Source organism: Arachis hypogaea, chromosome 19, assembly GCF_003086295.3.
Source record: "Arachis hypogaea cultivar Tifrunner chromosome 19, arahy.Tifrunner.gnm2.J5K5, whole genome shotgun sequence".
Classification (NCBI taxonomy): domain Eukaryota; kingdom Viridiplantae; phylum Streptophyta; class Magnoliopsida; order Fabales; family Fabaceae; genus Arachis; species Arachis hypogaea.
Window position 1 is genome coordinate 33,179,614 of NC_092054.1, and position 72,089 is coordinate 33,251,702.

General features: G+C 38.0%; 1 long non-coding RNA gene and 2 other non-coding genes across 3 annotated transcripts; 1 reads left to right on the forward strand and 2 right to left on the reverse strand.

The window, feature by feature from the left end:
• Positions 1–13,789: 13,789 nt before the first annotated feature.
• Positions 13,790–13,897, reverse strand: LOC112781476 (small nucleolar RNA R71). The gene has a single exon (XR_003192252.1). It is a non-coding gene; the product is annotated as a small nucleolar RNA R71 (small nucleolar RNA).
• A 17,824-nt stretch (positions 13,898–31,721) lies between these two features.
• Positions 31,722–31,830, reverse strand: LOC112780550 (small nucleolar RNA R71). Its single transcript, XR_003191377.1, has one exon. It is a non-coding gene; the product is annotated as a small nucleolar RNA R71 (small nucleolar RNA).
• Positions 31,831–42,130: 10,300 nt separating this feature from the next.
• Positions 42,131–45,953, forward strand: LOC112777648 (uncharacterized). Its single transcript, XR_003190531.3, has 4 exons — positions 42,131–42,998; positions 43,070–43,151; positions 43,285–43,375; positions 45,702–45,953. It is a non-coding gene; the product is annotated as an uncharacterized lncRNA (long non-coding RNA).
• Positions 45,954–72,089: the final 26,136 nt, after the last annotated feature.

Below are 72,089 nucleotides of genomic sequence, written 5' to 3' on the forward strand. Positions count from 1 at the left end.
AATCATAGAATTGTGGTTTATCAATATTCTAATTAAAATTGAAACTAAACAAGTTCAGTGCCCTAAGTTCAGAATTTTATAAAATCCTAAGTTCAAAACAAGTTCAGTACCCTAAGTTCAGAACTAAATAAGGAACACAAATCAAAACACATTCTAACTAAAATTAGTACTAAATAATTTCAGTATGCTAAGTTTAGAATTTTAGAAAACCCTAAGTTCAAAACAAGATCAAAACCCTAAGTTCAGAACTAAATAATCGACCACAGAAGTCTCAGAACATCAAATAAGCCTTATAAATTATATCAAAAAATCAGAATTTTAGAAAATTCTAAGTTAAGAAGTATTACCTGAAGAAGAGCACCAGAGCTGAGAAGAAGCGGCATAGACGGCGGCATAAGTAGCGGCGTAGATGGCGATAGAAGCAGCGGTAGTAGCTCGTTCAGAATCTAGCAGCTACAACGGTGATAGAAAAATGATGAGGAGTGGCTCTCAGAGAAGATGGGGTAGAGAGAGAATGGGAAGCGAAAGGGTTAGAGAGAGAGAGAGACACACACACACACAAATTTGAATGAGGGGAAAGAAGGTTCACGCTTTAAATTTATGGCACAGTTATTGTCAGAAAATCCGATGATAAACCATTGCAGGTTGCTAAAATACAGCATTTTTACTAATTGGGTTTACCGGAAAATTTATTCGACGATAATTTTGATACTAACTTACGTGCCTATTTTTTTGTTTTTCTCCAATTATTACATGTGAATTTACCGTCAGAAACATAAATCCATTGGTAATAATTTGACCTGACGAATTCGACGCCTTCACTACCGATAAATCCACCAATAAATTTGCCGTTATTCTGCGACGCTGATCCGACGGTACTCAGTATTTTTCTTGTAGTGACTCCTTGCGAGATACCCTACTCATTCTTTTGTGTACTAAACACCTTGAGTCTCAACGTGTAAGTGTTATTAGAAATCAAACACATGAACTATGTATATGTTTACGAATTCAATGGATGGATGTTCCAATTAACTATCTAATTTGAAGATTTGAATGCATAATTTGGCTGCAATGACAAACTATAATCAGTTGCCAAGAAATTCACAAGACCAAGGTTCTTTGGTTACATATTAAAACAACTATGTCAGGAAGATAATTCAAAATTATTTGCTATGGAACAAGAATCACCTCATACGGAATGCGGAGGAAAAAGCATCAAAGTTGCATACCAAGCAACTATCACCTAAGAATTCTGACTCCACCTCAGCATCACTCTATCTACAATAAATTTCAACATCGAACGTAGTGTCAGCAAATAAACTTGAATACTCAGTTGCATCAGGGCCTTCATTTTTATTTGATGCCAAATCACCCTTGTTTGTCCAACTTACAATATCAATATCTGCATCCTCAATTACTTTTGAAGTGTTAATTTGTTCATCCAGAACTGGCTCAACCTTGATGATGGGCTTTTTCTCATCCATGTTAAACTCAAACCCTTTCTATTCCACCCTCTCCTCAAATTAATATCACTCTTATAGTAAATATTGGTTTAGCCTCTTTTTCGCCATTATCTATGAATAGATGACCAGGGCACTTCTTAACAAACATAGATCCGTTCGAACATTACCTGGTTAAATTGAGAATTGTTCTAACTTCTTTAAGAAATTCAACCAACTCCAAATCAATTCATTGAAGGAACAATATAGATATTGATTTCAATTCAAAGAACACAGAAATACCAAAGTCAAGTTGTACATATCGAAACTTTTATTCATTTGAAAATAACAAGTAGCTAACAGCCAATCACTCAAGAATTGAAATTTTAAATTATGATTCCAAAAGAAAATTAAACTACACAGTTGGCAGAGATAGCAATATTTTTTTCATCATCATCATCATCCAGCGAAATCGAAGTCAGTAACACTAGAAAAAACAGTTACAAAAAAATAGTAGTACAATTGCTAAGATTTTTCGTTACTACAAGCAAGTTCACTCATTATAAAGATAAACAAGTTAGAATGAAGTTTTGGAATAAGAAGAAAACCAAGGCAACGACTAAGTTAATTAAAGCACAAAAGTGTACGAGAAAGTAAAAAAGCAAAACAAAACAAAAAAATACGCGAGCATGCGTGATTCAACTAGCAGATAACAATACATTTAGCTAAGTGAGAATTAGTAGGATAGTGTGAAGTATGAGGATATGCAAAAGTGTGATATGAGAGAGAGACAGAGAGAGGGAGAGGGAAAGAGAGAGTGAGAAACTGAGAAAGAGAGAGAGAGGGGAGGGAGAGAGAGAGGGGGGAGAAGGAGAGAGAGATGGGGGGAGAGGAAGATGGAGAGGGAGAGAGAGAGAGGGGGAGAGAGAGAGAGAGAAAGAGAGAGGGAGAGAGAGAGTGAGGGAGAGAGGGAGGGAGAGAGAGGGGGTCGGAGTTGGCGGCGACGCGCGTGTGAAGTGTTTTAGTGTTAAGTGTTAGTAGAAGCAGAAGTAGGAGAAGAAAGAAAAGTTGGTTTAACGTTATAAACCTAAGACGGAGGGAGAAATGTGTGTTTTGTGTGTCTATGCTTATGCTTAATGCTCTTCTTTTTTTAACTTCCCACTTTCTTTGACACGTGTCCCTAATTACCCTAACTTCTATATTTGCCTCTAAGCCTCATTCGTTGTTTATCTATCATCTTTTCTTAATTTTCTTTGTTGAATCTTTAATTTCATATATACATATTAACATCTCAATTTCTCCATTTTAATTCCTCCTTTTTTGGAGAGAGGAAGAGATATAGTTAAAGAAAAATAAACTATAGATCAATTTTTTCTATTAATATTTTTTTCCTTTACATTTTTTCTTCTTCTTAATATTTTTTTATATATTATTTTATCAGTTGATTATTTGTTAAAGAAAAAAGTTTTATTACAGTAATAGGAGAAGCAGGAGAAGAAAGAAAAGTTGGTTTAACGCTATAAATCTAAGACGGGGGAGAAACGTGGGTCTTGTGTGTCTATGCTTATGCTTAATGCTCTTCTTTTTTTAACTTCCCGCTTTCTTTGACGCGTGTCCCTAATTACCCTAACTTCTATATTTGCCTCTAAGCCTCATTCGTTGTTTATCTATTATCTTTTTTAATTTTTTATTGAATATTTAATTTCATATATATATATATATATATATTAACTTCTCAATTTTTCCATTTTAGTTCCTCTTTTTTTGGAGAGAAAGAGATATAGTTAAAGAAAAATAAACTATAGATCAATTTTTTCCATTAGTATTCTTTTATCCTTTACATTTTTTCTTCCTCTTAATATTTTTTTATATATTATTTTATCAGTTGATTATTTGTTAAAGAAAAAAAGTTTTATTACGTAATATTATACCATTTGATTTATGATCTCATCTTATTTAACAATTTTTTTCTTACAAAACTGTTTAAAGTTAGACTTTTGTTTGTTAAAATATAGGGTAAAGTATTAAATTGGTCCCCTATATTTGGGTCTAATCCTGTAAGGTTTAAAGTGTCCTAATTGAATCCAAAAAAATTTCATTTCAATGTAGTCCTGCCGTAAAGTCAATGTTAAATAACTAATGAAACTCAGTTTTTAGATATAGAAAACTTATATAACCAAACTCTTCGGTTGCTGAAGAGAGTTTCTCCATGTGCTTGAACTAAGGCTAGTGGCTTGCGGTGATGCATCCGCTACTGATCCTGTGTCTCTCGAGTTTTTACCTCTTCTTCAGGGAATAACATTAAGGTTTGGTGGAACAGTGACATTAATTATTTAACATTGACTTCATTCATGGTAGGACTATATTAAAGCTAAATAAAATTTTTTTGGATTCAAATAGGACACGTTAAACCTTAGGAACCAAAATAGGATTAGACCCAAACGTAGGGGACAAATTTATTACTTCACCCTTAAAATATAAGAACATACACAAAAGTTTGTGAGAACAAAGACGAAGACAAAATTTTATAAGGATACAAAATTAACATGGATGGTACCATACAAAATTATTAAACATTTAATCAACTAACCCAAGGTCTACAAATTCTGTATGACTGCCACTATTGTTCCCCTAAAGGCACGTATGTGAAGTTTAATATAGGTACATCTATTTTCTGCATAAAATTACAATGTGCCAAAGTGTTGACATGAGTCTTTTTATATGTTTTAAATTTTTTTCTTTTCACACGGTAGCATTTGCCTACTCATATTTATAAACAAAATTCAAAGATATAAAATTAGTTAAATACTTTTTAGACCAAAAAATGTTATTTAAAGATAAGTGATCAGGGTTTAATGTTATAATATTGCACCAAATCATTATTAGAGCTAATGATGCAGTGGTTGAGTCAATTTACGGCATTACAAGAACAAAAAGAAAGAGGTAGAGATAAATATGTATAACTTTTGAAAAATCCTATGGAAAGATATGGTTTCTTCATAAATAGAATTATTGACTTGGTTTGTGATACTTGAGAAATTGAACACTAGAGAAAAAAATAAGTAAATGTGGTATCATTGGTTACTCTATAACAAATTATGTTCTGTGTGACTATAGTGTTGAGTCAATTCATCATCTATTTTCTATGTGTGGTGTATTATGAGAAATATGAAGTGTTTTGTTAAAGGATTACATTCAGATTGGGTGTGGAGAAGAGATGGTCGTTTATGCTATGAACTATAGATAGGAAGAATGCTGTCAAGGAGGTATAAAGAAATTTGAATTATATCCTTTTTTGTAGTGGTATGAACTTTGTGGAATGTTAGAAATAATAAAATTTTAGGAATGACGAGGTGAAAGTTGAAAGAATAGCGGAAGAGTTGCAGCATTATAGGTGACATGGGAGAGGAATAAATTGAAAGAAAGTGGAATTACAGTCTGAGACTATTGTCTTGTTTTGGAGTTGTTTTATAGTCTATTGATGTGGTCATCGTGTTTAACTTTTGTATTCTAATTCTTTGTTTTACTTGTTTGTATTCATATTGTATCGGTTTGAATTGTATTATTAGTGTATTTTGAACTTGGGTAGTATGATTGGTTGTTATATGGTGTAACTAGCTCAATACTTATTGATGTTTTGTGAGTGTGTACCTATCGAAAAAAAATGTATATATATTCGGAGCAAAATAGGATAGGACGCCATTACCCATACTCACCCCAAACCTAAATAAGCACAAGTATATTTTATCAAAACTCGCCAAAAATTCAGTCAATCTTTGAAAAACTTGATCCAAAATGAGATGGGATGAAGTGGAACAGGGCGGGTCAACCCGAATTGTGTTACCATCACTAAGAAACCAGTAGAAAGATAATTAACTTTATGTTATTACTTTGAAAAACTAAAAATAATATCTCCTTTCAAATTATTTATTGCCTTATTGGCTTCTAATGATATCTAATGATTTTTTATGGAGAGAATGTAACATCCTTACTAACAGAATTGCGCTTCCGGCTGCGTCACTCTAATAGCGAGGATATTATGATGAATTTTATATACTTAATAATAAAATAGGAGCCTTTTTAAAATGAAACTGTATCAATGTTTTTTTTGAAAAATCGGAATTTTTTTTTACTTTACAAACATGCATATACATATATACAAAATTTCTTACACATGCAACTTACAAATATTATATATATACATATCATTGTAACTCCTATCCCTCTTACAAATCATAATGACAAAGGTGAGGAAAAAAACTATGACTAATATATCCAAACAAAACATCATAGCTAAAAACTGAGTAAAAACTTCACACAGCTTCCTCGTCTGTCCTAAAAAGAGAAGTCTGTAGGGGGTGAGAACATCATCCTCGCAGGTTCTCAATAGAGGGTTTAAGAATTATCATAAGAGGATACGTATAAGAAGAAGAATGAATTTCAAAAGCAAAGATCATCGGTTGTCTTGTGAAGTGAACCATTTCAAAACCACGACATTTACTTATCCAAGATTCAAAGTTCTCTTCTTTAATATAAGAATTCCAAAGCTTAAATAATATCCTATAACATAATCAAGTAAGGCCTCCAATCTAACACAAAATGAAGTTACAGCCTCCGGCCCAACATACAAATGACTCTTGGCCTCCTGCCAACATATAAATGACACTCAGCCTCCGGCCCAACATACAAACAAATCTCCACTCTGTCTCAAAATAAAATCAATCACAGGCACACACAATACAAGGAAAACAGAATAAGAGAACAGTTATAGCAAGTACCACAATTAACAGTTAAACATGATTCATCAGATAGGCAAACCAAAACACTTAAGCACATCCAAACAATAGCAAACAAATGCAATATAATCCATGCCTGTCCTACTGGCCGTGAGCTCATGTATCAGTTACATTGCCAAGACTCAAACATTTTTTCTCTGAGGTTTTCTTGCATATATGTACACTATATGTCTCGCAGACTAAGTGCACTGTACTCCTCGCATGCAGAATTTCCTGTATATTCGTAGGGTGAGTGCATTGTACACCTCGCCATCTGAGAGACCCTCGCAGGGTTGAGTGCCCTGTGCACCTCACAGGGTTGAGTGTTCTGTGCACCTCGCAGGGTTGAGTACCATGTATATCTCTTTCAAAAACCCATTTTCACCCAATTGAATGTCTCAAATTAACTTCAATAATCCATCTCAAGTTTAAACATTTGAATTCAATTGTTTTTGAAGACCACTAAAAAACTTTCAAAGCCTTTTCCCAAGGTCCCAAAACATAATTCTTTTCTCAAAATCAATCCAAGCCAAAATAAATTATTAAATTAGATTAAATTACCTTAAATCAAAATTTATTAAATTAAATTCTATGAAAAAGTCTCTAAATCTTAGGAGAGAGACAACCAATCTCATTTTCTTTATAATGCAAATTTGAAATTCCTAAAACTATAACTCTTAAATCCGGTTTAATTGAATAGAACTCGCTTTCAATTTTAACTAAGTACCCAAGACCACCTTTATTTAAAACAAGTTACCAAAGACGATTTCAATTTCTTTTCTAAGTTTAAAATATTCCCTAAAGAATCAGAAATCATTTCGTTGCATCAAAAGTAAATTCAAATAAAATTATTCTTCAATCCAAATTTTCCAAATAATACTTTAAACCAAGTCTTCTAATCTCAACTTTAAAAACAACCTCTTTTAAAGACCTAAAAAGCATCCTATTTACAAACCAAAATATTAATTGAAACCATATAATCATTTTTATTTTAAACGATTTCCTTAAATTCGCAAGAACACTCCAAAAACGAAGTCTTTTCCATGGTTCGTAAAAATCAAGTAAAACTCTTTTTCATTCACCCAAGTTTCAAAAATAATCACGAACTTCATTTACTCCTAAATACCCATTTTCTTAATTAACCAAATTAAATTAAATATATTCTCATTTTTTTCATTATTCAATTTAATCCAAATTTATGAAAATTTCAGCAACACCTTGATAAACCCCGATTTCGTGATTTATCTTATGCTTATTTTGGGAGATTTTATCAACTTTTCTCACATTTATTCAATGAAATAGCATGGTTTTGCAATTCTCCCTGGAATTGTGCTTAATGTGAAAACATGCTTTTTAGGCCTTAAAATTGGTAATTTTAATTCACTTTAATTCCGTTCGATGCCTTGATGTGTTTTTTGAGTGATTCCAGGTTCATAGGGCAAGTATTGGATGGAAGAAGTGAGGAGAAAAGCATGCAAAGTGGGAGAACTCATGAAGAAATGAAGGAACCGTAAAGCTGTCAAGTCCGACCTCTTCGCATTCAATCGACCATAACTTGAGCTACAGAGGTCCAAATGAGGCGGTTCTAGTTGCGTTGGAAAGATAACACCTGGGGCTTCGAAATGATATAAAATATGATATATGTTACTTTGCGTTCAGGGGCGCGCACGCGCCATGTACGCGTGCACGCCGATTCTGCCGTGGCCCACTAAGGTGAAATCGCCCCCAGCGATTTCTGAAGCACTTTGTGCCCAACCCAACTCATTTCTAATGCTATTTCATGCAGAATTCAAGATTGGGCAAAGGGGGGGGAGCAATTGTTTGGTAGTATAGCATCATGTAGGTTAGTTTCTAGAGAGAGAAGCTCCCTCTTCTCTCTAGAATTAGGTTAGGTTAATCTCTCTTAGATTTAGGTTCAATTACATGTTTTCATCTTGTTTCTTTTATGAATTCTTGCTTCTACTCTTTCATTCTCATGATTTGTAATGTTAATTTCCCTTTTTGCTTTCTTTTATGTTCATGCACTCATGATGGATTTGGTTTACATTTAATGCAAATTTGATGTTGATGTTCTTTTAATGGTTGATTTAAGTTGTGAATTTACTTTTCTTGCAACTGGTAGTTGTTAGATTTACTTTCCTTGCTATTTTACTATGCTTTCATTGTATGCCTTCCAAGTGTTTGATAAAATACTTGGAAGGATGTTAGAGTAGAATTTTGAGCATTCTTGGCTTGGAAAGAGTAATTAGGCAATCTTGAGTCATGAAAACCCAACTCATGTTGGTGATCTAGAGTTGTTAGCTAATATTGTTTCCATTGACGCTAATCTTTTGCTAATTTAATTAGTGAGTTGATTAGGACTTTTGGAATATTGTTTCCATTGACGCTAATCTTTTGCTAATTTAATTAGTAAGTTGATTAGGACTTTTGGATTGAGATTAGCTAGTCTTATTAGACTTTCTCTCATGGAAGATAATATTATACCTTCTTCCAATGTTGGAGATGACGTAATAAGATAAATTCTTGTTATTATTGTGGTATGATTGATTAGTCTTGTTTGACTTTCTCCCTATTTGTTGGAGTTGACTAAATAAGATGAATTAATCATTGCATGACTAGGATAGAAAGCCTATGATCTCAATCTTTGCCATGAATGTCTCTCTTTATTATTTGTTTTCTTTAATTATTCTCTTTACTTTTCTCGTCATTTAATTTCTTGCCCCTCGTATAAACCAAAACCCCCTTGCATTTTCATAGCCAATAATTGACCACTTCATTGCAATTCCTTGTGAGACGACCCGGAGTCTAAATACTCCAGTTAATTTTTATTTGGGGTTTGTACATGTGACAACCAAATTTTTGCATGAAAGGACTATTGCTTGGTTTAGAAACTATACTTTATAACGAGAATTCATTAGTGGAATTCTAGACCACACAAAAGTTCGATCATCAAAATGGCGCCGTTGCTGGGGAGTTGCAATGGTGTTATGTTATTGGTTATTGTATATATGTGAATATTGTGAATAGCTTGATTTTTGGATTGCTTGTTAGTTTTTGCTAGTCTTAGGACTTTGTTTCATTATTTCTTGTTAGCTCTTGTTCTTATTTTTACTTGTCACTATGAATTCTCACTTTGGCTATGAGTGTGATTACAACTATGTTGTAGGAAATGGAAACTTCAATGAAGATGTGCATCAAGGATGGGATAACCAAAAGTGGGAGGAGCCATATGCATATGATCAATCCTCTTGGCAACAACCTCCACCAATGCACTATGAAGAAGAGCCATTTTATGATGCATACCAATCCAATGGTTATGGTGAATCCCCTTGTGACTTCCAAGAACCACTACCATATACCTATGAGCCATATCCTCAACATAGCCATCAACCATACTCACAAGCCACCTTTCACCAACCATCTTCATATGACCTGATGAGCGGATAATTTATACGCTTTTTGGCATTGTTTTTAGTGTGTTTTTAGTAGGATCTAGTTACTTTTAGGGATGTTTTCATTAGTTTTTATGTTAAATTCACATTTCTGGACTTTACTATGAGTTTGTGTATTTTTCTGTGATTTCAGGTATTTTCTGGCTGAAATTGAGGGACTTGAGCAAAAATCAGATTCAGAGGTTGAAGAAGGACTGCTGATGCTGTTGGATTCTGACCTCTCTGCACTCAAAGTGGATTTTCTGGAGCTACAGAACTCGAAATGGCGCGCTTCCAATTGCGTTGGAAAGTAGACATCCAGGGCTTTCCAGCAATATATAATAGTCCATACTTTGGCCAAGAATTGACGATGTAAACTGGCGTTCAATGCCAGCCTTCTGCCCAAATCTGGCGTCCAGCGCCAGAAAAGGATCCAAAACCAGAGTTGAACGCCCAAACTGGCACAGAAACTGGCGTTCAACTCCACAAATGGCCTCTGCACGTGCTACACTTAAGCTCAGCCCAAACACACACCAAGTGGGCCCCGGAAGTGGATTTATGCATCAATTACTTACTCATGTAAACCCTAGTGACTAGTTTATTATAAATAGGACCTTTTACTAGTCTTTTTGACCATCTTTGGTCTCAGTTTTAATCCATTGTTCATCTTAGGAGACTATTGATCTCGTTTAGGGGGCTGGCCATCTCGGCCATGCCTGGACCTTTCACTTATGTATTTTCAACGGTAGAGTTTCTACACTCCATAGATTAAGGTGTGGAGCTCTGCTGTTCCTCAAAGATTAATGCAAAGTACTACTGTTTTCTATTCAATTCTTCTTATTTCGCTTCTAAGATATCCATTCGCACCCAAGAACATGATGAAGGTGATGATTATGTGTGACGCTCATCACCATCTCCCCTATGAACGCGTGCCTGACAAACACTTCTGTTCTACATGAAATAAGCTAGAATGAATATCTCTTAGATCTCCTAACCGGAATCTTCGTGGCGTAAGCTAGAATGATGGCGGCATTCAAGAGAATCCGGAAAGTCTAAACCTTGTCTGTGGTATTCCGTGTAGGATTCAATGACTGAATGACTATGACGAGCTTCAAACTCGCGAGTGCTGGGCGTTAGTGACAGACGCAAAAGGAGGGTGAATCCTATTCCAGCATGATCGAGAATCGACAGATGATTGGCCGTGATGTGACAGAGCATGTGAGCATATCTTTCACTAAGAGGAGGGGATGTAGCCACTGACAACGGTGATGCCCTTGCATAAAGCCAGCCATGGAAAGGAGTAAGACAGATTGGATGAAGATAGCAGGAAAGCAGAGGTTCAGAGGAACGAAAGCATCTCCATTCGCTTATCTGAAATTCCTATCAATGAATTACATAAGTATCTCTATCCCTATTTATTATATAATATTCGAAAACACCATTATCACTTTATATCTGCCTGACTGAGATTTACAAGGTGACCATAGCTTGCTTCATGCCAACAATCTCCGTGGGTTCGACCCTTACTCACGTAAGGTATTACTTGGACGACCCAGTGCACTTGCTGGTTAGTTGTATCGAAGTTGTGACAAATTATGAATGTGACATCACAATTTCGTGCACCAAGTTTTTGGCGCCGTTGCCGGGGATTGTTTGAGTTTTCGGCAAGCTTTTGGTCCGGTAACATCAGTGCCAAGTCTGATCCGGCAACAACGCCAAGTTTTTGGCGCCGTTGCCGGGGATTGTTTGAGTTTGGACAACTGACGGTTCATCTTGTTGCTCAGATTAGGTAATTTTCTTTTTATTTTCTTTTCAAAAATAATTTCAAAAATCTCTCATCTGTTTTCGAAAAAAAAAATAAATAAAAATGTTTTCAAAAATAAAATTTTTATTCAAAATTTTTAAGAATGAATTCTAGTGTTTCATGAAGCATGTTGAAGCCTGGCTGGCTGTAAAGCCATGTCTAAATTCTTTTGGACTGAGGCTTGCAATTTGTTATCAAAGAGCAATATACTCTCGTGTTAAAGGCTAAGGCTTGGCTGGCCATTGGCCATGTTTAGTGTTTTGGACTGGAGCTTTCTTTGAAAGCTTGGCTGGCTAGTGAGCCATGTCTAATTCCTGGACTGAAGCTTTAGACTAAGAATGCAAGATTCCTGGAATTCATATTAAAAATTTTGGAATCCTTATTTTTTATTTTTCATATAATTTTCGAAAAAAATCTAAAAAAATTAGAAAATCATAAAAATCAAAAATATTTTTTCTGTTTCTTGTTTGAGTCTTGAGTCATATCATAAGTTTGGTGTCAATTGCATATACATCTTGCATTCTTCGAAAATTCATGCATTCATAGTGTTCTTCATGATCTTCAAGTTGTTCTTGGTAAGTCTTCTTGTTTGATCTTGATGATTTTTTGTTTTGTGTCTTTTCATGTTTATCATATGCATTTTTGAATTCTTAGTGCCTAAGCATTAAAGAATTCTAAGTTTGGTGTCTTGCATGTTTTCTTTGCATTAAAAGTTTTTCAAAATTGTGTTCTTGATGTTCATCATGATCTTCATAATGTTCTTGGTGTTCATCTTGACATTCATAGCATTATTGCATGCATTCATTGTTTTGATCTAAAAATTTCATGCATTGCATAATTTTCATGTTTTTCATAAAAATTTCAAAAATCAAAAAAATATCTTTCCCTTTTTCTCTCCTCAAATTCGAAAATTTGGATTGACTTTTTCAAAAATTTTTAAAATCAAGTTGTTTCTTATGAGTCAAATCAAATTTTCAATTTGAAAATCTTATCTTTTTCAAAATCTTTTTCAAAAATCAAATCTTTTTCAAAATTATTAGTTATTTTCGAAAATTCCAAAAATATTTTTCAAAAATCTTTTTCTTATTTTTATACCAAATTTTCGAAAATAACATAAACAATTAATGTTTTGATTCAAAAATTTGAAGTTTGTTACTTGCTTGCTAAGAAAGATTCAAACTTTAAGTTCTAGAATCATATCTTGGGATTTCTTGTGAATCAAGTCATTAATTGTGATTTTAAAAATCAAATCTTTTTCAAAAACTAATTTCAATCATATCTTTTCAAAAATATCTTCTTATCTTATCTTTTTCAAAAATATGATTTCAAAATATCTTCTCTAACTTCCTAACTCCTTATCTTTTCAAAATTGATTTTCAAATTTGTTTCAACTAACTAACTAACTTTTGTTTGTTTCTTAACTTTTTCAAAACTACCTAACTAACTTTCTCTTTCTAATTTTCGAAAATATCTCCCCCTTTTTCAAAAATTTCTTTTTAATTAACTAATTATTTTTATTTTTATTTAAAAAATTTTCGAAAAAAAATACTAAACATTTTTCAAAAACCTTTTTCAAAAATCACTAACTCTTTTTCAAAATAATTTTCGAAAATTATCACTCCCCCATCTCATTCTATTTATTCATTCATCTCATCTCACCTCTCTTCCATCCTCACAGTTGTGTTTCTTCCATTATATTACATTCTTTGTCTCCCCCTCTTCTTCCACTCACACAGGGATCCCTATACTGTGGTATAAAGGATCTCCATTATTATTATTATTTTTCTGTGCCTTCTTCTTTGTCATATGAGCAGGAGCAAGGATAAGAACATTCTTGTGGAAGCAGATCCAGAACCTGAAAGGACTCTGAAGAGAAAATTAAGAGAAGCTAAAATACAACAATCCAGAGAAAACCTTTCAGAAATTTTCGAACAGGAAGAGGAGATGGCAGCCGAAAATAATAATAATGTAAGGAAGATGCTTGGTGACTTTACTGCACCTAATTCCAATTTACATGGAAGAAGCATCTCCATTCCTGCCATTGGAGCAAACAACTTTGAGCTGAAACCTCAGTTAGTTTCTCTGATGCAGCAGAACTGCAAGTTTCATGGACTTCCATCTGAAGATCCTTTTCAGTTCTTAACTGAATTCTTGCAAATATGTGATACTGTTAAGACTAATGGAGTAGATCCTGAAGTCTACAGGCTCATGCTTTTCCCTTTTGCTGTAAGAGACAGAGCTAGATTATGGTTGGATTCTCAACCCAAAGACAGCCTGAACTCTTGGGATAAGCTGGTCACGGCTTTCTTAGCCAAGTACTTTCCTCCTCAAAAGCTGAGCAAGCTTAGAGCGGATGTCCAAACCTTCAGACAGAAAGAAGGTGAATCCCTCTATGAAGCTTGGGAAAGATACAAACAGTTGACCAAAAAGTGTCCTTCTGACATGCTTTCAGAATGGACCATCCTGGATATATTCTATGATGGTTTATCTGAGCTATCAAAGATGTCACTGGACACTTCTGCAGGTGGATCCATTCACCTAAAGAAAACGCCTGCAGAAGCTCAAGAACTCATTGACATGGTTGCTAATAACCAGTTCATGTACACTTCTGAAAGGAATCCTGTGAACAATGGGACGCCTATGAAGAAGGGAGTTCTTGAAGTTGATACTCTGAATGCCATATTGGCTCAGAATAAAATATTGACTCAGCAAGTCAATATGATCTCTCAGAGTCTGAATGGAATGCAAACTGCATCCAACAGTACTCAAGAGGCATCTTCTGAAGAAGAAGCCTATGATCATGAGAACCATGCAATAGCAGAGGTAAATTACTTAGGTGAACCTTATGGAAACACCTATAACTCAACATGGAGAAATCATCCAAATTTCTCATGGAAGGATCAAAAGCCTCAACAAGGCTTTAACAATGGTGGAAGAAACAGGTTTAGCAACAGCAAGCCTTTTCCATCATCAACTCAGCAACAGACAGAGAACTCTGAACAAAATGCTTCTAATTTAGCAAATCTAGTCTCTGATCTATCCAAGGCCACTGTGAGTTTCATGAATGAAACAAGATCTTCCATTAGAAATTTGGAAGCACAAGTGGTCCAGCTGAGTAAAAGGATCACTGAAATCCCTCCCAGTACTCTCCCAAGCAATACAGAAGAGAACCCAAAAGGAGAGTGCAAGGCCATTGACATAAGCACCATGGCCGAACCTACAAGTGGAGTGGAGGACGTGAATCCCAAGGAGGAAGACCTCCTGGGACGTCCAGTGATCAATAAGGAGCTTCCCTCTGAGAAACCAAAGGACTCTGAGGCCCATCTAGAGACCATAGAGATCCCATTGAACCTCCTTATGCCCTTCATGAGCTCTGATGAGTATTCCTCTTCTGAAGAGAATGAGGATGTTACTGAAGAGTAAACTGCCAAGTTTCTTGGTGCAATCATGAAGCTAAATGCCAAATTATTTGGCATTGATACTTGGGAAGTTGAACCTCCCTTGTTCATCAATGAACTAAGTGATCTGGATCAACTGACATTGCCTCAGAAGAGACAGGATCCTGGAAAGTTCATAATCCCTTGTACCATAGGCACCATGATCTTTAAGGCTCTGTGTGATCTTGGTTCAGGGATAAACCTCATGCCCCTCTCTGTAATAGAGAAACTGGAAATCTATGGGGTGCAAGCTGCTAAAATCTCACTAGAGATGGCAGACAGCTCAAGAAAACAGGCTTATGGACAAGTAGAAGATGTATTAGTAAAGGTTGAGGGCCTTTACATCCCTGCTAATTTCATAGTCCTGGATACTGGAAAGGAAGAGGATGAATCCATCATCCTAGGAAGACCTTTCCTGGCCACAGCAAGAGCTGTGATTGATGTTGACAGAGGTGAAATATTCCTTCAATGGAATGAAAACTCCCTTGTGTTTAAAACTCAAGGATCTCCCTCTGCAACCATGGAGAGGAAGCAGGAAAAGCTTCTCTCCAAGCAGAGTCAACCAGAGCCCCCACAGTCAAACTCTAAGTTTGGTGTTGGGAGGCCACAACCAAACTCTAAGTTTGGTGTTGAACTCCCATATCCAAACTCTAAGTTTGGTGTTGGAGAGTCTCAACAAAGCTCTGCACATCTGTGAGGCTCCATGAGAGCCCTCTGTCAAGCTATTGACATTAAAGAAGCGCTTGTTGGGAGGCAACCCAATGTTTATCTAATTCTTATTTTTATTGTTTTTCATGTTTTCTTAGGTTCATGATCATGTGGAGTCACAAAATAGACAAAAAAAATCAAAAACAGAATAAAAAACAGCAGAAGAAAAATCACAGCCTGGAGGAGCATCTGTCTGGCGTTCAAACGCCAGAACAGAGCATAGTTCTGGCGCTGAACGCCCAGAATGGGAGCATCCTGGCGCTGAACGCCCAGAACAAGCATGGTTCTGGCGTTCAACGCCAGAAATGGCACACAAATGGGCGTTGAACGCCCAAAATGGCCACCAACCTGGCGCTGAACGCCCAGAGTTGGATACAAAGGCATTTTTACATGCCTAAGGGGTGCAGGGATGTAAATTCTTGAAAACCTCAGGATCTGTGGACCCCACAGGATCCACTCAGGATCTGTGGACCCCACAGGATCCCCACCTACCTCCACTCACTTCTTCTCACCACTCTCTTTCACACAACCCCATAAACACTCTTCCCCAAAAACCCTTCACCAATCACCTCAATCTCTCTTCCCCATCACCTCTTCACCACTCACATCCATCCACTCTTCCCCATAAACCTACCTCATAAACCCCACCTACCTTCAAAATTCAAAACCAATTTCCCACCCAAACCCACCCATATGGCCGAACCAATACCCCCCTCCCTTCCCTATATAAAGACCTCCATTCTTCACCAAATTCACACAACACACCCCTCTACACTCTCCTTAGCCGAAACCACAACCACCTCTCCCTCCCCATATTTCTTCTTCTTCTTCTTCTATTCTTTTGTTTATTGCTCGAGGGCGAGCAATATTCTAAGTTTGGTGTGGTAAAAGCATAGCTTTTTTGTTTTTTTTCCATTACCATTGATGGCATCTAAGACTGGAGAATCCTCTAGAAGAGGGAAAGGGAAGACAAAAGCTTCCACATCCGAGTCATGGGAGATGGAAAGATTCATCTCCAAAGCCCATCAAGACCACTTCTATGATGTTGTGGCCAAGAAGAAGGTGATCCCTGAGGTCCCTTTTAAACTCAAAAGAAATGAGTATCCGGAGATCCGACATGAAATTCAAAGAAGAGGTTGGGAAGTTCTAACAAATCCCATCCAACAAGTCGGTATCCTAATGGTTCAAGAATTCTATGCCAATGCATGGATCACCAAGAACCATGATCAAAGTAAGAACCCGGATCCAAAGAACTATGTTACAATGGTTCGGGGGAAATACTTGGATTTTAGTCCGGAAAATGTGAGGTTGGCGTTCAACTTTCCATACATGGAAGAAAACGCATACCCCTACACAAGGAGAGTCAACTTTGATCAAAGGTTGGACCAAGTCCTTATGGACATATGTGTAGAAGGAGCTCAATGGAAGATTGACTCCAAAGGCAAGCCGGTTCAACTAAGAAGATTGGACCTCAAGCCTATAGCTAGAGGATGGTTGGAGTTTATTCAATGCTCAATCATTCCCACTAGCAACCGGTCTGAAGTTACTATAGACCGGGCCATCATGATCCATAGCATCATGATTGGAGAAGAGGTGGAGGTTCATGAGATCATACCTCAAGAACTCTACAAGGTGGCTGACAAGTCCTCCACCATGGCAAGGTTAGCCTTTCCTCACCTCATTTGCCATCTATGCAATTCAGCTGGGATTGACATAGAGGGAGATATCCTCATCAAAGAGGACAAGCCCATCACTAAGAAAAAGATGGAGCAAGCAAGAGAGCCCATTCATGGAGCTCAAGAGGCGCAAGAAGCTCATCACCATGGGATTCCGAAAATGCCTCAAATGCACTTTCCTCCACAAAACTATTGGGAGCACATCAACACCTCCCTAGAAGAATTGAGTTCCAATATGGGACAACTAAGGGTGGAACATCAAAGAGCACTCCATCATGCTTCATGAAATAAGAGAAGATCAAAAAGCAATGAGGGAGGAGCAACAAAGACAAGGAAGAGACATAGAAGAGCTCAAGGACATCATTGGTTCCTCAAGAAGGAAACGCCACCATCACTAAGGTGGATTCATTCCTTGTTCTTGCTTTCTCTGTTTTTAGTTTTCTATGTTATGTGCTTATCTATGTTTGTGTCTTCATTACATGATCATTAGTAGTTAGTAACTATGTCTTAAAGTTATGAATGTCCCATGAATCCATCACCTCTCTTAAATGAAAAATGTTTTAATTCAAAAGAACAAGAAGTACATGAGTTTTGAATTTATCCTTGAACTTAGTTTAAATATATTGATGTGGTAACAATGCTTCTTGTTTTCTGAATGTATGCTTGAACAGTGCATATGTCTTTTGAAGTTGTTGTTTAAGAATGTTAAATATGTTGGCTCTTGAAAGAATGATGACCAGGAGACATGTTATTTGATAATCTGAAAAATCATAAAAATGATTCTTAAAGCAAGAAAAAGCAGCAAAGAACAAAGCTTGCAGAAAAAAAATAAATAATATAGGCGAAAAAAAAAATAGAAAGAAAAAGAAAAAGCAAGCAGAAAAAGCCAATAACCCTTAAAACCAAAAGGCAAGGGCAAATAAAAAGGATCCCAAGGCTTTGAGCATCAGTGGATAGGAGGGCCTAAAGGAATAAAATCCTGGTCTAAGCGGCTAAACCAAGCTGTCCCTAACCATGTGCTTGTGGCGTGTAGGTGTCAAGTGAAAACTTGAGACTGAGCGGTTAAAGTCAAGGTCCAAAGCAAAAACAAAGAGTGTGCTTAAGAACCCTGGACACCTCTAATTGGGGACTTTAGCAAAGCTGAGTCACAATCTGAAAAGGTTCACCCAATTATGTGTCTGTGGCATTTATGTATCCGGTGGTAATACTGGAAAACAAAGTGCTTAGGGCCACGGCCAAGACTCATAAAGAAGCTGTGTTCAAGAATCATCATACTGAACTAGGAGAGTCAATAACACTATTCGAAATCTGAAGTTCCTATAGATACTAATCATTCTGAAACCTCAATGGATAAAGTGAGATGCCAAAACTATTCAAGAGGCAAAAAGCTATAAGTCCCGCTCATATGATTGAAGCTCTGTTTCATTGATAGTTTGGAATTTATAGTATATTCTCTTCTTTTTATCCTATTTGATTTTCAGTTGCTTGGGGACAAGCAACAATTTAAGTTTGGTGTTGTGATGAGCGGATAATTTATACGCTTTTTGGCATTGTTTTTAGTGTGTTTTTAGTAGGATCTAGTTACTTTTAGGGATGTTTTCATTAGTTTTTATGTTAAATTCACATTTCTGGACTTTACTATGAGTTTGTGTGTTTTTCTGTGATTTCAGGTATTTTCTGGCTGAAATTGAGGGACTTGAGCAAAAATCAGATTCAGAGGTTGAAGAAGGACTGCTGATGCTGTTGGATTCTGACCTCCCTGCACTCAAAGTGGCTTTTCTGGAGCTACAGAACTCGAAATGGTGCGCTTCCAATTGCGTTGGAAAGTAGACATCCAGGGCTTTCCATCAATATATAATAGTTTATACTTTGGCCAAGAATTGACGATGTAAACTGGCGTTCAACGCCAGCCTTCTGCCCAAATCTGGCGTCCAGCGCCAGAAAAGGATCCAAAACCAGAGTTGAACGCCCAAACTGGCACAGAAACTAGCGTTCAACTCCACAAATGGCCTCTGCACGTGCTACACTTAAGCTCAGCCCAAACACACACCAAGTGGGCCCCGGAAGTGGATTTATGCATCAATTACTTACTCATGTAAACCCTAGTGACTAGTTTATTATAAATAGGACCTTTTACTAGTCTTTTTGACCATCTTTGGTCTCAGTTTTAATCCATTGTTCATCTTAGGAGACTATTGATCTCGTTTAGGGGGCTGGCCATCTCGGCCATGCCTGGACCTTTCACTTATGTATTTTCAACGGTAGAGTTTCTACACTCCATAGATTAAGGTGTGGAGCTCTGCTGTTCCTCAAAGATTAATGCAAAGTACTACTGTTTTCTATTCAATTCTTCTTATTTCGCTTCTAAGATATCCATTCGCACCCAAGAACATGATGAAGGTGATGATTATGTGTGACGCTCATCACCATCTCCCCTATGAACGCGTGCCTGGCAAACACTTCTGTTCTACATGAAATAAGCTAGAATGAATATCTCTTAGATCTCCTAACCGGAATCTTCGTGGCGTAAGCTAGAATGATGGCGGCATTCAAGAGAATCCGGAAAGTCTAAACCTTGTCTGTGGTATTCCGAGTAGGATTCAATGACTGAATGACTGTGACGAGCTTCAAACTCGCGAGTGCTGGGCGTTAGTGACAGACGCAAAAGGAGGGTGAATCCTATTCCAGCATGATCGAGAACCGACAGATGATTGGCCGTGCTGTGACAGAGCATGTGAGCATATCTTTCACTGAGAGGAGGGGATGTAGCCACTGACAACGGTGATGCCCTTGCATAAAGCCAGCCATGGAAAGGAGTAAGACAGATTGGATGAAGATAGCAGGAAAGCAGAGGTTCAGAGGAACGAAAGCATCTCCATTCGCTTATCTGAAATTCCTATCAATGAATTACATAAGTATCTCTATCCCTATTTATTATATAATATTCGAAAACACCATTATCACTTTATATCTGCCTGACTGAGATTTACAAGGTGACCATAGCTTGCTTCATGCCAATAATCTCCGTGGGATTCGACCCTTACTCACGTAAGGTATTACTTGGACGACCCAGTGCACTTGCTGGTTAGTTGTATCGAAGTTGTGACAAATTATGAATGTGACATCACAATTTCGTGCACCATGACCCTAATCCATATCAATCCTACCAACAACCATATGAGCCATATGAACCATATATAGAGCCACCATTCCAACATCAACATTTTTAAGAACCACCCCCTCCGTACTATTACCAAGATGAACCACCTCCAATGCATGCAAACTTTCAACCACAAGATAAACTCTACTTTCCACCACAACCTCCTATGGAAGAATATTCATGCCCTTCAATCCAAGAGCCATATGATCCTACTCATGATATCCAAGAGGAGCAAGAGTCAAGGGGTCATTTCAAGGAAGCATTGGATCAATTTCAAGTAACCATGGAGTGTGTTGTGCAACAAATGGAAAGAAAGAAAAATATTGAACCACCACAACTCTACCCAAAGGAACCACCTTCTGACTATAGTACCTTTCTCTCAAACAATGAACCCTCTCTTCCACCATCACCCCACGATGAAGCCTCTATGCTAGAATTAAGGGATCTTGAATCTCACATCTTAAGGCAACACGAGGAGGATGAAAAGAAATTTGAGGAGTTAAGAGCAAAAATGGCTATCATGGTAGAAGCCATTGGCAACATAGTCTCATCCCGCCTAAGCCTATGCGATCAAGGCACTTCCATTGTGGAATGTGGAGAAGTAACCAAGAAGCTTAGTGTGGGAGTGAACTTGAAGCTCCAAGGTGAGGAAGAGGAGTTAAAGCAAGAAATGCAACAAGAGGAGGAGGTAGAGATTATTGAAGAAGAAGAAGAAGTCGTTGAAGACTTAGGAGATGCGGAACCACCTTGGGAGTCTAGGATTGAAGAAAACCTCTCCAAGATGATTGAATTTGATGCTAAGGAGGAATGTGCACAACCTCCAAGGCATATCCCTTATGAAGAATCGGATGGGATAGAGCAAGAATTGAGTTCCCTTGGTGATGGAGATCAAGCATCAAGTCTTAGTGGTGAAGAATCCTTTGAGCATGAAGAACTTTCTCCCAAAGAGATGGAAAGCAATGTGGAGGTAAATCTCTCTTGTCCTCCCATTTGTGATTTGAGTAAGGGAAAATGTTTAGATAAAATTGTTGAACAAAGGATTGAAATTAAGAGATCTTGTGGAGAGGTGGAAGTCCTTAGAAAAAGGAGGATGGGAATTGAATACGCCTTGTCAAGACCCTTAGAATCACTTTTGCCTAGGTTGCCATCTACACCTTCATTTGAGTGGATGAAACTCATTTCTATTATCTTTTTTATCCCACTTGAATATGGCTTGCTTGAAACGGATGGTCAACTTAGGATGCTTTGTGGGATGAAGCGTAAAAGAAAGATGTTTCGTGGTTGGCGTTGCAAATCAAGGCTCATTATGGTTGAAGCTTCAAGGAGTAAAGATTGGACTAGTGCTCAATTGGATGGGTCTAGGAGAATAGTTTGGTACTTCCATGAGAATTCATCTCTCTTGCCACCCGGAGGAAACCACTATGATCAACTCAAGGATGGGTGTGAAAACAAAGTGTGGGACCCTGGATCGCACAAGGAAGATCAACTTTGGGAGCCTATGGTTTGTGAAGAACTCCATCAAAGCTTGGAGTTATTAACTTTGAATGATGAAGCACAATGGAAGTCCAAGCATTGGTGGATGTTCAAGGATGGATTCAAGCACAAGCCACCTTGATGAAGAGCTCCCCATAAGTCCAACTTAAGGACAATAAACAAAAGTGCTAGGTGGGAGACACCCCACCATGGTAACATCTTTCCCTTTTCCTCTTTGTAAATATTGGTAATTTAGATTTAATTTCATGTTTTGTTTGATTAGTTGAGTTTAATTGGGAGTCTAGTAGGTCAAATAAGGTTTTGTGATGTTTCGGTAGTTGTTTGGAGGTTGGGAATGCTTGGTTTGATGCAAAGACATAAAAAAAAAATTTTGAAAAATAGAGCACCAACCCGCGCGTGCGCGCACCTGACGCGTACGTGCGCCTCAAGCATTTTCGACCATCCACGTGGACGCGCCATGTACGCGTATGCGTGGATTAAATTTTTCTAGCCCTCCATACATTCATCCGAGAGTTGTGCCTGAAGTGTGCCAACTTTGTGCCCAAAGGCACGCGAACGCGTACCTTGCGCGTCCGCACCGACTCTCTGCTTCGCCATGCACGCGTACGCGCACTGCACGCGTACACGTCGCTTCCATTTCATCAATCCACGCTTACGCGCACATGACGCGCACGCGTGGATTGCCCTGTTTCACTCACCTTCTTTTCTTCTCCTCTTTCCATTTCTTTCTTTCTTCTCTCTTCTCTTCTTTCCACCCTTCAAACATCATCCAACACTACCAAACATCATATAACACCATTTTTCTTAGTTAGTTAAGTTTAATTTTTGTTTTCCATTATAAGTGTTGATTACTAATCTTGTTTACTGTTTACTGCTGCTTATTACTAATAGGATGTTAGTTTAACATCATTGTTGTTATTGTCATTGTTGGATTCCTTTGTTGAGGTTGCAATTTATTACTTGGTTTGAAATTTTTCATGTTTAACATTTTTGAATACCAAGTACTTGTTACATTGCCTTCGTTTATCTTACCTCATTGAATTGCATGTTTTGGCTACCATGCATTCATCATCTATTGTTAGGCAATTGTATATTATCATTGCATTTTTTTAGGTGATGCTTGTTTATGGTTTACCCTTATTCACATCACTTATTTCATGCATTGAGATTGTAGAATTGTGAAATTGGATCAAAGCTTACCTAGTGACATATTTTTGAGCTTTCTAAGCTTTGTGGACCATGCTTGCTATGTGATTGATTTTTACTTCTATCTTCTTTTTCCTAAGTTCCATAGCATCCATGCGTTTCACCTCTATGTCACTTAGGTATTGCAACAACTTCAATATGTGTCATTGATTGTTGTGTGAGTTTTATATACCATTTTGTTCACTAAGTCTACCTACACATCAATCAATGTCCATGCATTATCCAATTTCACAATTGCTTGATTTTTGCTTGAATGCTTTTATGCTTCTTCACTACTTGTTTGGTTGCCTTAACCTACAAGTCTTTTAAAGTATCTCAAGCACACTAGAATGAGTGAAGTTCATGTTTTCTTTTGTGTAAATGTGACACAGCTTTTTATATTAGTATGTGTGTGTGTTCTAAACCGCGCGCAATTTTAGAACCCACACACCTATTTTTCATCAATGTCACACCAATTCACTCACTTATTTCTAGTGATTCACCTCATCCCAATAATTCACGCTTCCTTGCTTTTGTATTTTCTCATCTTACGGTGTTTGTTTTATTTTTCATGATTGATGCACCATAAGCCAAAATGGAAGCGGGAGGAAGAACACGCAGCATCGGTTGACCTACCAAATGAAGGTAGCAACTAGGAAAGTCGTTGTACCCCCTTGCTCATCTTTGGATGCACCAAGGACGGTGCAAACTTTTAAGTGTGGGGAGGTCGTCCGACCACTCGGCATTTTTGGTAACAAGTTTCTAATCCCAACACTTTTGCATTTCATTTTAGGATTCTTAGTTGCACTTTCTTATTTTGCATATGTATATAATAAGCTTAGTCAAAATCATGATATTTTCTAAGGATTTTATCCATAGGGCACCCCAATTGATTGAAAAAAAAATTTTTTTTTAGAACTTGCTTGAATTATATACTTTGTGGAACATGATTTTTGAGCTAAGAACACAAGCATGTGAGATTTGAGCTTAACTGTGTGGTTACATCATATATAACCACTTACTTTCATTCCTGTGTGCATTATTCTCTTCCTATGATTGTAATCTTTGATTTGTTTAATTCTATATGTCCATTACTTTGTGTATACATGCATTTATATGATTGAAGTCATTGTTCAAATAGCTCACTTACCCAAATAGCCTACCTTTTATCTTCCATTGTTAGCCAATTTTGAGCCTATGCTTAACTCATTTGTTCTTAAAGTAGCACATTACAAGCCTAAGTGAAAAACAATAAATATTCCTTAATTTGGATCTTTGATTAGCTTAGGCTAGTGAGAGTGTTTATCATTTGATTTTGGGAAAGTTGGGAACATTGGGTAGAGATAAAAGTGTGTTTACGTTTTTGTTGAAGAATCTTGGGAATTGGGTACATACTCATGTATTAATCATGTGTAAACCATATGCATTGATGTTCTTGTATATATTTTAGTTGAAAAAAAAATAATAAAAAAAATGAAAAAATGAGAAAAACAAAAAGAAAATTTTTTTTATATGTATAAGAAGAAAAAGAAAATATATAGAAAAAGAAAGAAAAAGAAAAACAATAAAAAGGGGACAAAATGCCCCAAAGCAAGGTTCAATAAAAGTTAATGCATATGGGTGGTGATCAAAAAGAAAATGCATGAGTGTGTGAAAAAGTGAAGAATGGGTAGTTAGGTTTGTTTAAAATTGTATAGGTTGTCATAGGTTAGGTGGAAAGTTTAAGTTAATCAAAGATTCGAATTTCAAGCTCACTTGACCATATGCATCCTACCTTGACCCTAGCCCCATTACAACCTATGGGAAAGTCCTCAGGATATTTGTATGCATGCATGAAATAATTGTTGATTGTTAGATGAAAAACAAATCTTGAAAAGCATGATTAGGGGAGAATTGAGTGAATCAACCCCATACACTTGAGTGCCTAGAGCGGATACACATCCGGTGAGGGTTCGATCGCTCAATTACATCACCCATGATCATCTCTTTTCTTGCAAGTTTGTAAAATCTTTTTAATAATTCAATTCAATTGTGGGTTGAGTGATTGCTATTGCCTTAGCCCTTGTGTCTGTATATGTATTCTTGGAAATTGATTTATTTTGACTAAGTGGATGCATTCATGTAGATAGATTGCATATTGGTAGGTTGCATTTAGTTAGTTTGCATTGAATAAATGTTGATGTCCTTTGCTTCTTTCTTGATTTTAGCATGAGGACATGCTTAGTTTAAGTGTGGAGAGATTTGATAAACCCCGATTTCGTGATTTATCTTATGCTTATTTTGGGGGATTTTATCAACTTTTCTCACATTTATTCAATGAAATAGCACGGTTTTGCAATTCTCCCTTGAATTGTGCTTAATGTGAAAACATGCTTTTTAGGCCCTAAAATTGGTAATTTTAATTCACTTTAATTCCGTTCGATGCCTTGATGTGTTTGTTGAGTGATTTCAGGTTCATAGGGCAAGTATTGGATGGAAGAAGTGAGGAGAAAAGCATGCAAAGTGGGAGAACTCATGAAGAAATGAAGGAACCGTAAAGTTGTCAAGTCCGACCTCTTCACATTCAATCGACCATAACTTGAGCTACAGAGGTCCAAATGAGGCGGTTCTAGTTGCGTTGGAAAGATAACATCCGGGGCTTCGAAATGATATAAAATATGTTATATGTTACTTCGCGTTCAGGGGCGCGCACGTGCCATGTACGCGTGCGTGCCGATTCTGCCGTGGCCCACTAAGGTGAAATTGCCCCCAACGATTTCTGAAGCACTTTGAGCCCAACCCAACTCATTTCTAATGCTATTTCATGCAGAATTCAAGCTTCGGCAAAGGGGGGGGAGCAATTGTTTGGTAGTATAGCATCATGTAGGTTAGTTTCTAGAGAGAGAAGCTCCCTCTTCTCTCTAGAATTAGGTTAGGTTAATCTCTCTTAGATTTAGGTTCAATTACATGTTTTCATCTTGTTTCTTTTATGAATTCTTGCTTCTACTCTTTCATTCTCATGATTTGTAATGTTAATTTCCCTTTTTGCTTTCTTTTATGTTCATGCACTCATGATGGATTTGGTTTACATTTAATGCAAATTTGATGTTGATGTTCTTTTAATGGTTGATTTAAGTTGTGAATTTACTTTTCTTGCAATTGGTAGTTGTTAGATTTACTTTCCTTGCTATTTTACTATGCTTTCATTGTATGCCTTCCAAGTGTTTGATAAAATACTTGGAAGGATGTTAGAGTAGAATTTTGAGCATTCTTGGCTTGGAAAGAGTAATTAGGCAATCTTGAGTCATGAAAACTCAATTCATGTTGGTGATCTAGAGTTGTTAGCTAATATTGTTTCCATTGACGCTAATCTTTTGCTAATTTAATTAGTGAGTTGATTAGGACTTTTTGAATATTGTTTCCATTGACGCTAATCTTTTGCTAATTTAATTAGTAAGTTGATTAGGACTTTTGGATTGAGATTAGCTAGTCTTATTAGACTTTCTCTCATGGAAGATAATATGATACCTTCTTCCAATGTTGGAGATGACGTAATAAGATAAATTCTTGTTATTATTGTGGTATGATTGATTAGTCTTGTTTGACTTTCTCCCTATTTATTGGAGTTGACTAAATAAGATGAATTAATCATTGCATGACTAGGATAGAAAGCCTATGATCTCAATCTTTTCCATGAATGTCTCTCTTTATTATTTGCTTTCTTTAATTACTCTCTTTACTTTTCTTGTCATTTAATTTCTTGCCCCTCGTATAAACCAAAACCCCTTGCATTTTCATAGCCAATAATTTACTACTTCATTGCAATTCCTTGTGAGATGACCCGGAGTCTAAATACTCCGGTTAATTTTCATTTGGGGTTTGTACATGTGACAACCAAATTTTTGCATGAAATGACTATTGTTTGGTTTAGAAACTATACTTTACAACGAGAATTCATTAGTGGAATTCTAGACCACACAAAAGTTCGTTCATCACACCTCCCCTAAAATTCGAATTTTTCCACCCTTTTCGGGTCCCATCCAAACCATTTTCTCAACCCTTTCTAACGGATTCAAAGCCAAATCATTTTCCAATAAAACACCATTCAGATTTCCAATTATCGAACCATTTCAAAGTCAAACCATTCCGAAATCAAACCAATTTCAATATCGAATCATTTTCCAACAGTTCAAGAAAACCAATTCACTCAACAACAATTCAATAAAATCAATCAACAACCAAAACATCCAACCCTCTTAATCAATCAATAAATTAGAATTCTCATTGACTCTAACCCAATTAAATACTCATTATATCTCGGTTCCACAACAAATACAGCGACATTTCAACTATAACTAATTAGCGACATTTCAACTATAACCCTCCTCGGGCGGATTCCTCCTTTTGCTCCTCAGCCTACGGGGTATTAGCAGCCGTTTCCAGCTGTTGTTCCCCTCCCAAATTCTAAATCAATTAAACAAATAATTATATCAATAAAAAATAATCCAATTCAATTCATAAGACTCACGTAATTATAACTACAAATATTTTCATTGATATCGACTTGTAATCATTCTTGTAATTAAAACGAGTTTTAAGAAAAATTCCCTACCTCGATGTCGAAACTCGATAATTATTAAACGAAGCAAATTCCTTTTCTCTCAACCCGCAACAGTGGTAGCCACAACCACAGCTCCGTCTTACTTTCGCAGCAATAGTGGCAGCTTTAATCGCAACATGCAATTATCGTAACTCAAACCTACGTTACCAAACCTCAAAACCTTAACAACCCATAACAGAATTCTAATTCTCAAGGGTTCAGAAATGAAAACGCTTACTGTAGCTAAGGGGGAATAACTGAACCGGATAGCAGTAGCCTTCGAGCAACTATGGTGAGCTTTGTCGGTGGCAAAAACCCCTCCTCCTCCTTCTGCAGTGACTCCTGTAGCAGCAACATCCAGGTTCTCTCTCCTATCGGTGCTCCTCTCCATGGCCACGGCGGACCTAGTGGCGGCAGCAGCGACGGGATGGCGATGATGCTCCACGTTGGCGACAGGCCTTTGGCAGTGGTGAGTGATGAGTGGATATTTTATACGCTTTTTGGCATCATTTTCGTATAGTTTTTAGCTTGTTTTGTTTAATTTTTATTAAGTTTTCATAGGTTTTGGTGTAAAATTCACATTTTTTTATTCTACTTTGAGTTTTTGTGTTTTTATGTAATTTTATATATTTTCTGGCTGAAATTGAGTAGTTGGAGCAAAAGTCTGATTTAGAGAGAGAGAAAGCACTGCAGATGTTGTCTGGATCTGACCTCCTTGCACTCGAAAGAGCTTTTCTGGAGCTACAAAAGTCCAAACGTAGCATTCTCAATGGCAATAGAAAGCTAACATCTAGAGCTTTCCAGTAATATATAATAGTTCATACTTTGCTTCAAAATTGAAGGCCCAAAACTGGCATTCAACGCCAGCCTCCTGCCCTATTCTGGCGTCCAACGCCCAAAGGAGAAGAGACCAACGTCCAACGCCCAAGAAGGATCCCCTAGCCAGCGTTCAATGCTCTAAAGGCCTCCTAGCACATGGATCTCAATTAAGCTCAGCCTAAACACTCACCAAGTGGGCCCCAGAAGTAGATTTTAGCACTAAAAGACTGTATTACCCTTCTTAATGTAATCCTTAGTCATTAGTTTAGTATTTAAAGACTTTTACACCTCTCATTAAAGGAGGGAGGACGCATACTTTACACATTTATCATTGTATTTTCTATAATTATGAGTTTCTAAACCTCCTAGGTTGAGGGGAGGAGCTCTGCTGAGTTTTATGGGTTAATAAAAGTATTACTGTTCTATTTCAATCCGTGTTTGATTCTCTATTCTAATATGTATCTTCGTTCTTCATTCTAAGACCGCATGCCTGACAACCACCCGTGTTCTTCTTGGGTTTGTATGACTACGTAACTGGAAAGCATTGAACCACTAGTTTGGTTATACATCTCTTAGACGGCCAATCCACGACTTCATTGGGGACTTCTCGAAACATCAGTTCAGCCGAGGTATGGGGAGATTAGAGTCTTTGTGGTAGAGGCTAGAACCCAAAGGCGTAGCATTCTCTGATCCAGAAGATTCGACCTTGTCTATGGCGTTTTGAGTAGGATCAGTACAGAGAATGGACTGCATGAGCTTCACCCTCAATCAGAATAGATCCACACTAACCCCGGGGTTCAGATCTGGAGGAGCATTGGTGACCTATCAACTGGCATTGATCACATACAGCCTTCCATAGAAGAAATCATTCACAGTTGAAGAAGACAGCAAGACCAGAATTAATCTAAAAGAACAAAGCATCTCCAAGCCTTAACCATATTCTTATCACTGATTATAATCAAACCTAGTAATTCCATCTTTATTCCTTTTATGCTTTTAACCAAATCCAATAACTCTTCTATCCGCCTGACTAAGATCTACAAGATAACCATAGCTTGCTTCAAATCACAATCCTCGTGGGATCGACCCTGACTCGCTCAGGTATTACTTGGACGACCCAGTGTACTTGCTAGTTCAGTGTATGAAGTATGGGGATTCGTGCGCACCAAGTTTTTGGTGCCGTTGCCAGAGATTGTTCGAGTTTGGACAACTGACGGATTATGTTGTTGCTTAGATTAGGTATTGTCTTTAATTTTGTTAGAGTATTTTATTTTATTTTATTTTATTTTATTTTATTTTTCTTTTTTTGAAAAATAAAAATAAATTTCAAAAAAGTTTTCAAAAAAACCTTTAGTTTTCTTTATTAATCTTTATTTTTTGTTTGAGTCTTTTGTTTTTGTTCTTGTTGAATTTTCGAATTTCTTTGAGTCTTTTTCCAAAAATTTTCAAAAATGGTATCTTTTTGTTTAAATCTTGTATCAATCTTTAAGTTTGGTGTCTTCTTGTGTCTTTTCTTTAGGATTTTCAAAAATTGTGTCTTTAGTTTTCAAAATTTTTAAGTTTGGTGTCTTTTGCATGTTCTTGCTTTCTTTGGATTCTTTGAATTTTGTTCTTGGTGTTCTTCTTGATCTTCAAAGTGTTCTTGTTTTTCTTCTTGTTTTGATCTTAAATTTTTTAAGTTTGGTGTCTTTAGGTGTTTTTCTTTATAATTTTCGCATACTACGTGTTCTTAGATCTAAAAATTTTAAGTTTAGTGTCTTTTGTGTGTTTTTCTCTTTCTTCATTAAATTCAAAAATAAAAAAATATTTTCTATCTTTATTTTAATTAATTTTCTAAAATTTCAAATAAAATTTCAGTTTTTAATTTCAAAATCTTTATCTTATCTTATCTTAGTTTTAAATTTCAAAATTCAAATCTTTTCAAAATCAAATCTTTTCAAAAATCATATCTTTTTCAAAATCTTATCTTATCCTTTTATCTTTTTTTAAAAATTCAAAAATATTATCTTAACTTATTTCAAATTCAAATTTTAAAATTCAATTTCAAAATTCAAAATTTAAATTTCAAATTTCAAAATAAAAAACCTTTTCAAAAATCAAATCTTTTCCAAATCTTTATCTTATCCTGTTTCAAATTCAAAATTCAAAATTTAAAATTTCAAGATTTAAAATTTAAAATTCAAATTTCAAAATTCAAAATTTAAAGTTCAAAATTCAAAATTTCAATTTAAATTTCAAATTTTAAATTCAAATCTTTTCTAATCTTCTATCTTATCTTGTATTCAAATCTTTTTTTAATTAGTTACTTATTTTCTCTCTCTTCTTTTTCAAAACTTCCTAACTAATTCTTCTCTCTCCTATTTTCAAAAATTCTCTTCTATCTCTCTCTTCTATTTTTGAAAATTCATCACTTTATTTCCAAATCTTTTTAATTAATTAGCTTCTATTTTTGAATTAAATAAATAAATAAAATAAAAACAAAAAATATTTTAATTCTTGTTTCTCCTTTTACTTCTAATTTTCAAATTCTTCTTCTCTCTTTTTCGAATTTTTCTTCTCCTTCTTCTTTCTTCATTCTTCTTTCCTTTTTTCTTCACATCTCATAGGGAGTCCTCTGTTCTGGAACATAGAGCTCACATTCTCCTTCTTTCTTGGTTTCTTTTTCTTGTTTATGACCAAGAACAGGGATAAAAAGCCTCTCTTTAATCTTAATCCTGAACCTAAGAGGACTTTAAGGAGGAGCTTACAACAAATTAAAGTACAACACTCTGGAAGAAACTTTTTAGAAAATTTCGAACAGGAAGGTGAAGACATGGCAGCCAAGCCTAATCATGAAGGAGAGGCAAGAAAGATTCTTGGTAACTTCACCATGCCTACCTCTAATTTTTATGGCAGAAGCATCTCTGTACCTGCCATTGGAGCTAACAATTTTGAGCTTAAGCCTCAGTTAGTCTCTCTTTTGCAACAGAATTGCAAGTTCCATGGACTTCCACTGGAAGATCAACATCAATTCCTATCTAAATTCTTGCAAATATGTGACACTGTTAAGACCAATGGAGTGAATCCTGAGGTCTACAGACTTATGCTCTTTCCCTTTGCTGTTAGAGACAAAGCTAAGATATGGTTGGATTCTCAACCTAAAGAGAGCCTAAACTCTTAGGAAAAGCTTGTCAATGCTTTCTTGGCTAAATTCTTTCCTCCTCAAAGGATGAGCAAAACCAGAGTGGAAATTCAAACCTTCAGACAAAAAGAAGGTGAATCCCTCTATGAAGCTTGGGAAAGATACAAGCAACTGATCATGAGGTGTCCTCTTGACATGCTCTCAGAATGGTCTATCTTAGAAATTTTCTATGATGGTCTGTCTGAGATGTCCAAAATATCATTGGACAGCTCTGTAGGTGGATCACTCCACTTGAAGAAAATGCCTGCAGAAGCAAGAGAACTCATTGATATGGTTGCAAACAACCAATTCATGTACACTTATGAGAGAAATCCTGTGAATGATGGGATCCCTCAGAAGAAAGGAGTTCTTGAAGTTGATACTCTGAATGCCATATTAGCTCAGAACAAGATTTTGACCCAGCAGGTCAATATAATCTCTCAACATTTGACTGGAATGCAAGCTGTAGCTGGCAGCACTCAGGAAGCTTCTTTTAAAGTAGAAGCTTATGATCCTGATCAACCCACCATGGAGGAGGTGAATTACATGGGAGAACCCTATGGAAACACCTACAATCCTTCATGGAGGAATCATCCTAACCTTTCATGGAAGGAACAATAGAAGCCTCAGCAAGGCTTCTATAATAATAAAGGTGGAAGGAACCAGAATAGGTTCAACAACAGGCCACCATTCCCATCTTCTCAAGGGAATATGGAGACTTCTAAGCAGAGCCTTTCTGACTTAGCCATTTTAGTCTCCAGCCTCTCTAAGACCACTCATAGTTTTATAACTGAAACACGATCCTCCATCAGAAATTTGGAGGTACAGATTGGTCAACTGAGCAAGAGAATCCCTGAGACTCCTCCTGACACTATTCCTAGTAACACTGAAGTAAACCCAAGAGAAGAGTGCAAGGCCAGCACCACTGAGAATGAGGCCAAATTTGGAGAGAATGGAATGGCATTGAACGCCAGTAAGGACAGCCCTGCTGGGTATTCAACGCCCTTGGTAAGAAACTTGGCGTTTAACGCTAGTGAAGGGGTGCATGATGGGCGTTCAATGCCCAAAGAGCCACAAGAGCTGGCATTGAACGCCAGTAATGGCACACCCTCTGAGTGCTCAATACCCACTCAAGAAATCCCTATCCAAGAACTAAAAGAAGCCAAGGCTCATATGGAGACCATAGAGGTTCCCTTGCATGCACTCCTATAGTGCATGAGTTTTGAGGAATACTCATCCTCTGATGAGGATGAGGACACTAGAGAAGATCAAGTTGCTCGGTACCTAGGAGTTCTTATGAAGCTGAATACCAGGTTATTTGGTACAAAGCCTTTGGAGGAAGAACCTCCAGTGCTTTCCAAAGAACTCAATGCTTTGGTTCAGTAGAAGCTACCTCAGAAGCTTCCAGATCCTGGACGCTTCCTAATTCCTTGCACCATAGGCACTATGACCTTTGAGAAGGCTCTGTGTGACCTAGGGTCAAGTATAAACCTCATGCCACTCTCTGTAATGGAAAAGCTGGAATCTTTGAGGTACAAGCTGCAATTATCGAATTAACATTGGCAAACAAATCAATGAAGAAAGCACATGGCTCAGTAGAGGATGTATTGGTCAAGGTTGAAGAGCTTTACATCCCTGCAAACTTCATTATCTTATATACTGGGGAAGATGAGGATGAATCCATCATGCTTGGAAGACCTTTCCTAGCCACTGCCAATGCTATCATTGATGTAGCTAAGGGAGAAATGATTCTACAACTAGGGTAGGATCACATCTTGTTCAAGATGCCTCACCCCAACTCTCCCTCTGAGAAAAGAGAGATAACTGTGCAACACTTAGTGTTCCAACCATCTCTTTCAGTGTAAAGCTTTACTAAGCCCCCAAACATCAATTCTAAGTTTGGTGTTGGGCAGCCATTAACAAACATTGAAAACAAAGGTACTCAGAAGAAAGTACCTAAAGGTTGGAGGGACAAGAAAGTCCCCACTAAAGGCCTCTCACCTGGCATGAGAGTTGTCTTCACCAAGAAACCAGTCATACCACATATAGTGAGTCATATCCTGTCTCTAGAGTATGTGGAGCTCATTCATGAGAAGACAGAGAGAAAGTTCACTGTAAGGGGCGAAATTCTGAGCCCATATCCATCTCCGTTAAGAGCTAACCGTCAAGCTAGTGACGTTAAAGGAGCGCTTGTTGGGAGGCAACACAACCCTAATTAATTATTTCTATTTTCCTTAATTTTTGTTTTTCTTTAAGTTATTTCTTTAGGTTCATGATCATGTGAAGCAGTCAGAACAGAGACAGAAAGTTTAGTAGTGAAAATAGAACACTCTGGATGGAGTGTTGCTGGCATTGAACGCCAGCCAGGGAGCACTGGCTGGGCGTTCAACGCCCCAGATGGCAGCAAAGCTGGCGTTGAACGCCAACTATGGGCATAGCCCTGGGCGTGCCCATGCTGAGGGCAGGGAATCTGAATTCCCTAGCCTCTAAGGACCAGTGGGTCCCACAACATCTTCACCTACCCCACTTACTTTCACACTTTTCCATACACTCTTTCCTATAAACCCTAGCCCAATCACATCCATATTGTAAGACCCAGAACTTTTAAAAAGTCTTATTATGATCAAGTCTCAAATCATATAGTTATTTATAGCCTTAATTTCAGAGATTATTTTATTAAAGATAATTAAGGCAAGTTTTTGATTTATTGAACTTGAGATAAGTTATGATTATTATCCAATTTTATAATTATTGGATTATTTTCTATATTTAAATTATACAGTTGATAGTTATGAAATAATAAGAATTTTCTATGATTTGGACTAAGTAATTAATATTTTAAATATTAATACTGCTATTTTGGAAAATGAAGAAATTAAGTATATTATTTCTAATTTTTAGATTTGGGCATTTTATTGAAAATAATTTGTGAAAATGATGAACAAATAGTATTTTCTACATACAATTAGTGTTGGATTTAATTTGGGTTTCAATTATTATATTATCCTCAATTTATGTGAAATTACAAAATTACCCCTAGACCTAATTTACCTAAACCCTAACCCGGTTACCACTCTCTCTAACCCTACAGCCGCAAAAAAAAAAACCCTCCCCAACACTCAGCAGTAGCAACGCTACAATGAGGGGGGAAAACACACACACAGCCTCCCTTCTTGAACCAAAGAAAAGAACGAAGCAGAGAGGGAAAGGGAGACTGAGTCGCAGCTGAGGAGAGGAGGAGGGAGCTTGCCGTCGTGCCACCATGCCACCACCTCACGCCTTGCCGCCGTGCCTCACACCTCACCGCCGCCATACGAGAGGCTCCATGGCCTTTGCTGTCGAGCTCGCGGGTGGGAGAAACAGAGAGACGCGATGGATGTGAGGAGGAGGAGCTAGCGTCGCTGTCGAACGGTGCTGAGCCACCGGAGCCGTCGCCTCGCCGTCGTGCCTTGCCCTAGTTGCCGCGCGAACAGAGGAGAATGGGGGACCTAGAGAGAAGGGGCGTCGAACAAAGCCATCGCTGGGACCTTGGCCGCTGCTGCCAGAGGCGTGGAGGAAGGGAGAGCAGTCGCGCATCCAGCTGAGTCACCACCGCGCCTTGCCTCGCCGCCGTTGACCTCTCTGCACTCCACTGCCGCCGGAGCTCCTTGCCGTCGCCGAACCTCCTTGCCGTCGCCACAAAAGCTGCCTTCGTCGGTGCCGTTGGAGGCACGAATGGGAGAAGAATGCGCACGAGGGAGCTTGCAGAGAGGGTGATGCGCGATGGTAGTAGGTTATTCCGCCGCCCTTGCTGCCGTCAGAAGCTGTCGCCACGGCCGTCGGCCTCCTAGCCACCGCTGTGGTTGGAGTCCGCTGTGTACGGTTGCTGGAGAAGTTGTTGTGGATGCTGAAACCACCACTAAAGCTCCAGGCTGAGCTTCTGCCACGTAAGACCTTGCTGCCGTCGCCGGAAAAGTATGCCGGTAAGGGTTTTATTTGAGGTTTCTGCCTTTTTGGATTTTGAGAAGGTTTTAACGCTACGCAGCTTTTATAGTTGATCCACCGGAGTTTCTGGCCGCTGCCGGAGCTGTTGCCGGGCCTGTTCGAAATCGCAACTGCTTCGTGTTGTTATTCCGGTAAGAAATTATGTTTCGAAAAGCCTCGCGTTAGTTTTCGGTTGTATTTGGTTAATAAATGAGTTTTGGTAACGAGGGGTCGAGTCCTGATTATTATATGTTGCGATTAGTGTTGCTATGGTTATTGCGAAAGTGGCTGGGAGCTGAGGTTTTGGTTGTCGGTGATTTCGAGTTGAGGCGGAAAGGACTCCGTGAGACGTTTGGGTTATGGTTTGCGTTTTGAGGTAGGGGCGCTTTCCAAAAACTATGTTTTAATTATTGGAATTATTACATATGGATACTGTTGTGAGATATTGTGTATTCGGTGATTGTATTTGCCTTATGTGTTATTTGATTGACTCGAGTGATTATGAATGTTGGTTTGGTTGAATTGTTCTGTGGCTTTGTGAAATGTAATGTTTTGAAGTGATTCTTTAAAGATTTAAAATCTGAGTTTAATCCATTGAGGATTGATTTGATTTGAGTCAATTATTTGATGATGTGAAAAGTCGAATGCACTTTTGAATTCAGCCTGGTTTACTTTAATTGACTGGATCTTGGACAAATGATTTGTTACTGAACCATTTCTTTAAAGCTTTGGAAATGAGTTAAATCGGTTGATATTGAGTTGATTTTGAAATGGTTTTCTTGAGATATGCCACTGAGGTGACGGTTGGATTTAGCTTGCTTTGAATCGATTTCTGGTTTTGAGCTGTTGAAAAGGAATGAGAAACGGTTTAGTTGGGACCCGAACCGGGTGGCAAAAGTCCAAGTTTTAGGGGAGGTGCTGCCGAAATTTCTACAAAATCCTAGTCTTGTTTAAAAAGTCATTTAAAAAGGATTGGGTTTGAGAAGTTGTATTATTTGATTTATTAAGAGAATATTTATATTTTCAAGCTTAATTTATTTAGTGAACTTTATGCCTTGAGTTTGACTTATTTAGAAATGAACTATTTTTACCGTTTGAATCATTGAAGGAAAGAATGATGCTCTAATATTGATTTCAATATAAAAAGGAGCTTTTAGTGATTTCAAAGGAATCTAGACTTTTGATTGAGTAATTAAGTTTGAGGCATTTTGGAGGAGTTAGAAAAATGGGTTCCAAAAAGAAACCTGAAAGTGGTTTGATACAAATGAACCGGTCCCTTTTCAAATGAGTTGATTTTTGGACTGGGTTGGAACTTGTGATTTTGTATGGTCGGTTTCATAATAAATTCAGTTTTATTTACTTGAACCGAGAATCCATGATTTTAAGAGTTTCAATGAATTTTAAGGAATTGATATGGGTTGACCTTCCCTAAGGACTTGGGACTCTGCCGAGAAACTTTTGTTATAAAATCCCATTGTTGGATGGGTGATTTTGAATGTCTCAAAGAGATTTTTAACTCGCCATGATTATGGAAGTTTTGGAAAGAGGGTGCTGAGAGTGGCATTGTTTTTAAAAAGGGGAATTTACCTTGAGTAAAAGTGGCTTATGAGCCTGAGATGATTTGAGAAATGAGACCTTTAAAGCCAAGGCTGAAAAGAGTTGAAATTTGATTTCAAAGTGAAATGAATTGAGGAAATGATTTATGGCTTAAATGCCGATTTCATGAATTTGATGATTTTGAATGTGGAAGTGCTGTTTTGTTGAGAGTCGGGATGGCTATGTATGATTATGAATAATGGCTAGTTCTGGATTGAACTGTGAGCCGGATGGCTGAGTTATTGCCGGGTTACGGCAAGGCCATTATGGATTATGGCTGAGTATAAATGCATATATGATAAATGAATGAATATGATAAATGAATAATGATGGAAAATGTTGAATGTAAGTATGCTTGTGTTTTCTCTCTGGTTGTAAGGGTGACAAGGCACCGATACCCTCTAATGGCGACAGGGCACAGATACCCTCTAATGGCGACAGGGCGCAGATACCCTCTAATGGTGACAGGGCACATATTCCCTCTAATGATATTAATGCGCAACAGAGAGACTGTGCCCGGATTAGCTACCGGACACGTCGGGTTGGCTTGATAACCGACAGATGATATCATCAGCCACTAGGGACAGGCATGCATCATATGCATTTATGTGACATTGGTTGGGTGTGCATATTATACTTGGTTTGCCTATGTGATTAATTGCTAACTGTTCTACTTGCAATAACTATTTGTTTGTGCTTGAATCTTCCTATTTGTGTTTGCTACTGGGACTCTGTTGGACTGTGGTGATTGGTTGTTGGTTGGATTTGTTTGGGCCTAGGGCCGTGGTTGGAATGAGATGAATCGATGGTTGATTTTGGTTGTGTTTCTGGTTTGGAATAAAATATGAAAGGTTATTTTGGTTTTGCATAGATAAACCGTTTTGAAAGGCTTTTGAGTTTTTGAGAATTGAACGGTTCTTCTTTCAAAAAGATTTTTAGACTTTACTTTTATTGTAAACCGTTGTTTTTGAAAAGAGGTATAAAACAGTTATTAATCACTGGTACGGTTTATCTTCACGTATCCTATTACAGTAATTCCTAAAAACCCTCTACTGAGAACCCTTTCGAGGATGATGTTCTCATCCCCCCTATATTTTTCCCCTTTCAGTATATGGGCGCTGAAGTCTCGAAGAGTTTAATTAGTTGTTGTTGTGATGCTCTGTATTGCTTTAGATTATTTATTGTACCCTCGCCTTTATCTTGATATATTCTGTGAGAGGGTTAGGAATTGTATTGGGTAATGCTTGTAATATTATTTATATATATGTGTATATATATATGGATGTACTCTTTATGAGTTTTGTAAGTTGCATGGTATCTATGGATGTATGTTATCGGATGAAAGTATTTTTGGGAGCGGTTTCGCGGTTTAAAGTTTTAAACAGGCTCATATTTTAGTATTAAATATTATAAGTGCCGTCGCAATGTCCGAGCTATCAGAGTAGCGCAGCCGGAAGCGTGAGCTTTGGTAGTTAGGGTGTTACATTATGGTATCAGAGCAGTTCTTCCTGTAGAGCCTGAGGAATGGACTGACTATGCTTCAATTGCATACTCTGATCGTTTGTCATGTATTAGGTCTTGTCGAATGACGAGAATTAGAGTTTTATGCACATGACGATCTAATGATTAATGGTGTTAGTCTTGCATTGCATAATTCTTGGTATTAAGTTTGGCCGGCTTAATACTAGTGAATTGTGTATATGAGAGCACTAATGGGTTGTCATAGATGATATGCGAGTTTTGAGTAAAGCGAATCGTGGGTTTTGGGAACGTTGGAAACTATTTCTCGAGGCTATTCATTTGTGTGTCTTGAAATTCTATTCGAGTCGACTTGTTCTTTCATATCCTAACTTGAAGTTCTTGTTTGCTACTCCTCTTGAAAAGTAATTGGATGTTTCCACTCTATTTCTCTATTCATATGTATTATTGTTTGATCTCAATTGCATATGCTTGTTTGGAATCCTTGTTGCATCTGTCTTTCTCTATTTGAGTTCTTCCTAATTCAAATATTCCTTGATATAGCTTTGAACTTATCTTAATGCGCTGTGCCTTTTAAATCTGGATTCCGAGTCCATTATTGAGAAATTATTGATTAAGTTTTTCTCTTGTTTGACAGTGATTACAGCCAATTTTGAGGTTTTATAAAAATTGCTGTTGATTAGATATATACTTATCTATATATGAAACTTTGAGATCTCTTATACAGTTTAACAACTATTTATCTCTAATACCTCGCCTGTACTTTTACTGGTTTACGAAATTGCACTTACTTTAAAAGTAAATTGACTTTCTAGTAATTTTACTATAGTTCCAATGCACATCTTCAATTGATTATGTATTTGGGGTATTTTTCCTAGAAAGAAAGGGAATTTCTTGCGGTTGAGTTTCATTTGATAAACCTTACTTAATTCATTTTGATTTGAGTCTGATTTAGCATACTACATGGTTTATGCCATTGTTGTTCTTTTGAAAATGTTGGACTCATAGCTTTCTTCTTATGAACGAACTCGTTCCTTCTTAAGCTTTTCACCTCTATGAATGTCATACGTGATTTTGTTTTTAACTAATCTTTTACATCTTGTGAACATTACCATTGATATTGGTTTGTCCTCTCTTGTGAATCTCATCCTTACGTGAGTCAGTTGGATTCGTTTCAAGTTAGTGCATTGTTTATTCTCTCATTATCTCTATAAGAGTTTTTAGTAAAAAAATTATCCTTGAGAAATTACAAATGATTGAGTTGTCTTTTCTATGACTTTTGTATTCTTTTGGATCAATTTAAAGCTTGTTTGATGTTTCATGCCTAGTGGATCTTGTTTGAACTATCTTAGTTTAAGATCCTTTCTTGCATGTCTTGATTCCTTTTTAGTACATCTTAAACTCCTTGAATATCCTTCTGAGATGGTGATTTCAAGAACACTTTTGGAGTCTTGTTTTGAACCTTTTAAAGAAGTTTTGAATTCTCTTGTAAGAAGTTTTAAACGGAATTTATTTTCTGTTGCTTGATTGAAATTGAAACCATTATTCAATTATGGCGAAGTCAATTTAAAGTTGGCATGCGCTATTCTAAATGAGGTTTTAGAAAGCTCCCTTGTTTAGTGGAAATTGGTTCGTTTGTAATGCACTACTTATTTCCTTTACCAAATTGTAAGCAAATTTTTATCTCGGAGTTTCTTTTCTAAAAAGAGTTTAACTCCCTCTTTCGCACTTGCTATGAATGTTATACACGCTTGTTTGAATATGAACTTTGAGAATTTTTGAACAAGCATTTGATTACTTTCGCATTTTTATGAATTTCTTTTGGATTGAGTAGGGCACCTAACTATCCTTCTGAAATATTTGAGGAAATATTTTAGCCTTTAGTCAAACCCGTGTGCACTTTGTTTTTAGAACTCTACAAAATCTACTTCAACATGAACTTGCATTAAAGCAAAGCCACGATTATGCTTTTGTTACTCTCTTGAAGGATGTTGTTACTTAACCTTTCTTTTAGACTGCGAAGTAGTTTTTCCGCAAGTTTCGGTTCCTTTATGAACAATGTATTCGGAAGTATTTTAATTATGCTCTCGAGTTCTGTGAGTTTTGTCTCGGGTCTGAGATATTCTTTTCTGTAAACCTCATACTTCTTCGACTCAGCTTGAAATTGTTTCAAACTAATGCGCTGATTTTCTGCTTATTGGTCTTATTGAATTTCTTTGATCCAAGGGTTATCTTTGAAGTTGTCAATTGATTTATTTCTAGCAAACTTCATTGCTTGAGCGTCTTTGTTTATCTGGAAATTGGATACATTCCCTCAAATCTATGAGTAGTATCCTTGACATTTGACTCTCCTTTCTAAATCTTGTATCCTTCTGAGTAGACTCGAGAATTGTTTTGATATCACGTGTGATCTGTAGACGTAGTAACGCGATGCGTTAGTTCTTTAAGATGTGATATGTGCATACGGAAGTTGAAACGGTAGGTGTGCAACGTTACGAGTTGTGGGTGTTTTGTTCGTTGTGAACGTATTTGCAGTTGTCAGGCTTATGATCGAATATGGGGGTTGTAAAGTGCTTGATGGAGTTGGAAAGTTGAAGCTTTGAGGTTGATATGAGATTAGTGTGCGGATGTTAAGCACGTCATTTTAACCCCATCCTGTTTTATAGCCTTTGATGCTTTGCCCTAATATCACATGATTGACCCATGTTATCTTTTGCATTGAGCCTACCTTGTAACGTTTGCTTTGCAATCACACTCTTACCATTGCACCCTTATGCATATGACGATCAAAGTATTTTTAAAATCGTATATATATATGATTATATTTTGAGATATTTTTGCTTCTTCCTTAAATGTGTTCAAGGGTGAACTGTTATGGAATTTCTTTCATTTTGTATCAATTTTCGAGGGCGAAAATTTTTATAAGGTGGGTAGAATGTAAGACCCAGAACTTTTGAAAAGTCTTATTATGATCAAGTCTCAAATCATATAGTTATTTATAGCCTTAATTTCAGAGATTATTTTATTAAGGATAATTAAGGCAAGTTTTGATTTATTGAACTTGAGATAAGTTATGATTATTATCCAATTTTATAATTATTGGATTATTTTCCATATTTAAATTATACAGTTGATAGTTATGAAATAATAAGAATTTTATATGATTTGGACTAAGTAATTAATATTTTAAATATTAATACTGCTATTTTAGAAAATGAAGAAATTAAGTATATTATTTCTAATTTTTAGATTTGGGCATTTTATTGAAAATAATTTATGAAAATGATGAACAAATAGTATTTTCTACATAAAATTAGTGTTGGATTTAATTTGGGTTTCAATTATTATACTATCCTCAATTTATGTGAAATTACGAAATTACCCCTAGACCTAATTTACCTAAACCCTAACCCGGTTACCACTCTCTCTAACCCTACAGCCGCAAAAAAAAAAAATCCCTCCCCAACACTCAGCAGCAGCAACGCTGCAATGAGGGGGGAAAACACACACACAGCCTCCCTTCTTGAACCAAAGAAAAGAACGAAGCAGAGAGGGAAAGGGAGACTGAGTCGCGGTGGAGGAGAGGAGGAGGGAGCTTGCCGTCGCGCCACCATGCCACCACCTCACGCCTTGCCCCCGTGCCTCACACCTCACCGCCACCATACGAGAGGCTCCATGGCCTTTGCTGTCGAGCTCGCGGGTGGGAGAAACAGAGAGACGCGATGGATGTGAGGAGGAGGAGCTAGCGTCGCTGTTGAACGGTGCTGAGCCACCGGAGCCGTTGCCTCGCCGTCGTGCCTTGCCCCTGTTGCCGCGCGAACAGAGGAGAATGGGGGACCTAGAGAGAAGGGGCGACGAACGAAGCCATCGCTGGGACCTTGGCCACCGCTGCCAGAGGCATGGAGGAAGGGAGAGCAGTGGTGCATTCAGCTGCGTCACCACCGCGCCTTACCTCGCCGCCGTTGACCTATCTGCAGTCCACTGCCGCCAGAGCTCCTTGGCCTCGCCACAGAAGCTGCCTTCGTCGGTACCGTTGGAGGCACGAATGGAAGAAGAACGCGCACGAGGGAGCTTGCAGAGAGGGTGATGCGCGATGGTAGTAGGTTATTCCGCCGCCCTTGCTGCCGTCAGAAGCTGTCGCCACGACCGTCGGCCTCCTAGCCGCCGCAGTGGTTGGAGTCCACTGTGTACGGTCGCCGGAGAAGTCGTTGTGGCTGCTGAAACCACCGCCAAAGCTCCAGGCTGAGCTTCTGCCACGTGAGACCTTGCTGCCGTCGCCGGAAAAGTATGCCGGTAAGGGTTTTATTTGAGGTTTCTGCCTTTTTGGATTTCGAGAAGGTTTTAACGCTGCACAGTTTTTATAGTTGATCCACCGGAGTTTTTGGCCGCCGCCAGAGCTGTTGCTGGGCCTGTTCGAAATCGCAACTGCTTCGTGTTGTTATTCCGGTAAGAAATTATGTTTCGAAAAGCATCGCATTAGTTTTCGGTTGTGTTTGGTTAATAAATGAGTTTTGGTAACGAGGGGTCGAGTCCTGATTATTATATGTTGCGATTATTGTTGCTATGGTTATTGCGAAAGTGGCTGGGAGCTGAGGTTTTGGTTGCCGGTGATTTCGAGTTGAGCGGAAAGGACTCCGTGAGACGTTTGGGTTATGGATTTGCGTTTTGAGGTAGGGGTGCTTTCCAAAAACTATGTTTTAAGTATTGGAATTATTACATATGGATACTGTTGTGAGATATTGTGTATTTGGTGATTGTATCTACCTTATGTGTTATTTGATTGACTCGAGTGATTATGAATGTTGGTTTGGTTGAATTGTTGTGTGGCTTTGTGAAATGTAATGTTTTGAAGTGATTCTTTAAAGATTTGAAATCTGAGTTTAATCCATTGAGGATTGATTTGATTTGAGTCAATTATTTGATGATGTGAAAAGTCGAATGCACTTTTGAATTCAGCATGGTTTACTTTAATTGACTGGATCTTGGACAAATGATTTGTTACTGAACCGTTTCTTTAAAGCTTTGGAAATGAGTTAAATCGGTTGCTATTGAGTTGATTTTGAAATGGTTTTCTTGAGATATGACACTGAGGCGACGGTTGGATTTAGCTTGCTTTGAATCGATTTCTGGTTTTGAGCTGTTGAAAAGGAATGAGAAACGGTTTAGTTGGGACCCGAACCGGGTGGCAAAAGTCCAAGTTTTAGGGGAGGTGCTGCCGAAATTTCTACAAAATCCTAGTCTTGTTTAAAAAGTCATTTAAAAAGGATTGGGTTTGAGAAGTTGTATTATTTGATTTATTAAGAGAATATTTATATTTTCAAGCTTAATTTATTTAGTGAACTTTATGCCTTGAGTTTGACTTATTTAGAAATGAACTATTTTTACCGTTTGAATCATTGAAGGAAAGAATGATGCTCTAATATTGATTTCAATATAAAAAGGAGATTTTAGTGATTTCAAAGGAATCTAGACTTTTGATTGAGTAATTAAGTTTGAGGCATTTTGGAGGAGTTAGAAAAATGGGTTCCAAAAAGAAACCTGAAAGTGGTTTGATTCAAATGAACCGGTCCCTTTTCAAATGAGTTGATTTTTGGACCGGGTTGGAACTTGTGATTTTGTATGGTCGGTTTCATAATAAATTCAGTTTTATTTACTTGAACCGAGAATCCATGATTTTAAGATTTTCAATGAATTTTAAGGAATTGATATGGGTTGACCTTCCCTAAGGACTTGGGACTATGCCAAGAAACTTTTGTTATAAAATCCCATTGTTGGATGGGTGATTTTGAATGTCTCAAAGAGATTTTTAACTCGCCATGATTATGGAAGTTTTGGAAAGAGGGTGCTGAGAGTGGCATTGTTTTTAAAAAGGGGAATTTACCTTGAGTAAAAGTGGCTTATGAGCCTGAGATGATTTGAGAAATGAGACCTTTAAAGCCAAGGCTGAAAAGAGTTGAAATTTGATTTCAAAGTGAAATGAATTGAGGAAATGATTTATGGCTTAAATGCCGATTTCATGAATTTGATGATTTTGAATGTGGAAGTGCTGTTTTGTTGAGAGCCGGGATGGCAGTGTATGATTATGAATAATGGCTAGTTCTGGATTGAACTGTTAGCCGGATGGCTGAGTTATTGCGAGTTACGGCAAGGCCATTATGGATTATGACTGAGTATAAATGCATATATGATAAATGAACGAATATGATAAATGAATAATGATGGAAAATGTTGAATGTAAGTATGCTTGTGTTTTCTCTCTGGTTGTAAGGGTGACAGGGCACCGATACCCTTTAATGGCGACAGGGCGCAGATACCCTCTAATGGCGACAGGGCGCAGATACCCTCTAATGGTGACAGGGCACATATTCCCTCTAATGATATTAATGCACAACAGAGAGACTGTGCCCGGATTAGCTACCGGACACGTCGGGTTGGCTTGATAACCGACAGATGATATCATCAGCCACTAGGGACAGGCATGCATCATATGCATTTATGTGACATTGGTTGGGTGTGCATATTATACTTGGTTTGCCTATGTGATTAATTGCTAACTGTTCTACTTGCAATAACTGTTTGTTTGTGCTTGCATCTTCCTATTTGTGTTTGCTACTAGGACTCTGTTGGACTGTGGTGATTGGTTGTTGGTTGGATTTGTTTGGGCCTAGGGCCGTGGTTGGAATGAGTTGAATCGATGGTTGATTTCGGTTGTGTTTCTGGTTTGGAATAAAATATGAAAGGCTATTTTGGTTTCGCATAGATAAACCGTTTTGAAAGGCTTTTGAGTTTTTGAGAATTGAACGGTTCTTCTTTCAAAAAGATTTTTAGACTTTACTTTTATTGTAAACCGTTATTTTTGAAAAGAGGTATAAAACAGTTATTAATCACTGGTACGGTTTATCTTCACGTATCTTATTACAGTAATTCCTAAAAACCCTCTACTGAGAACCCTTTCGAGGATGATGTTCTTACCCCCCTATATTTTTCCCCTTTCAGGATATGGGCGCTGAAGTCTCGAAGAGTTTAATTAGTTGTTGTTGTGATGCTCTGTATTGCTTTAGATTATTTATTGTACCCTCGCCTTTATCTTAATATATTCTATGAGAGGGTTAGGAATTGTATTGGGTAATGCTTGTAATATTATTTATATATATGTGTATATATATATATATGGATGTACTCTTTATGAGTTTTGTAAGTTGCATGGTATCTATGGATATATGTTATCGGATGAAAGTATTTTTGGGAGCGGTTTCGCGGTTTAAAGTTTTTAACATGCTCATATTTTAGTATTAAATATTATAAGTGCCATCGCAATGTCCGAGCTATCAGAGTAGCGCAGCCGGAAGCGTGAGCTTTGGTAGTTAGGGTGTTACACATATCACTTTCCCAAAACCATCCTCAATGAAATAAGGGAAGACCAAAGGGCTACGAGGGAAGAACAACAAAGACAAAGGAGTGACATTGAAGAGATCAAGCACTACATTAGGTCCTCAAGGAGGAGTACTAGCCGCCACCATTAAAGATGGATTTGTTCTCTTAATCTCCTTTTCTTATGTGATTTTTCTGCTTTCTGTTATGTTGTATTCTTTGTTCTCTTATTCTTATTGCATGATCATTTCCATCTATGTCTTTAAGCTATAAAATGTTCCACATGTCTCTCACCTTACTTAAAAGAAAATTTTAATTGAAAAGAATTGAGAGATACATAAATTTCAAGTTATATAATAAGAATAGTTCAATTATTTTGATGTGGTGGCATTGCTTTTGGTTTCTGAATGCATGAATAAACAGTGTATATTTGAAGTAAAATTAAGAATGTTGGCTCTTGAAAGAATGATTGATAAACCCCAATTTTGTGGTTTATCTTGTACTTAATTTGGAAGATTTTATCACCTTTTCCCACATTTATTCAATGAAATAGCATGGTTTTGCAATTCTCCCTTGATTTGTGCTTAAATGTGAAAACATGCTTTTTAGGCCTTAAAATAGCTAAATTTAATTCACTTTAATTCCATTCAATACCTTGATATGTTTGTTGATTAATTTCAGATTCATAAGGCAAGTATTGGATAGAAGAAGTGAGGAGAAAAGCATGCAAAGTGGGAGAACTCATGAAAAAATGAAGGAACTGTAAAGCTGTCAAGCCTGACCTCTTCGCACTCAATCGACCATAACTTGAGCTACAGAGGTCCAAATGAGGCGGTTCCAGTTGCGTTGGAAAGCTAACATCCGGGGCTTCGAAATGATATAAAATTTTTCATATGTTATTTCGAACTCAGGGGCGCGCACGCGCCATGTACGCGTGCGCGCCGATGCTGCCCGTGGCCCACTAAAGTGAAATCGGCCCCAGCGATTTCTGAAGCACTTTGGGCCCAACCCAACTCATTTCTAATGCTATTTCATGCAGAATTTAAGCTTGGACAAGGAGGGAGCAATTGTTTGTAGCATTAGCATTATCTAGGTTAGTTTCTAGAGAGAGAAGCTCCCTTTTCTCTCTAGAATTAGGTTAGGTTAATTTCCATCTTAGATCTAGATTTAATTACATGTTTTCATCTTATTTCTTTTATGATTTCTTACTTCTCTATTTCATTATCATGATTTGTAATGTAAATTTCTCTTTTATGTTCATGGATGCTCTTGTTGGATTTGATTTTATTTTAATGCAATTTAATGTTTGATGTTTCTTTATTGTTGAATTTAGTTGTTGATCTTGTTTCCTTGCAATTTGTAGTTGGTAGGTTTTACTATTCTTGCATATTTTACTATGCTTTCCATTTGTACCCACCAAGTGTTTGACAAAATACTTGGTTGGGCTTTAGAGTAGATTTTGAGCATTCTTGGCTTGGAAAGAGTAATTAGGTAATCTTGAGTCATGAAAACCCAACTCATGTTGGTGATCTAGAGTTGTTAGCTAATATGGTTTCCATTGACGCTAATCTTTTGCTAATTTAATTAGTAAGTTGATTAGGACTTTTGGATTGAGATTAGCTAGTCTTATTAGACTTTCTCTCATGGAAGATAATATGATACCTTCTTCCAATGTTGGAGATGACGTAATAAGATAAATTCTTATTTATATTTGTGACATGATTAATTAGTCTTGTTTGACTTTCTCCCTTTGTGTTGGAGTTGACTAAATAAGATGAATTGATCATTGCGTGACTAGGATAGAAAGCCTATGATCTCAAACCCTTGCCATGAATGTCTCTCTTTATTAATTGCTTTCTTTAATTGCTCTCTTTAATTTTCTTGTCATTTATTTTCTTGTCCTTCTTATCAAATCAAAAAAACCCCTTACCCCTTTGTAGCTAATAATTGACCACTTCATTGCAATTCCTTGTGAGATGACCCGGAGTCTAAATACTCCGGTTAATTCTTATTTGGGATTTGTACATGTGACAACTCAATATTTTTGAATGGGAGGATTGTTTGTTGGTGTAGAACTATACTTGCAACGAGAATTCATTCAATTGAGGAAATTTTATACCATCACAACAATTCACTCATCAAAATGGCGCCGTTGTTGGGGAGTTGCAATGGTGTTATGTTATTGGTTATTATGAATATTGTGAATATGTTTGCCTTTTTCTTATTTGTTAGTTTTTGTTAGCTTTAGGACTTTGTTGCTTAATTTTTTAGCTTTTGTTTTTATTTGTTTCTATGAATTCTCACCGCTTTTGGCTATGAGTTTGGCTCAAATTATGTTGTAAGAAATGAAAGCTTCAATAACAATATGCATCAAGGATTTGGGAATCAAAGATGGGAGGAGCCTCAAGGGATTGATCAACCTTCTTGGCAACAACAACCTCCGGATTCTTATGGGTATAACTCTCATCCTTATGCATATCAATCTAATGGATGTGGTGACCCTTATTGTAATTGTCAACAACCACCACCACATGCCTATGAACCACCCCCTCAACATGACTTTGAACCACCTTACTCACAAGCCCCATACCACCAAACACCTCCATATGGCCCTAATCCTTATCCACCCTACCAACCACCTTATGAGCCATATGAACCACACATAGAACCACCAAAATTCTAACACAACTACTCTCAAGAACCACCTCAAAATACACCATCTCCATACCCTTACCAAGATGAACCAACTTCCAATTATGAACCTTCTTTTCCAAACAATGAACCTTCTTTTTCCACACCACCCCCAATGGATGATCCTCTCCAAGAATGTGTTAGTTCTTACATTCGAAGGCAGGAAGAGGACCAAAAGGAGTTTAAGGAGCTAGAAGCCAAGATGGCTATCCTAGCGGAAGCCGTTAGCAATATGGTCTCCTCCTGCCTAAGCCTATGCGATCAAGGAACTCCCATTGTTGAATGTGGAGAAGCAATTAAGGAGCATAGTGAGGGAGTGAGTTTAGAGCTTCAAGGTGAAGAAGAGGAGTTGAAGCAAGAATTGTCACAAGGGGAAGAAGTTGAGATAAATGAGCCGGAAGAAGTGGCTGGAAACATAGGAGATGTTGGAAGTCCATGGGGATGTAGCATTAGAGAGACCTCTTCCAAGAACCTTGATATTGATGTTGAGGAGGGTGTACAACCTCCAAGGCATATCATGGTGAAAAACTTTGAAGAGGTTGATCAAGAGATGGATTCAATCATTGAGGAGTTCCTATCTACAATTGAATCCTCTCTCATTGGGCTTGAAATTGAAGTCAAAGAAGGAGATGCACAACCTTTCATGCCCTTGGTGAGAAATGAAGAAGAAATTGAATTGGAAGTGAGCCACCAAGAGGAAGAGGTTGAAGTTGAGGAAAGTTGTAAAGAGGTGGAGGTAATCAAGGAAGAGTACAAGGGAGTGGAGCTTGCAAGATCATTGGAACCACCCCTTCCTAAGTCACCATCCTACACAACATTCTAGTGGGTAAAATTTCTATCCCTAAGCTTCACTTTCTCACTTGAATATGGTTTGCTTGAAAATGATGGTCAACTTAGAGCTCTTTGTGGAGTTAAGAGTAAGAGAGAGTTGTGTAGTGGTTGGACACATCACTCTAAGTTCATGATGGTTGCATGCTCAAAGTTGAATGGCAATGGTTAGTGTAGAACCAAATTGCATGGGTCTAAGAGGTTGTTTGGAAGCTTCTTTGAGAATTCTAAGGTCATGCCACCCAATTGGAATCATGATGATCAATTTGAAGATGGGTATCAAAACAAAGTGTGGGATCCCGGATCACACAAGGAGAATCAAATTTGGGAGCTCATGGTTTGTGAAGAACTCCATCAAAGCTTTAAGATATTAACATTGAAGAATGGAGCTTATTGGAGATTCAAGCATTGGTGGATGTTCAAGGATAGCTTTAAGCACAAGCCACCTTAAGAGGAGCTCCCCATAAGTCCAACTTAAGGACAATAAACAAAAGTGCTAGGTGGGAGACACCCCACCATGGTAAATTCTTTTCATGTTTCCTTTTTGTACATATTGGTAATCAGTTTAATTCCATGTTTTATTTTGTTTTTTGTTTTTTTTTTTTAAGTTTATTTGGTAGTTTAGTATGTCAAATAAGGTCTCATGGTGTTTTGGTAGCTGTTTGGAGGTTTGGAATGCTTGGATAGGTGCAAGAACATGGAAAAATTTTGAAAAATAGAGCACCAACCCGCGCGTGCGCGCACCTGGCGCGTACGCGCACCTCAAGCATTTTTGACCATCCATGCAGGCGCGCCATGTGCGCGGACGCGTGGATTGAAAAATCTCACCCCTCCATACATTGACCCGAGAGTTGCGCCTACACTGCGCCAGCACCATGCCTGAAGCACAAACCACCCGCGCGTGTGCGCACCTGGCGCGTACGCGCCGTTGACTCTAATTGCGCAATGCGCGTGCGCGCCGATAGCGCCACCTGCCCTCCTGGTACATGTTCCAGAGAGTTATGCCCAGTTTGTGCCTATTCTGTGCCTGCAAACCACGCGTGCGCGCACCTGACGCGTACGCGTCCTTTGGCCAACTGCGCATCGGCGCGTACGCGTGCATGACACGTCAGCGTCGGTAAAAAAAAACACAAATTTTCTTTTCTTCCATTTTCCTTTATTGCATTTGCTTCTTTTCATTCCATGCATTTTAATTTTGTTTTCATAGCTTGTTCTTATTTTATTTTCTAAGTTTCTTATTTTAATAATGGTGTTGGATTCTTATATTCAATTGTTGAGAATTTCTTGGTTAATCTTGGTGCTTTGTGACTTGTTTGGCGTTAATTGTAATATTCGCTTTACACACAAGATTAGTGCTTTAGTCCGTCCTGACTCATGATTCCTTATTTTTGTACCTCATCATCATTGAGTTAGGATGGGACCAAATGCTCTCATGCTTATCACTAATCTTGTTTATGTCAATTGTTGATTAAGCTTGATGCAACATGCTCTTCATGTTATGTACCCATGCGTTAACTTGTTCTTGCATCAAGTATTAGTTAATATGCCTTTGCTTGAATTGCTTTCTCACTCACATATTGTAGCTACCATGTATTTGAGAACCATACTTTTAATTGGCATTAGCCCCCGCCTATGTTCTATTTGCTGTCATATCTTTGTTGTAGGCTTAATTTTCTTTCTTTTTCTTTCCTTTTAGGTTGGCCACCAAGAAGGAAAGGAATGGAAAAGCTTCTAATGGGGCCACAAACAAGTTCATCCGTACAACCTTTTGAAGAAGCTCATCAATTGTAGCAACCCATCCACCTTGCTATTCCTTGCATGCACCGAGGACGGTGCAAATTTCTAAGTGTGGGGAGGTCGTCCGACCGATCTCCATGGGTAACAACTTCCTTTTTCAACACCAATTTTTAATTTTTGTCTTTGTTAGAATAGTTGTTGCATTGCATGATAGGTTGCATGTTAGTTAGAATTTGTACATATTTTTACCACTTCCTTTTTATGTTAGGACTACTTGGTTAGGGTAATGATTTCTTTTCCAAGAAACTGTTTTTAGGGCACCCTACCAATTTGAAAAAATTTTTCTTGTTGAACTTACTTGAAGAATTTATTTTGGAACATGGTTTTTGAGCTAAGAACACAAGCATGTGAGTTTTGAGCCAAATTGTGTCTTACAACCACTTATTTTCATTCTTGTGCGCATTATTCTCTGTCTATGATTGTAATCTTTGATTTGTTTGATTCTTTATGTCCATTATTCCATGTATACATGCATTTATATGATTGAGGCCATCATTTTATTTAGCTCATTTACCCAAATAGCCTACCTTTCATCAACCATTGTTAGCCAACTTTGAGCCTATTTAATCCCTTTTGTTCTTAATTATAGCACATCACTACCCCTAAGTGAAAAACAATAAATGTCCCTAATTTGGATCTTTGATTAGCTTAGGCTAGTGAGGGTGTATATCAATTGGGTATGGGAAATTTGGGACATTGGTTGAGGTAAAAGTGTAATTTTTATTTTTATTAAAATTTTTGGGAATTGGATACGTTTGTATATACTTTAGAAAAAAAATGATAAAATAAAAAAAACATATATATATATATAAGAAAAAAAATAATAATATAGAAAAAAAAGAGAAAAAGAAATAAAAGGGGACCAAAATGCCCTAAAGTAAAATTCAATAAAAATCAATGCATATGGAATGTGAATTAAAAAGAATGCATGGGTATGTGAAAAAGTGGGAATCATGGGTAGCTAGGTTGTGTATTAGAATTGTATAGGTTGTTATATGTGTTAGGTGAGAGCTTAGGCTAATCAAAGATGCAAATTTCAAGCTCACTTGACCATATACATCCCTACCTTTACCCTAGCCCCATTACAACCTATGAATAAGTCCTCATGATGAATGTATGCATGCATTGAATAATTGTTGATTGTTATATAAAAAACAAATCATAGAAAGTATGCTTAGAAGAGAATTGAGTGATCAACCCTATACACTTGAGCAACTAGAGCGGATACACTTCCGGTAAGGGTTCGATGCTCAATTCCTTGTTCTCGGCTTTCATGAGCTTTTCTTCTTACAAGTCTACTTGTACTTCATTTTGATATTTGAATTGGTAGGATTCATGAGTCGTCATATGACCTATACCCTACTTGATTATATATGTTCTTGGAGATTGATTTACTTTTAACTAAGTAGGTAGAATCATACTGCATTTAGTTGTATGCATGTAGATAGGTTTATATAGTTTATTTGCATTGAATAAATGTTCATACCCTTTTCTTGTCCTTCTTTATTCTTAGCGTGAGGACATGCTTGGTTTAAGTGTGGGGAGATTTGATAAACCCCAATTTTGTGGTTTATCTTATGCTTAATTTGGGGATTTTATCACCTTTTCCCACATTTATTCAATGAAATAGCATGGTTTTGTAATTCTCCATTGATTTGTGCTTAAACGTGAAAACATGCTTTTTAGGCCTTAAAATAGCTAAATTTAATTCACTTTAATTCCATTCGATGCCTTGATATATTTGTTGAGTAATTTCAGGTTCATAAGGCAAGTATTAGATAGAAGAAGTGGGGAGAAAAGCATGCAAAGTGGGAGAACTCATGAAGATATGAAGGAACGGTAAAGCTGTCAAGCCTGACCTCTTCGCACTCAATCAGCCATAACATGAGCTACAGAGGTCCAAATGAGGCGGTTTTAGTTGCGTTGAAAAGATAATATCCGGGGCTTCAAAATGATATAAAATTTGCCATATTTTACTTCGCGCTCAGGGGCGTGCACGTGCCATGTACGCGTGCGAGCCGATGCTGCCCGTGGCCCACTAAAGTGAAATCGCCCTCAGCGATTTCTGAAGCACTTTGGGCCCAACCCAACTTATTTCTAATGCTATTTCATGTAAAATTCAAGCTTGGGCAAGGGGGGAGCAATTGTTTGTAGCATTAGCATCATGTAGGTTAGTTTCTAGAGAGAAAAGCTCCCTCTTCTCTCTAGAATTAGGTTAGGTTAATTTCCATCTTAGATCTAGATTTAATTACACGTTTTCATCTTGTTTCTTTTATGATTTCTTACTTATACTCTTTCATTCTCATGATTTGTAATGTAAATTTCTCTTTTATGTTCATGGATGCTCTTATTGGATTTGATTTTCTTTTAATGCAATTTAATATTTGATGTTTCTTTATTGTTGAATTGAGTTGTTGATCTTGTTTCCTTGCAATTTGTAGTTGGTAGGTTTTATTATTCTTGCACATTTTACTATGCTTTCCATTTGTACCCACCAAGTGTTTGACAAAATGCTTGGTTGTGCTTTAGAGTAGATTTTGAGCATTCTTGGCTTGGAAAGAGTAATTAGGCAATCTTGAGTCATGAAAACCCAACTCATGTTGGTGATCTAGAGTTGTTAGCTAATATTATTTCCATTGACGCTAATCTTTTGCTATTTTAATTAGTAAGTTGATTAGGACTTTTGGATTGAGATTAGCTAGTCTTATTAGACTTTCTCTCATGGAAGATAATATGATACCTTCTTCCAATGTTGGAGATGACGTAATAAGATAAATTATTATTTATATTTGTGACATGATTAATTAGTCTTGTTTGACTTTCTCCCTTTGTGTTGGAGTTGACTAAATAAGATGAATTGATCATTGCGTGAGTAGGATAGAAAGCCTATGATCTCAAACCCTTGCCGTGAGTGTCTCTCTTTATTAATTGCTTTCTTTAATTGCTCTCTTTACTTTTCTTGTCATTTATTTTCTTGTCCCTCTTATCAAATCAAAAAACCCCTTACCCCTTTGTAGCCAATAATTAAGCACTTGATTGCAATTCCTTGTGAGACGACCTGGAGTCTAAATACTCCGGTTAATTCTTATTTGGGCTTTGTACATGTGACAACTCAATATTTTTGATTGGGAGGATTGTTTGTTGGTGTAGAACTATACTTGCAACGAGAATTCATTCAATTGAGAAAATTCTATACCATCACAACAATTCGCTCATCAAAATGGCGCCGTTGCCGGGGAGTTGCAATGGTGTTATGTTATTGGTTATTATGAATATTGTGAATATGTTTGCCTTTTGCTTATTTGTTAGTTTTTGTTAGCTTTAGGACTTTGTTGCTTATTTTGTTAGCTTTTGTTTTTATTTGCTTCTATGAATTCTCACCACTTTGGCTATGAGTTTGGTTCAAATTATGTTGTAAGAAATGAAAGCTTCAATAACAATATGCATCAAGGATTTGGAAATCAAAGATGGGAGGAGCCTCAAGGGATTGATCAACCTTCTTGGCAACAACAACCTCCGGATTCTTATGGGTATAACTCTCATCCTTATGCATATCAATCTAATGGACGTGGTGACCCTTATTGTAATTGTCAACAACCACCACCACATGCCTATGAACTACCCCCTCAACATGACTTTGAACCACCTTGCTCACAAGCCCCATACCACCAAACACCTCCATATGGCCCTAATCCTTATCCACCCTACCAACCACGTTATGAGCCATATGAACCACACATAGAACCACCACAATTCTAACACAACTACTCTCAAGAACCACCTCAAAATACACCATCTCCATACCCTTACCAAGATAAACCAACTTCCAATTATGAACCTTCTTTCCCAAACAATGAACCTTCTTTTTCCACACCACCCCCAATGGATGATCCTCTCCAAGAATGTGTTACTTCTTACATTCGAAGGCAAGAAGAGGACCAAAAGGAGTTTAAGGAGCTAGAAGCCAAGATGGCTATCCTAGCGGAAGCCGTTAGCAATATGGTCTCCTCTCGCCTAAGCCTATGCGATCAAGGAACTCCCGTTGTTGAATGTGGAGAAGCAATTAAGGAGCATAGTGAGGGAGTAAGTTTAGAGCTTCAAGGTGAAGAAGAGGAGTTGAAGCAAGAATTGTCACAAGGGGAAGAAGTTGAGATAAATGAGCCAGAAGAAGTGGTTGGAAACATAGGAGATGTTGGAAGTCCATGGGGATGTAGCATTAGAGAGACCTCTTCCAAGAAGCTTGATATTGATGTTGAGGAGGGTATACAACCTCCAAGGCATATCATGGTGGAAAAATTTGAAGAGGTTGATCATGAGATGGATTTAATCATTGAGGAGTTCCTATCTACAATTGAATCCTCTCCCATTGGGCTTGAAATTGAAGTCAAAGAAGGAGATGCACAACCTTTCATGCCCTTGGTGAGAAATGAAGAAGAAATTGAATTGAAAGTGAGCCACCAAGAGGAAGAGGTTGAAGTTAAGGAAAGTTGTAAAGAGGTGGAGGTAATCAAGGAAGAGTACAAGGGAGTGGAGCTTGCAAGATCATTGGGACCACCCCTTCCTAAGTCACCATCCTACACAACATTCAAGTGGGTAAAATTTCTATCCCTAAGCTTCACTTTCTCACTTGAATATGGTTTGCTTGAATATGATGGGCAACTTAGAGCTCTTTGTGGAGTTAAGAGTAAGAGAGAGTTGTGTAGTTGTTGGACACATCACTCTAAGTTCATGATGGTTGCATGCTCAAAGTTGAATGGCAATGGTTGGTGTAGAACTAAATTGCATGGGTCTAGGAGGTTGTTTGGAAGCTTCTTTGAGAATTCTAAGGTCATGCCACCCAATTGGAATCATGATGATCAATTTGAAGATGGGTATCAAAACAAAGTGTGGGATCCCGGATCACACAAAGAGAATCAACTTTGGGAGCTCATGGTTTGTGAAGAACTCCATCAAAGCTTGAAGATATTAACATTGAAGAATGGAGCTTATCGGAGATTCAAGCATTGGTGGATGTTCAAGGATAGCTTCAAGCACAAGCCACCTTAAGAGGAGCTCCCCATAAGTCCAACTTAAGGACAATAAACAAAAGTGCTAGGTGGGAGACACCCCACCATGGTAAATTCTTTTCATTTTTCCTTTTTGTACATATTGGTAATTAGTTTAATTCCATGTTTTGTTTTGTTTTTTCTTTTTTTGTTTGAGTTTATTTGGTAGTTTAGTATGTCAAATAAGGTCTCATGGTGTTTTGGTAGTTTTTTGGAGGTTTGGAATGCTTGGATTGGTACAAGAACATGGAAAAATTTTGAAAAACATAGCACCAACCCGCGCGTGCGCGCACCTGGCGCGTACGCGCACCTCAAGCATTTTCGACCATCCATGCAGGGGCGCCATGTACGCGGACGCATGGATTGAAAAATCTCACCCCTCCATACATTGACCCGAGAGTTGCGCCTACACTGCGCCAGCACCATGCCTGAAGCACAAACCACCCGTGCGTGCGCGCACCTGGTGCGTACGTGCCGTTGACTCTAATTGCGCAATGCGCGCGCACGCACGCTGTGCGCGTGTGCGCTGATAGCGCCACCTGCCCTCCTGGTACATGTTTCAGAGAGTTATGCCCAGTTTGTGCCTATTCTGTGCCTGCAACCCACGCGTGCGCGCACCTGGCGCGTAAGCGTTCTTTGGCCAACTGCGCATTGGCGCATACGCGTGCATGGCGCGTCCACGTCGGTAAAAAAAAAAAACACAAATTTTCTTTTCTTCCATTTTCCTTTATTGTATTTGCTTCTTTTCGTTCCATGCATTTTAATTTTGTTTTCATAGCTTGTTCTTATTTTATTTTCTAAGTTTCTTATTTTAATAATGGTGTTGGATTCTTATATTCAATTGTTGAGAATTTCTTGGTTAATCTTGGTGCTTTGTGACTTGTTTGGCATTAATTGTAATATTCGCTTTACACACAAGATTAATGCTTTAGTCCGTCCTGACTCATGATTCCTTGCTTTTGTACCTCGTCATCATTGAGTTAGGATGGGACCAAATGCTCTCATGCTTATTGATAAACCCATATTTCATGAGTTATTTTGTGCTTAGTTTGAGTGATTTATTAAATCCTTCACCTGCTTATTCATATTAATTGCATGGTTTTACTTTCCCTTCCTTATTATGTGATGTATGTGAAAAACATGTTTCCTAAGCTTTAAAATTAATTATTTTAATTATCTTTATTTCCATTCGATGCCGTGATTAGTGTGTTGAGTAGTTTTAGATTTTCTAAGGCAGAATAACTTAAAGGATGGAGAAGGAAACATACAAAAATGGAAGGAAAGCACAAAACGGAGCTTCTGAAGAAACTGGCATCCACGCGATCGCATGGACGAAGCGATCGCATGCCAAGCGTGAATCAGCAGCGACGCGGCCGCATGACTGACGCGACTGCGCGCCTTAAGCAGAACGCACATGACGCGGTCGCATGACTGACGCGACCGCGTGGCAAGAAAAGCTCCGAATGACGCGACCGCGTGACCCACGCGGACGCGTAACAGAGGCCACGCACCAGAAATTGCAGAAAACACTCATAGCGAATTCTGAAGCCCTTTTTGGCCCAAATCCAAGTCCAGAAGGCATAGACCAGAGGTTACAAAGTGAGGGAATGCATCCATTCAGAGAGGAGCTCGCCAATTTTCACTTTCCATGATTTAGATTTAGTTTGAGAGAGGTTCTCTCCTCTCTCTCTTAGGATTAGGATTAGGATTTAGGACTTCTCTTAGTTTGTAAGAGTAACTCTCGATCCAGGTTTAATATTTACTTTAATGCTTTTATTCGTACCTATAAATGTTGCCAACTTGACTTATGAACCCTTTCCATGTTATGATTTGAATTAATGATTATTTGAGGTATTTCAGTTATTGATTGCTTTCTCTTTAATTTGTGTTACTATTACTTTCCATCTAAGGACATTTTTATTCCAACAATTTTACTTTTTCCTTTTTGGTCTTGGTTAAGAAATCAGTAACTCAACATTATTAAACTCAGCATAATTGATAATCGTTATCTTGCTAATTGAACTGAACTTCAATAATCCTAACTTTTTCTTAGGAAATAAATAGGATTCGAAGGTCAAACTAATTAGTCCCTTGACTTTCCTTTACCTTAGTAAAGGTTAACTAAGTGGAATTTAGATTCAACTTTCATTATTGTTGAGAGAGATAACTAAGTTGGACTTCCAATTTCTCTTACCTTGCCAGAAGTTTGCTTTACAGTATTTATTTATTTATTTTAATTGCCATCTCCATAACCAATAATAAGAACATACTTCCTCGCAGTTCCTTGAGAAGACGACCCGAGGTTTGAATACTCGGTTAACAATTTTTAAAGGGGTTTGTTACTTGTGACACCCAAAACGTTTGTACGAAGGGATTTCTGTCGGTTTAGAGACTATATCTACAACGCGACTGTTTTTATGAACTTCTTTACTGGTAAAAAATCTCGACGTCAAAATGGCGCCGTTGCCGGGGAACTGTTAACGTGTGCCTTATAATTGGTTATTGTAAATATTTTTTCTTTTGCTTGTTTCTTTATTTTTGTTTTTCCTTTTTATCTTTATTTGCTACCATGAACTCTCACCCCTCTCGCTTTGAGTTTGGTTCTAACTTTGTTAAAGGAAATAGAAGTTACAGCAGGAATATGCATCAAGGTCAGACCAATCAAGGATGGATGGAGCCAAGAGGATCTAATCAACCCTTTAGGCAGCAACACCCTCCGAGATATCCTGGACAAAGACCATTCTACCGTGCATACCCAGCTGAAAGATATGGTGAACAACCTTATAACTACCAACAAGCCCCACCCCGTGCATATAAACCATCCTTTCAACATAACCTCGAACCACCATACTCACAAGCTTCTCTTCACCATTCACCACCATATGATCCTTCCTTACCCCAGTACCAATCCAATCACTCCCAATCACCGCCACTTTCCTATGTATCATGTCTAAGTCCGGCAACTCGAGAAGCAGAGGTTCGCCTAAAGGAAACAGTAAATAAATTTCAAACAACCGTTCGACAACTGGAGCAAGTAGTAATTCAATGGGTTTCTAGACGCTCAAATACACAAGGATCAGCCACAGCCCCATGTGAACAGTCTAACAAAGAGCGTAGCATGAAGGAAATACCAGAAACTCCAGTGGACAAGACAGAGAATGAATTCGTACTAGAACAAGTAGAAGAAGCTGTCATTGTTCAAGAAGAAGAGTTGGTTGAAGATTTAGGAGATGCTAAACCTCCATGGGAATCCAGAACTGAGGAGAACTCCGTCAAGGACGCTACAGTTGATGTTGAGGAGGATATTGTACAATCTCCAAGGCAAGTTGTTTATGAAGAATCAGACGGAATAACCCAGGACACAAATTCCCATTACTAGCTCTCTTAGTAATGAACTTGCATCCGCAAGTGAAGTCTCTGAGATTGAAGAATCTTCCCCAGATGAGTATGAAGATGATGCAGAGGTAGATTTCTCTCAACCTCCAATCTATGACTCAAGTAATGAGGAAGACATAGAAGACTTTGACCAGGACACAGATATAATTGTAGACTCTTGCAAGGAAGTGGAGAAATTCATAGAAGAACCCAAGGGCGAGGAACTTACAGAAACACCAGAAACATCTACCCCAAGGCCATTGCCACCTAATACAAGCTTCAAGTGGGTACAATCCTTAACCTTTAACTTTGCTTATTCACTTGAATATGGTTTGCTTGAAACAGATGGCCAGCTTAGAGCTCTTTGCGGCTTTAAGAGTAAGAAGGAAATGGTTCGTACTCAGAGCTGGTACACAAGGTTCAATAAGGTTCCACGCTTCACCTCGAAGTACACGGATTGGTATCATGCTCAATTGCATGGATCACGGAGAACGTTTGGTCACCATGGTGAGATTCTAATTTTTAAACCGCCCAGATGGAAACATATAGATCAAGATGGAGGCGGATTTAATAGCAAGGCTTGGGATCCTGGAATCTATTCTGACATTCGTCACCCTAGGAACCTGAAAATCTGTTTGAAGCTGCTCAGAAGCTTTACATGCCTAGTTTGGGACCCCGGAGGCTATTGGCATTTCAAGCACTGGTGGAGATTTCTGGATGAATTTAAACACAAGCCACCATAACAGGAAGCCCTTCCAATGTCCAACTTAAGGACTTTAACTAAAAGTGCTAGGTGGGAGACAACCCACCATGGTATGATCATTCCTTTTGCAATTTTAATTTTATTTCTTTTTGTTTGTTTTTGAATTTTATTTCTATTTTATTAAACCTGGAATCATGCATAGCATTCACATTAAGCATTGCATCCTGCATTCATTTAAAAAAAAAGGGGTGCATAACGCGACCGCATGCCCCATGCGATCGCGTCATACTGCAAAAACACTATCCACGCGACCGCGTCATTCACGCGGCCACGTGACCTGGAGATCGGCGTAAATATCCAACGTCCAGAAAGTTAGGCTGGAATCGTGCGGCCTTTGTGCGTTTCGCACAAATTGGCCCACGCGATCGCATGCCCCATGCGATCGCGTCACTTGCACAGTACCAATCCCACGCGACCGCGTGAGCGACGTGATCGCGTCGCATGGATTGCACATCACCCCAGAAGGAGACAGAGAGTTGTGCTAAAACGGTGCTGGAGTCGTGCGTTTAGCACAATTTCCAGCGACGCGATCGCGTGACCCACGCGATCGCGTCATCCCCTCTTCCACCTCTTTCATGCGATCGCGCTCCCCACGCGATCGCGTCACTCCCATTTTCACCCCAACCACGCGACCGCGTGGATTCGAAAATATAACCCCAGCCACGCGAACCCTATCAGTCGCGCAGCCCCCCCAACCCTCTTCTCCCTCTCTTCTTCTTCTTCTCTCAACCACCACCCAGCCACCATTGCCGCCGCCCCGACCACCACCCAGACGCCGCCGCCGTACCACCCCCACCCCTTCTCTCTTCCTCTTTCTCCTTCTTCCTCTTTCCCCCTCCTTCTCCGCCACTGCCCACCCACCATCGCCGGCCATACCAGCCGCGCCTCCCCTCTGCTACCCACACGCCACCACCCTCCCTTCCTCTATCAATTACCCTAAACCCTATCCCCATTACCCCCTTCTCCACTGCCCCCTCAGCCGCCACCGCGCCGCCGTGCCCCTCCACCGCACTGGACGCCGCCGCAGCCACCACCCAGCCGCTTTCTTACCCCGTTCTACTCCTCACGCCTACCAGGTTCCGATGAACGCCGCCTTTCGGTCCTTCGCAGTTATTTTACAATTTTTTTTCTTTTTCTGTTCATAATTAGGATAGATAGATATGCATGCTGTAGTGGATTTTTAGGTTGTTAGGTAGCTTAGGCTGTGGTTCGTGGATCTAGGTCTGTTTACTTGCACTGTTCATGCTTCTGTTTTATTAAAAACTGCAATTCTGCTGTTCCTGTGACCTTGTTCATATGCTGTAATTCCCTGCATTTGCTGCTTGTTACTCTGAATTTTCATGTTTCTATTAATTATAGATAACTGCAGCAAGTTTTTTTAATTCATATGAACTACCTTGTTTGTTGTTTATTTTCCGGGATAATCCAATTTTAGCCGGAATGCTGCCCAAATTTTTTGTGAATTATTTTCATTCATGTTTTGGTTTGGCAATCTGACCTCTATTGTCCTCTGCTTTACCCAAACCGTTTCATGAATGTTATGGCAGACTTTCTTATCCTCTTTGATTTCCTGGTTTATAAACTGCATTTGTGATATTTTGATTCCAGTTCTTGCTTTCTTTATATCTGTTTGAATCAACATCACCCTGTTTTCCTTGATCAGTTATGAGTTATTTCTAGTCATAATCATGAATCCTTGTTACATGGCCCATTTTCTTTATGCCACTTACTTTAACCCGCATTTTACTGACTCACTAATTTTAATTTACTAACTTCTTTTTCAAATTCTAACCACACTAACCTTTTAAAATCTCTTTTCTGATTTTTCACTTTACTCTAACTTTCTAACCATGGCATACTGACAATTTTTTCTATTTAACTTGGATTCTAATACATTTTGGATTGTAAATTCTTCCTTTCCAAATTTTAAACTACTAAACAATCCTTAATGCACATTTACTTGACTCATTTATCTCATTCTAATTCTCCTTTGCCGCTTTGAGTTTTCTTTGTTTAATTGCCTTTTTGCTTCCATATTTTTATCCATATCCTGGTTTTCCATTTTTAAGGATGTCTGCCTCACAAAGGAAAGAAAAAGGCAAGGCTACTGGCAAGCGCAAGAGAGGAGATTCCTCCCAGTCCATCATTGCCCTCATGCATGATTCCTTATGGCGGGAGAAGAACTTTACACAGCAGAAAAAGGCTGACCAGCTGTTCCCTGCAAATGATCCAATAAAATTTACAAACCGGTACTGTGAGCTGAAGTACCCGGCTTTTGCAAACTCCAGGAATCTATACCTGGAGAGAACTCTGAAGATTCCAGAGGCACTCCAGCAGTACACCACTGAGCAAATTAAGCAAAGGGGCTGGTTCTTTCTGGAGAGAACACTGACAGAGGTCAATGCATCTTGGGTCCGGGAATTCTACTGCAACTACTACCTCACCACCCTAGATGCAGTGAACCTGAGAGGAAAGCAAATTCTGGTCACTGAGGAGGCCTTAGAGGACATTCTCCAGCTCCCAGCCAAGTCTGATCAGCCTGATGGTTATTCAAAGGCTGAGGAGGACATGCGCCAGATGCAGTTTGATTGGGATGCTGTAAAGGCACGGATATCTCTCGACCCGACTGTTCCTTGGGAGATGGGTCAGGACACCACCATGCCTAGAGGGATCAAGAGGGCGTACTTAAATGATGAGGCTCGGTTATGGCACCAGATCTTGAGCAATTATGTCATGCCGAGTACTCATGAGACGGAGATCCCAGCTGCTATGATCACCCTCCTATGGTGTGTACTGGAGGGTAAGGACCTTTATCTACCACGCTTTATCCGGCATTATATGGCCAGGGTCCACATCCGAGGTACCCTCCCTTTTCCGTACTTGGTTACACAGCTAGGCCGTCGAGCTGACGTGCCATGGGAGGATGCCGATGAGAGACCACCAGCGGCGGACTGCAGGAAGATCATTCCTCACAGCAGGAACTTCCTAGCTTTGGGCTACAGACCACCACCCTTCACTGCTACTAATGAGACAGCCCCACCGTCTGCTGGACCCTCTTCATCCACAGCTGCCACTGCTGCCCCTGCTGCTACCACTGCACCTCCACTTGCCTCTGAGCCCGTATACCGCCTTGTGCACCGCCTATTCCGACAGCTTGATCAGATGGAGCGCCGTAACCAGTGCCGGTATGAGAGATTGGAGCGTCGCAGCTAGCGACGCTATTCGTATCTGAAGCTGATGATCCGCCAGGGTGGTGACATCCCCTCCGAGCCCGACACACCATCAGAGCCATCAGAGGAGGAAGAGGATGAGCCCGAGGAGGAGACTCATTTCCAGGAGGAGACCCATCAGCAGGCAGCCACAGAGTAGGCTGCCCCACATCAGGTGGTTACGCATCAGATAGAGGCTGCAGATCCGGAGATCCCGATACAGTCAGCACCGCCTCTACAGCAGCCAGACCCTCAGCCCACCACCACCATAGAGCCTCCAGCTACCATCCCTACTAGTGATGACACCCCTTCACACCCGGCTTGACTGAGCATCAGGGACGATGCTTCATTTTAAGTGTGGGGAGGTCGCCATCTCTGGTGTTTTATTTTGGTGAACCACTACATCTCTTTTTTTTCTTTTATTTTGGATATTTTTCTGTATTTTTCTTTTTACTGTTATTTTCTGAGTACTTATACATTGCTGCTTTTATGTATTTTTACTCTATTTTTGCATTTTGCATTTTTAGTTCATATTTTTAGTTATTTAGTTTAGTTGGCAATTCTAACTTATTAGTGGATTCATTAGTATAGTTTACCCTTTTTAGCATAAGATAGCATAGTTTAAATTGAAAAATATAAAAAGGAAGTAAGCTAGGAAATTGAACATAACAGATTTAAATCCATAAACCTTGTATATATAACATTACGTTATATAGTTAAGTTGACAACATTTCATCAAGGAGGAACATTAAAACTTTAAAGGCTACCCTAAATAATTTTTTTATGAGAATAATGGGAATTTTTAACTAAACCTGCATAACATATATGAATGATATATGATGCTTGAGTTAGAAAACACACAGCCTGTGAGTCTTGAGCTTAGTTGTATGGTTGCATTCAAACCATAATTTCATTTCTGTGTGTTTCATTTCTTTTTATTCTGATGTTCTTTACTATGCTTTAATCTATATGTCTAATTATAGAATATAGATACATGCCAAAAGAATGATTGAGGCCATCATTTGATTTTAGCTCACTTACCCCAAAATAACCTACCTTTCACATCACCCTTGTTAGCCCCCTTGAGCCTTTAAAATCCCTTTTATTCTATTTAGCCACACTACTAGCCTTAAGCAGAAAAACAAAATAAAATCACAAGTTGAATCCTTGGTTAGCTTAAGATAGAAAATTATAAATAGATTAAAATATGGAAAACCTATTGGGAACATGGATGATAGAAACAAAAGGGTAGAAAAGTTAAAAGAAATAAAATAAAATTTGGGAAGCATGCTCATGAGAAATCAAAGTGATTCAATTACCATGTGCATTAAAAAAAAGTTATTTTTCAGCATTCAATAAAAGGGGATACAAAAAAAATTTCCCAATGCAAAATAAAAGCAATGCACATGGGATAAAAACAAAAAGTGAAACATGAGCATGTAACAACAAGTGGGATAATATGGGAAGATTGGTAAAGAAGCTTGTTCTACTAAATATGTATGTTAGGTGAGATCTTAGTCTAATTAAGGATTCACTTATTAGCTCACTTAACCTTATACATACATCCTTACCTTTACCTTGGCCCCATTACAACCTTAATTAAAGACCTCATGATTTTTGGTATAACTGTACTCTATAATTGTTGATTGGTTAGATAAAGAACAAAGTTATAAGAAAGTAAGAATAAAAAGAAAAGTAGAGTGAATAAACCCAATAAACACTGAGTGACTAGAGGGTAAATACAAAATCCAGTGAGGGTTCAATAGCTCATCAACATATATCTATGCTTAAATTACTAATTGTTTTGCAAGTTTGTACAATATTTCCCATCTCATTTGCTAAAATGCTTTATTGTTTAAGGGTTGGCTATATATATATATATATATGACTCCTTGAGAATGTGAATTAATTTGACTACATGTAAGCTTTATATATGAGTGGATAAATTGGAATTGCATGACTCATTTAGGTAGATGCATTTAGAATAGGTTGCATTGCATGACATTCCACCACTTTAACCTTACCTTATTCTTTACCTTGGATTTAGCATGAGGACATGCTATTGTTTAAGTGTGGGGAGGTTGATAAACCCATATTTCATGAGTAATTTTGTGCTTAGTTTGAGTGATTTATTCAATCCTTCACCTGCTTATTCATATTAATTGCATGGTTTTAATTTCCCTTCCTTATTATGTGATGTATGTGAAAAACATGTTTCCTAAGCTTTAAAATTAATTATTTTAATTACCTTTATTTCCATTCGACGCCGTGATTAGTGTGTTGAGTAGTTTTAGATTTTCTAAGGCAGAATGACTTAAAGGATGGAGAAGGAACATACAAAAATGGAAGGAAAGCACAAAACAGAGCTTCTGAAGAAACTGGCATCCACGCGATCGCATGGACGAAGCGATCGCGTGCCAAGCGTGAATCAGCAGCGATGCAGCCGCATGACTGACGCGACCGCGCGCCTTAAGCAGAACGCACATGACGCGGTCGCATGACTGACGCGACCGCGTGGCAAGAAAAGCTCCGAATGACGCGACCGCGTGACCCACGCGGACGCGTAACAGAGGCCACGCACCAAAAATTGCAGAAAACGCTCATAGCGAATTCTGAAGCCCTTTTTGGCCCAAATCCAAGTCCAGAAGGCATAGACCAGAGGTTACAAAGTGAGGGAATGCATCCATTCAAAGAGGAGCTCGCCAATTTTCACTTTCCATGATTTAGATTTAGTTTGAGAGAGGTTCTCTCCTCTCTCTCTTAGGATTAGGATTAGGATTTAGGACTTCTCTTAGTTTGTAAGAGTAACTCTCGATCCAGGTTTAATATTTACTTTAATGCTTTTATTCGTACCTATAAATGTTGCCAACTTGACTTATGAACCCTTTCCATGTTATGATTTGAATTAATGATTATTTGAGGTATTTCAGTTATTGATTGCTTTCTCTTTAATTTGTGTTACTATTACTTTCCATCTAAGGACATTTTTATTCCAACAAATTTACTTTTTCCCTTTTGGTCTTGGTTAAGAAATCAGTAACTCAACATTATTAAACTCAGCATAATTGATAATCGTTATCTTGCTAATTAAACTGAACTTCAATAATCCCAACTTTTTCTTAGGAAATAAATAGGATTCGAAGGTCAAACTAATTAGTCCCTTGACTTTCCTTTACCTTAGTAAAGGTTAACTAAGTGGAATTTAGATTCAACTTTCATTATTGTTGAGAGAGATAACTAAGTTGGACTTCCAATTTCTCTTACCTTGCCAGAAGTTTGCTTTACAGTATTTATTTATTTTAATTGCCATCTACTTTACTTGTCATTCAACTCACTTGCTTCTCACCTTCTAAACCCCGATTACAACCTCCATAACCAATAATAAGAACATACTTCCTCGCAGTTCCTTGAGAAGACGACCCGAGGTTTGAATACTCGGTTAACAATTTTTAAAGGGGTTTGTTACTTGTGACACCCAAAACGTTTGTACGAAGGAATTTCTGTCGGTTTAGAGACTATATCTACAATGCGACTATTTTTATGAACTTCTTTACTGGCAAAAAATCCCGACGTCACTTATCACTAATCTTGTTTGTGTCAATTGTTGATTAAGCTTGATGCAACATGCTCTTCATGTCATGTACCCAAGCTTTAACTTATTCTTGCTTCAAGTATTAGTTAATATGCCTTTGCTTGAATTGCTTTATCACTCACATATTGTAGCTACCATGTATTCGAGACCGATACTTTTAATTGGCATTAGCCCTCGCCTATGTTCTATTTGCTGTCATATATTTGTTGTAGGCTTAATTTTCTTTCTTTTTCTTTCCTTTTAGGTTGGCTGAAGTGAGAAATTTTGCGTGGTCTAGAATTCAGAATAACTTTCCGGTTCAAGTATAGCTTCTAAACCAACAAAAGTCCTTTCTTACAGACGTTTTGGTTGTCACAAGTAACAAACCCCTTTAAGATTGATAACCCAACTATTTAAACCTCGGGTCGTCTTCTCAAGGAACTGCAGGGAGGTATGTTCTTATTATTGGTTATGAGTTTTGTAAATTAGGGGTTTTGAGAGTAAGGAACAAGTAATTTAAATGACAAGTAAAATAAATAAATAACTATAAAATAAACTCTTGGCAAGGCATGAAAATTCGGAAGTCCTATCCTAGTTATTCTTATGAGAATTGAAGTTAATCTCACTTAGTTAACCCTTACAAAAGCAAGAGAAAGTTAAGTGAACTAATTAGTTAGATTTCCCAAGTCCTAGCCAACTCCTAAGAAAAGACTAGAGTTAGTGGAATTCAATTCAATTAGCAAACATAACAATCAATCACGATAAGTTTAATAACTCATGAATTTCTAGTTAATCAATTAAAGCCAAAGATATGAAAAGCTATATAAGAATTATAAATCTAAAATACCTCAATTACATTAATAAGAGAAAATCAATCTAAACATGAAGAGTTCACAAGCCAATTTACAACATAAGTAATTAAATGAGAGCATTAAAGTATCTGAAAGTAAAAGAGAAATATAAGGTAAAAGGAATATTGAACCTGATAAAGAGTTGAAATACTAAATTAAAATAATAAGAAATCCTAACCCTAAAACCTAAGAGAGAGGAGAGAACCTCTCCCTCTAAAAACTACATCTAAATCATGAAAAGTGAATAATTGGGGAGCTCCCTATGAATGGATGCATTCCCCCACTTTATAGCCTCTAATCTGTGTTTTCCAGGCCAAAAATTGGGTCAAAAATAGCCCAGAAATCGCTGGGCATTCAGGTCGCGGCAAAGTGACACGGAGGAGTCGTCCACGCGTTTGCGTGGATTGCATTTTTGCCAGGTGACGCGTCCGCGTGATCCACGCGTTTGCGTCGTCTGGTGTTAGGGCAGCTATAAAAAATTATATATCGTTGCGAAGCCCCGGACGTTAGCTTTCCAACGCAACTAGAACCATCTCATTTGGACCTCTGTAGCTCAAGTTATGACCGTTTGAGTGCGAAAAGGTCAGGCTGGACAGCTTAGCAATTTCTTCAATTTCTTGTATTCCTTCCACTTTTGCATGCTTCCTTTCCATCCTCTGAGCCATTCCTGCCCTGTAATCTCTAAAAACACTTAACACACATATCAAGGCATATAATGGTAATGAGAGAGGATTAATATTAGCAAATATAAGGCCAAAGAAGCATGTTTTCAATCATAGCACAAAATCAGGAAGGAGAATGTAAAACCATGCAATTAGTATGAATAAGTGGGTAAGGACTTGATAAAAACCACTCTATTGAGCACAAGATAAACCATAAAATAGTGGTTTATCAACCTTCCCACACTTAAACAATAGCATGTCCTCATGCTAAGCTCAAGAGAAGCTATAAAGGAGTTAAGAGGAATGATAGAGAGTATGCAATGCAACCTATCTACGTGGATGCAACTACATGCAAAATGTTTCTACCTACTTGGTTAAAAGGAAATAAGTTCTTCAAGACAAATACAACCCAAATTCCACTAATTCAAATCGTACAATAAAAAGCAAGTAAACTTGTAAGAAGATAGCTCATGAAAGCAGGGAACATAGAATTAAGCACTGAACCCTTACTGGTAGTGTATATCACTCTAACTCTCAAGTGTCTAGGGTCAATCACTCTGCTCTTCCCTAGTCATGCTTTCTCAACTTGTTCTTCATCTAACCAATCAACAAATATTTAGTATATCAATGCAAACATCATGAGGTCTTTTCAGGATTGTAATGGGGCTGAGGTAAAGGTAAGGATATATATATAAGGCTAAGTGAGCTAACAAGTGAATCCTTGATTAGTCTAAGATCTCACCTAACATATACATACTTTATATAATTTAAAATGCTTTACCTAGCTACCCAAATTTTTTTCACTTTTTGTATTACATGCTCATGTATCAAACTTATTTTTGAATTTTGTCCCATGTGCATTGATTCTTTTTATTTTGCATTTGGGGTAATATTATTATTTTTTTTGTATCCCCTTATTTAATTACTTAATATATTATTATTTTTTTTCAATTCACATGGTAATTTAATTATTTTGATTTCACATGAGCATGCTTCCCAAATTTTCAAATAACTTATTCAATTTAATTTCCTTTTTTTTTTCTATAATCCCATGTTCCCATAAAATTCCCCACACTTAAATTATACACAATATCTATCTTAAGCTAACCAAGGATTCAACTTGGGATTTTTATTTTATTTTTCTGCTTAAGGCTAGTAATGTGGTTATGAAATAGAAAGGGGTTAAAAAGTTCAAAGTGGCTAACAAGGGTGATGTAAAAGGTAGGCTTATTTGGGATAAGTGAGCTAATAACAAATAATGGCCTCAATCATATGCAAGCATGTAAATACACTAAATAATGGACATATATAATGGAACAAAGCAAAGATTGCAATTATAGAGAAGAAAACACACAAGAATAAAAATTTATGGTTAAATAATGTAACCATGTAAATAAGCTCAAAATCTCACAGGTTGTGTGTTCTTTGGCTCAAAAACCATGTTCTAAATACAACTTCAAACAAATTTAACACATAGAAAATTCTAAATTTTTTTTAATTTAAATTAGTGAAAATTTTCAAAAATAGGGTCTTAAAAAGAAACTTATTATTTTTCAACTAAGTAGTACTTAAATGAAAACAATCAACTACACATGCAATCTATTATGCAATGCAACAATGAACTAAAAAAGAAAATAAAACAATGGTGTTGGGAAGAAGAAAATAGCTAACCCATGGAGATCGGTATCGACCTCCCCACACTTAAAGATTGCACCATCCTCGGTGCATGCTAAGATGTACAAGTGGACGGGTTGCTTCAACTGATACTTTCCAAAGATTGTGCAGGTGGACTTGTTTGTCTTCCCATTAAGAAGCTTTTCCTCTCCCTTCGTGGTGGCCATCCTGAAAGAAGAGGAAAAAGAAGAAAAGTAACCCAAAAATAAAGATAGAAAATAAATAAAATATGGGTGTTAATGCCAGATAATAAGGGTCCCAATTACATGGTAGCTACAACATGTAAGTGAGAAAACAGTAGAAGTACATGGCAAATCAAGGGTGCAGAAATTTGCAACAATGGAGAAGAGAGTACAAGACAATGTTAATGCAAAATTAATACAAATATCATAAAAGACTAGCATTGACTTAAATAATATTATCCAACAGTGTAAAACAAGTCACTGAGCACCAAAATAATACCAGAAAAGACACAACAGTTGAATATGAACAAGTGACATCAATGGAAAAATAATAAATTTAGAAAAGAAAATAAAAATATGCACAAAATTAAGATGCAATGAATGAAATATGTGAATAAATTAAGTAAAATAAAATGAAAGATAAAAGGAATGAGAAGGGAAAGAAGGGAAGAAGAAGTAAGTAAGAAAGGAAGGAGGAAAAATTAGGATTGGGGAAGAAAAGATAAGATTTTTGGCGCTGATTTGGATAAGTTGTGGGGCGCAGAAGACGAGGACGCGTAAGTGACGCGGTCGCGTGGTGCGCGATAAGGTCAGGTGACGCGGACGCGTGGATCACGCGATCGCGTGGTCTGATTTGTGCGATTGGCGCGAGTGCAGCCTTGCATTCGCGCAACTCTCTGTTCGAAACTCTTTTTGCCAAATTTTTGGGTGACGCGGTCGCGTGGTTGACGCGCACGCGTGAATGGCCTTTCTTTTAAAAATGACGTGGACACGTGGGGCACGCGTTCGCGTGGTAGGGCTTGTTCTTCTAGCATGGTTCCAGCCCAACTTACTGTCTTACACCCTTTTACGTCGATTTCATAGAACCACGCGTTCGCGTGGGTGACGCGGACGCGTGGGGGCATTTTTCTCACATGACGCGGACGCGTCAGCGACGCGGTCGCGTGGATCAATTTGTGCCAAAGGCACGCCTCCAGCCACGCTTTCGCGTGACTTTCTATAAAATTTCTTTTCTTCCTAAGGCACATATGACGCGGACGCGTCGGCGATGCTGTCGCGTCGCGTTCCATTTTTTTTTAATGCAAAATACAGAATGTAGTATGCAGATGCTGATACAGATGTTATGAATAATTCCAGGTTCAATAAAATAAAATAAAAACAAACAAAACAGACTAGAATTAAAACTGAAAAAGGGACGATCATACCATGGTGGGTTGTCTCCCACCTAGCACTTTTAGTTAAAGTCCTTAAGTTGGATATTTGGTGAGCTCCTTATCATGGCGGCTTGTGCTTGAACTCATCCTGAAATTTCCACCAATGCTTGGACTTCCAATAAGCTCTATCAATACTAAGTAAATTCCTCAA